Source organism: Chlorocebus sabaeus, chromosome 19, assembly GCF_047675955.1.
Source record: "Chlorocebus sabaeus isolate Y175 chromosome 19, mChlSab1.0.hap1, whole genome shotgun sequence".
Lineage (NCBI taxonomy): Eukaryota > Metazoa > Chordata > Mammalia > Primates > Cercopithecidae > Chlorocebus > Chlorocebus sabaeus.
Window position 1 is genome coordinate 27,543,637 of NC_132922.1, and position 69,764 is coordinate 27,613,400.

The 69,764-nt window shown below is 49.2% G+C and overlaps 3 protein-coding genes across 6 annotated transcripts in view; 1 reads left to right on the forward strand and 2 right to left on the reverse strand.

The window, feature by feature from the left end:
* Positions 1-496: 496 nt before the first annotated feature.
* On the reverse strand, positions 497-17,399 carry SNRPD3 (small nuclear ribonucleoprotein D3 polypeptide). Of its 2 annotated transcripts, XM_073006951.1 has the most exons (5): positions 16,775-17,116; positions 14,719-14,862; positions 11,162-11,251; positions 4,201-4,393; positions 497-715 (listed from the first exon to the last, which is right to left on the reverse strand). In XM_073006951.1, exons 2-5 carry the CDS (start codon positions 14,842-14,844, stop codon positions 654-656), a joined length of 471 nt encoding a protein of 156 aa, XP_072863052.1. In that variant the 5' UTR covers positions 14,845-14,862; positions 16,775-17,116; the 3' UTR covers positions 497-653. The 2 variants fall into 2 exon arrangements, with proteins under 2 accessions (XP_072863052.1, XP_072863051.1); XM_073006950.1 differs by lacking the exon at positions 11,162-11,251 and having other exon boundaries at positions 16,775-17,399.
* A 270-nt stretch (positions 17,400-17,669) lies between these two features.
* Positions 17,670-30,809, forward strand: GUCD1 (guanylyl cyclase domain containing 1). 3 transcript variants are annotated; one of them, XM_073006948.1, is made up of 6 exons: positions 17,670-17,901; positions 23,195-23,279; positions 24,109-24,274; positions 25,177-25,268; positions 27,441-27,682; positions 28,427-28,535. In XM_073006948.1, exons 1-6 carry the CDS (start codon positions 17,859-17,861, stop codon positions 28,519-28,521), a joined length of 723 nt encoding a protein of 240 aa, XP_072863049.1. In that variant the 5' UTR covers positions 17,670-17,858; the 3' UTR covers positions 28,522-28,535. The 3 variants fall into 3 exon arrangements, with proteins under 3 accessions (XP_072863049.1, XP_072863050.1, XP_072863048.1); XM_073006949.1 differs by having other exon boundaries at positions 17,674-17,901; positions 28,430-30,809; XM_073006947.1 differs by lacking the exon at positions 27,441-27,682 and having other exon boundaries at positions 17,745-17,901; positions 28,427-28,561.
* A 15,290-nt stretch (positions 30,810-46,099) lies between these two features.
* Positions 46,100-69,764, reverse strand: part of UPB1 (beta-ureidopropionase 1) — a 32,944-nt gene continuing 9,279 nt past the window's right edge. The window contains exons 3-10 of the mRNA XM_007975190.3: positions 69,223-69,310; positions 61,942-62,036; positions 59,606-59,767; positions 57,722-57,891; positions 52,387-52,468; positions 50,827-50,869; positions 48,933-49,087; positions 46,100-46,978 (exon numbers count right to left, since the gene is read on the reverse strand). Of these exons, the coding sequence (XP_007973381.1) occupies positions 46,895-46,978; positions 48,933-49,087; positions 50,827-50,869; positions 52,387-52,468; positions 57,722-57,891; positions 59,606-59,767; positions 61,942-62,036; positions 69,223-69,310 (879 nt within the window). The 3' untranslated portion in view covers positions 46,100-46,894. The remainder of the gene's footprint in view (positions 46,979-48,932; positions 49,088-50,826; positions 50,870-52,386; positions 52,469-57,721; positions 57,892-59,605; positions 59,768-61,941; positions 62,037-69,222; positions 69,311-69,764) is intronic.

Consider the following 69,764-nt stretch of genomic DNA (forward strand, 5'->3'; position numbering starts at 1 on the left):
CACCACGCCCGGCTAATTTTTGTATTTTTTGTGGACACGGGGTTTCACCATATTGGCCAGGCTGGTCTCAAACTCCTGACTTAGTGACTTGCCCGCCCTGGCCTCCCAAAGTGCTGCGATTACATGCATGAGCCACCGAGCCCGGCCCCTGAATTACCTATGACTTTATCAAGGGATAGGGTCACCTGCATTCTTAAAGCTGAGCTGATGACAATTCCACAAATGTTAACTGAACAAAGTGTGACACTAAGTGCCCATGTCTGAAGATGAAAGAGACACATCTGTGTGTTCTCGGAGCTTCTCCAAGGTGAGCTCTTCTGGGGCTTAACCTGCAACTAGCCAGGAACAGCAGCTTAAACTCTCATCAATAGCTGTGCTATTTCAAAGTACTGGCATTCTCCCAGGACACCCCCCAGGGTGTCAAAATTTAGCCAAAGCAAACTCCAAATGAATACAAAGTCCTTATTTTCTCAAAGGAAAAAAACAAAACAAAACAGAACAAAAAAACCCCCAGATTTATTTAGCTTCAACATTTCCCCTGATCTAAAGAGAAACATGTCAAAAGATACCTAGGACATATACACAAGCACCCACCCCAGTGAACTCAGATAACCTGAAAGAAAAAAGGGCAAAGGTCTGTTCAACGGAGAAAATTATCTTCGTTTTTGAAAAATGTTTCCACGTCCCATTCCACGTCCTCTTCCTCTTGCAGCCACTGAAAGGGAAGAAGAGAAAACAGGAGGCCAGGTCAGTGTGGTCAGTGAATGCTCATAGCACAGAGTAGCCAGGGCCTAGGACACCAGTTAGAAGGGTTCTGAAGGGTTACCTGGTCCAACATCACCCTGGCCATGGCATTTCCGCCACCCCCCGCCTTTTTGAGACAGACTCCCACTCTGTCGCCCAGGCTGGAGTGCAGTAGCGTGATCTTGGCTCACTGAAACCTCCACCTCCCAGGATCAGGTGATTCTTGTGTCTCAGCCTCCTGAGTAGCTGGGGACTACAGGCGTGAGCCACAATGCCTAGCTAATTTCCTGTATTTTTAGTAGAGACAGGGTTTCACCATGTTGGCTAGGCTGCTATCGAACCCCTGACCTCAGGTGATCCGCCCACCTCGGCCTCCCAAAGTGTCAGGATTACAGATGTGAGCCACCACACCCGGCTGACAGCCACTGCATTTCAGAGCGGGGATGGAGGCAGAGGGGCAGGGGCTGGGGACTGGCATCAGAGCAGGAGGTAGTACCACACTCTTGCCTTCCAGTGCCACACTGCTCTCTCCAAGAGGCTGGGAGGTAGCATGCTGAGGGTAAAGAAGGTGGTCTGAGAGCTACAGAAGAGAAATCCCTGGGGCTGGCCTTGGCTGAGCTAAAAAACATAGATGCACTGAATTCATTTTTTCAATTCTGAAACAAATATACTTAAGTGTTAACATGTGTTAGATCTGGGAGAAGGGTTATTTTTTGTATTTTTTTCTGAGAAAAGAATTATTTCAGGCTAGGTACAGTGGCTCATGTCTGTAACCCCAGGACTTTGCGAGGCCAAGGCAGGCAGATCACTTGAGGTCAGAAGTTCGAGACCAGACTGGCCAACTTGGCAAAACCCCATCTCTACTGAACACACAAATATTAGCTGCACGTGGTGGTATGTGCCTGTAATCCCAGTTACCTGGGAGGCTGAGGCAAGAGAATCACTTGAACCTAGGAGTTGGAAGAGGTCTCAGTGAGCTGAGATCGAGCCACCGCCCTGCAGCCTGGGCGATGGAGACTGAGTCTCAAAAAAAAAAATTCACAGTAGCAAAAAGAATAACACTCTCCATATCAACAGTATGATAAGACTGTTGTTCTCCTCACTGTTGTTCTCCTAGAACCCAGGGGTTCTAGGAGAAGCCAGGGTTTGAAGGACAGATACAATTTTTTTTTTTTTTTTTTTGAGATGGAGTCTAGCTCTGTCACTCAGGCTGGAGTGCACTAGCATAATCTTGCCTCACTGCAACCTCCACCTCCCGGGTTCAAGCGATTCTCCTGCCTCAGCCTCCCGAGTAGCTGGGACTACTTGGACCTACCACCACGCCCGGCTAATTTTTGTATTTTTAGTAAAGACAGGGTTTCACTGTGTTGGCCAGGCTGGTCTCAAACTTCTGACTTCGTGATCTGCCCATCTCAGCCTCCCAAATGCTGGGATTACAGGCATGAGCCACTGTGCCCGACCCCTCACACTATTTTATCTTTAAACTCGAGCTTTCATCCATGGTTCCCGGCTCATAACTCCTATAGTCCTCATGATAGTCTTTTGTTATAACGTTGGGGCACTTTAGGCCTCAGAAGCAGGACTCGGGAGACAGAATCTCTCTCTTGAAACTTCTCCTGCACCCCTTTCACCTGCCCAAGGCCAGACCCTAATCTGAGTGTGGGTCATAAGACCTCACCGCAGAGAAAGCTCCTGCCCTATACCCTGGAGGAACAAATGCTGCACAGAGAGGCCAAGAAGAATCTGGACAGGCCTTGCGGGGTCTCCCCACCCCGTCTATTAGTATTAGATCACACCCTTTTTGTCTAATGGGATTTCCACATGGTTGTCCATCCTTTAACCATGTCAATCCAATGAAGTCTCCATAAAAGGCCCAAGAGGACAAGGTTAGGAGAGCTTCAGGACAGCTGATCACGTGCAGCCTGACAGGAAGGTGAACAAGAACTCATCCATGTGCCGGGAGGAAACTCCATGGGGATAGAAGCTCTTGGGCTTGGGACCCTTCCAGATCTCACCCTACGCATCTCTTCATGCGGCTGTTTACTTGTAGCCTATAAAATATCCTTTGTTATAAACCAGTAAACTTAAGTATGTGATTCCCGAATTGTGTGAGTTACTCCAGCAATTAATCGAACCCAAGGAGGGAGAAGTGAGAACCCTGACTGAAGCTATTCAGATATTCTGGAGGCCTGTGCTTATGAATAATAGTGGGGGGTGCAGGCGCAGTCTTGTGGGACTGAGCCCTCAACCTGTGGTTTTTCAGGCTATCTCCAGGTAGACAGTGTCAGAACTGAAGGACACCCAGCTGGTGTCTACTGTGGAACTGACTGCTTGCTTGGTCACAGAAGTCTTCTTTGTTGATTGTTGTGTTGTGAGAGGAGAGGAAAAACACAGTTTGACTTTTTTCCTCACACATACATAAAACATGTATAGCAGCTACAGATACCAATGGAGAATCCAGTGCCTTCCCTGGCTGCAAACCTTTTTTATCAACACTAAGACAGTTTCCAAGGGCCGCAATTACCTTGTGGCCTAATGTAATCAACATGACAGAACTTTTCATGAACCTAATATAAAACCAAATTAGGCTAACCAAGAAGCAAGGCCAGACTAGGGGAATGGGAAAAAGACAGTCCCACTTTTGGAATGTACTAAAAGAAGGCTTTATTTCTGAAAACGTAGCTCCACTATCAGATCTCCCTAACTACATGCAGGGTGTCCATCCATAAGACCCAGTTTTGCTAGGAAATGCGGCTCTCACACTCCACGAGTCAGCTCATCTGCTCCGGATTGTGTGCTCGGCAAACTAGACAAGGGCAAGCTGTCCCACACCTCTCACACAGAACTTCTAGAAAGAAGGGCCTCTCTGGGTGTAGTGGTTCACACTGGTAATCCCAGCCCTTTAGGAGGCTGAGGCAGGTAGATCATGTGAGGTCAGGAGTTCGAGACCAGCCTGACCAACATGGTGAAGTCCCATCTCTACTAAAAATACAAAAATAAATAAATAAAATAAAATAAATTAAAAATAATTAGCTGGGCATGGCAGTGCACACCTGTAATCTCAGCTACTTCAAAGGCGGAGGCAGGAGAACTGCTTGAACCTGGGAGGCAGAAGCTGCAGTGAGCTGAGATCACGCCACCACACTCCAGCCTGAGTGATAAAGCGAGACACTGTCTCAAAAAAATAAAATAAAAAAAGGTCCTCCTAGAAATTTATTACAGGAGATTCATCAACCCTTTCACTTAAGACAGTATTCCAGATGCAGCAAGACAGAGAAGGCCAGGCAAAGCCTCATGGCCCCACAGGATCTCTCCATGCTGCAAGGGGAAGGGGTGGCAGTGGATGTGGAGAGAGCAGAGGTCAAGCCCTCTCTGTTCCCAGGCAGTAACAGGGCCCCTTTCTACAAGACACAAGACAAACCTGTATTTTAAAACCTGTGCATGAAGAGCACCTACCTTGGGCCTTGAGAATAGCAGCTTTTCCTCGGCCAGCCCCTGAGCCTTGGTTTTTATTTTTCATGCTCTTTAACATGGGTGCATTCTTCAGCATGTCAGGCAAAATCAGAAAGCGGATTTTGCTGCCACGGATGTATACCTGCTCCAGCTGTGCCACTCGGCCATCTCTGTATGTGACTGTGATGTTGGACATCTGGAAGGAAATCAGTGGCTAATCAATTAACAGTCAACAGCACCAGTGGTGGGGAGGGCCTTGACTGGTGGGAGGGGGAAGTCCAGAAAAGCAGACTGACATTGTGACCAAGCTGGTGAATTACACAGCAATCAACAGTACTAACTATGTACACTAGGGACTGCACTGAGCACTTTACCTAAACAGTCCTCACAACACCTCCAGCGTGGGTATGAGCGCTCCCTTTTTTTTTGAGACGGAGTTTCACTCTTGTTGCCCAGGTTGGAGTGCAATGACGCGGTCTCGGCTCACTACAACCTCTGCCTCCCAGGTTCAAGTGATTCTCTTGCTTCAGCCTCCCAAGTAGCTGGGATTACAGGCATGCGTCACCATGCCCGGCTAATTTTGTATTTTTAGTAGAGGCGGGTTTCACCAGGTTGGTCAGGCTGGTCTCGAACTCCTGACCTCAGGTGATCTGCCCGCCTCGGCCTCCCAAAGTGTTAGGATTACAGGCGTGAGCCACTGTGCCCGGCCGAGTGCTCCCATTTTTACACGTTAAAAAAACCAAAGCAGTTATCCAAGGTCCAACAGCAGAAATGCAGGGAACTCCAGATTCGAACCAGTTGGCCTAGTTTCAGAGCCCTGGCTGTGCAGCAAAGATGTGAAGAGCTCTTGAAGGTGCTAAACTCTAACTAAAACAGCTTCAAACTGCTGGTCCAAACTGTCTTCCCCTGCATTGCCTGGCACTCAGATTTCAAAGGCATCATGAAGGTCACGAGTATATACCAGATGTGGTTCTGACCCTCCAGAGTGCATACTCTAGAATGTGAGACAGAACCCTCTAGCTTGGGTGACTAGGGACTGAGAAATGGAGGTGGTACCACAGGGCCTACACAAAGGGCCTGAAATTACTAGAGGGGTATGAGGCAACAGCTTGCACAAGAAAAAGAGCAGGCACTGGACAGGGTCATTACTTCAGATAAGAGTCAAGTCTGTCAATAGAGGAAAGATCAATAGGGTTAAGGCAGCACTTAGGAAAGATAAATGTGTCAACAAGGATAGACGGTAGGATGGACAAATGGGGAGCCTGAAGGTGAGACCAGCTTGGTATGGGAGGGTGATACCAATCTGCCAGCATCAACCTCAACAAGCACCACGTTTACAGAAAAAGCAGCTCATTGTATAAACCTTCTAAAGGGAGACGACTATAATTTATTTAGAATGGGTCAGCCCATGTTGTAGAGAGATGGGCTGTCTCCCAGATTTCTGTCTGGCTAGATGCCATCTTATACTCATTCATTCTTTTCCTCAAGTGCTAACAGGCCACCCAGCCTCTGCTTGAACACTCAGCGAGAAAAGAACAACTATGGGCTGGGTGTGGTGGCTCATGTCTGTAATATCAACACTTTGGGAGGTCAAGGTGGGAGGATCACTTGAGCCCAGGAGTTTTGAGACCAGCCTGGGCAACACAGTGAGACCTCATCTGTACAAAAATTAGCTGGGTGTGGTGGCACATGCCTGTAGTCCAGCTACTCGGGAAGCTGAGGTGAAAGGATCACTTGGTCCTGGGAGGTTGAGGCTGCAGGGAACTGTGATGGCGCCACTGCACCCTAGCCTGGGCCACAGAGCAAGATCCTCTCAAAAAGCAAACAAACATAACTATGCTCTGGGGCCACCCCTGTTGTATATGAGCAGTTTCTAGAGGAATGGTTTCTAGAGGAATAGTTTCTAGAGCTTCCACCCACTATCCCTGTTCTACCTTCAGAGGCACCAGGGCTCCAGTTTCCCATAAATCTTCTGCTCTAGGCTCCTCACTCCCAGCCTGTTATCAAATTTTCATCCAGTTCCCAAGTCCTTACCAATCCTTTTCTTCCCCTGAAGAATACCATAACCTCTAGTGCCACAAATGAACACCAGGTATGGTTAGACTACCCAAGAGAGAAACTGGATACAACTCAGGCTCACCTGAATCTGCTGACAATTGAAATGTGTTTTGGGGCTGGGTGCGGGGGCTCATGCCTATAATCCCAGCACTTTGGGAGACCAAGGTGGGTGGATCAACTGAGGTCAGGAGTTTGAGACCAGTCTGGCAAACATGGTGAAACCCCATCTCTACTAAAAATACAAAAATTAGCTGGGTATGGTGGCAAACACCTACTTGGGAGGCTGAGGCAGGAGAAAATCACTTGAACCCAGGAGGTAGAGGTTGCAGTGAGCTGAGATCACACAATGTATTCCAGCCTGGGCAACAGAGTGAGACTTCGTCTCAAAAAAAAAAAAAAAAAAAAAGGTGTTTTGGAGACTGTGCCACACTCATGACTCTGTAAAAGACACAAAATAGACCTAAAGACCTACAGATGAGATCCAGCTCTGCCATTTGTCAGAAATGTAACCCCAGATACATCTCCAGGCTTCTCTGAGCCTCCGTTCCCTCACCTACAAAGCTGAGGAAAATACAAGACAACAAAGCCAACATTTACTGAACACTTATTAGACATCAAGTGCTGGCCCAGGTGATTTCCCCACAGCAGCTCATGTCACCTCATAAAATCCTACAAGGTAAAGAGATGAAGTGACATAGCCATTCAGAGGCAGATCTGTCCCCAGAAATCCATGCCCTTTCCCTCTATTCTCCTGCTTGAGGTCACACCACACTTACATGGCCTGGCTGGAGTTTGAACCCAGTTCTGTCTAACTCACACTCTTAACCACTGCATCTGATCATACCTCCTGAAATTGTTAAAAAGTAAACTAGGCCAGGCGCAGTGGTTCATGCCTGTAATCCCAGCACTTTCGGAGGCCAAGGTGGGAGGACTGCTTGAGGTCAGGAGTTTGAGACCAGCCTGGGAAACATAGCAAGAACCCATCTCTACAAAAATTTTTAACAATTAGCCAGGTGTGGTGGTGCACGCCTGCGGTCCCAGCTACTTGGGAGGCTGAGGTGGGAGGACGGCTGGAGCCCAGGAGTTCAAGGGTAGAGTGAGCTATGATTACAATACTGCATTCCAGCCTGGGCAACAGAGTAAGACCCTTTCAAAAACAAACAAACAAACAAACCAAAGTAAACAAGCTAAAGTATATATAAATGCTGTCTCTATTGCCTAACACACAATAGAGACTCAGTAAATGCTAAATCTGATTGACAGTTAAAATGTGTTTTGGGAGTTGTGCCACTGCTAAGCCATACTCCCTCCAGCACATAGGGGCACATCTCACTCCTTTCCTCACAGAAGCCGTTGCATAAGTCCAACAAGACTTAATCTAGGCATTTCCATAAATGAACTATGTCCTGGCTGAAGCAGGAGAGTCCAGTGTCATCTGACTCCTATTTTAACCCTAACAATCAGGCTCGCTACTGCTCTCGCTTTCCCTGCAGCAGTGGCTGAGAACAGCTTGCTGTGGACAAAACCCCACAGTCTAATGACACACACGCCTGCTAGAGCTTGCTAATAAGCCTGAGCTGTGTTTGTATGAGAAGCCAAAGGCAGCAACTTTTGAATGAACCAGATCTTAATCAAATCCAGGCAGGAAAACCCAGTTTAATCAACTTTCCTCAACAGCCACAATGAAACACAGATGGTATAAGCCAGGTACTCAACTGAAATGACATCCTGAGTGGGAGAAAGAGATAATCTTTGTAGCACAAAGTGATGGGACTTTCTTAGATACCTAGGGCCAAGATGGAGAGAGTTAGCTTCAGGACTGTGAAGGTGCGTTGGGGTGTCTCAGGCATGTCAATACACCAGAAATGCATTCTTTAGGACAATTTCACACATACACAAAGGCAGAGGCACTTGGTTGCCACTGCTATAATAGGAATATCAACTGATGCCATCTATCTATCTTTGTTCTTAGGAAATACAAAAGTATTATGGGGTAGAGGAGTATGATGAATGCAATCCACTCACAAACAGTACAGGGAAAAAAGTATACGATAAGTTTAAAAAACTGGTTTTCCTTCAACCTAGAGGGCTAGGTGTCTGAAGAAATTCAACCACATTGAATTCAGAGATTTCAAAAACTTTCCTAGCAATAGTTATGGGCAATTTTCTGATCCAATCATGTGAGAGCTTCTTTTGGGTTCTCATTTTTATACAGTGACACAATACTATATTCCATACAGAGACCATTTTTCCAAAGACGGCTATTATGCCACAGCCAAGAAAACAGATTTCAAACAGTCCCATCAGCGAGCGATTGGGTGGTCATGTCAAAGCCCCAAAAGCACAATGTCTGCCTGTGCAGAGTTCTGCACCACATTCGCCCATCAAAACTTCTTAAGAATTAAGTCACGTTGAATGTAGTGAAATGGGTTTGACCATTACTCTCTGTATTTGCTTGTATCATTTATAATTTGGTTCCATTTTTATAAAATTGGGGACATATTTTGGAGTCTTGTTATTTTTCTCACTTACGCCAACAGTATTTTGACAGACATGCCATATCCTGCAGCACTGGTGACCAGTGCTTGGCTTGCAGCTTGTTGGAACGAGGAGAACAAAAGCTCCCTGCCTTCCCAGCTTAACCTCAGATGCACACCCTCTGACCATTTCAGGGACCTCATCCTGAGTTTCATATTACATATTTCCTTTTCTTCCTAAAATATATATATATATATATATACACACACATACACATACACACACATATATGAGACAGGGTCTCACTGTTGCCCAGGCTGGTCCCAAACTCTTGGGCTCAAGTGATCCTCCTGGCCCAGCCTCCCAAAGTGCTGGGGTTACAGGCATGAGCCAATATGCCTGGCCATATTTTACATTTTCAAATGTCAAAAACAGTGCTAAGGTAACAGGATACCTTAAAACTACTTGAGGGACCATAAAAGACAGTGTATTTTGTACAGGGATGTTGTCAAGGATATCATGTAATAGTGTCTCCTGTATCTGACTGCCAGGGAAATCCACACGATTGCTATTTTAACTTAAGAACATTGGCCGGGCACGGTGGCTCACACCTGTAATCCCAGTACTTTGGGATGCTGAGGCGGGTGGATCACGAGGTCAGGAGATTGAGACCATCCTGGCTAACACAGTGAAACCCTGTCTCTACTAAAAAAATACAAAAAAAAAATTAGCTGGACGTGGTGGCGGGCACCTGTAGTCCCAGCTACTCAGGAGGCGGAGGCAGGACCATGGCATGAACCTGGGAGGCAGAGCTTGCAGTCAGCTGAGACTGTACCACTGCACTTCAGCCTAGGCAACAGTCCATCTCAAAAACAAAAACAAAAAAGAACGCTACGCTTTTTGGAACTGATGATCTTCCCTGCTTAAGCTTACACTGGAATGTAACTTGATTCAATGTACAAGGATTCAGGTTTACATTTCTGGATACTGACTGCTTGGCTTCATTTTATGTTCTACCCCAGCTTACCTGCACCATGATCTAAATATCTACTTTTAACCTGACATAAAATTTTTTTTTAGAGATAGGGTCTTGCTCTGTCACCCAGGCTGGAGTGCAGTGGTGCAACCAGAGCTTACTGCAGCCTGAACTGCTGGGTGGACTCAAGTGATCCTTTTTGCCTCAGTCTATGGAGTAGCTGGACTATAGGCATAAGCCATCACATCCAGATTATTTATTTATTTATTTATTATTTTTGGAGACAGAGTCTCACTCTGTCACCCAGGCTGGAGTGCAGTGGCACGACTAGCTGGGACTACAGGTGCCCACCACCACACCTGGCTCCTTTTTTTGTATTTTTTTTTTTTATAGAGACGGGGTTTCACTGTGTTAGCGAGGATGGTCTCGATCTCCTGACCTTGTGATCCGCCCGCCTTGGCCTCCCAAAGTGCTGGGATTACAGGCGTGAGCCACCGCGCCCGGCCCCACATCCAGATAATTTTTAAACCTTTTTTGCTTTTTGGAAGAGACAGGGTCTAACTATTTCTGAAAGGGGACAGAATAAAAAGTAAATACTAAAACCCCAAAACAGGGCAGGTGTGGCTCAGGCCTGTAATTCCAATACTTTAGGAGGCCAAGGTGGGAGGATGGCTTAAGTCCAGGAGTGCAAGACTAGCCTGAGCAACAAAGTGAGATCCTCTATCTTTTCCAAATCTTTGTGGTGTGCTTTTGTGTGTGTGTGTGTGTGTGTGTGTGTGAGACCAGGTCTCACTCCGTCGCCCAGGCTGGAGTACAGTGGCACCATCATAGCTCACTGCAGCCTTGACATCCTGGGCTCAAGTAATCCTCCCACCTCAGCCTCCACCTGAATGGCTGGGACTACAGGCGTGTGCCACCACACCCTTATTTTATTTTATTTTATATTTTATATTATATTTTATATTTTATATGTTATGTTAGAGACAAGGTCTTGTCATGTTGCCCAGGTTGATCTTGAACTCCTGGGCTCAAGTGATCCTCCTGCCTCAGCCTCTCAAAGTATTGGGATTATAGGAGTACCCACCACATTTGGTCCCACTCCACTTTTATAACAGAAAATGTTATTGAAGAAGCAAGGGAAAGCGCTAAGAGGATGTTCTCATTCCCAAAAGGCAGAATGATTGGATCTGGAAAGGACAGACAGTACGGGGTGCTGCAGGAGCCATAAGTCTCACAGCCTGAGATATGCTGAACAAACTAAACTGTGCTCAGTGTTCACCCACCGCCAGCTTTAGCTACACCACAGTCTGCTGGCTCTTATTCAATGTGCCTAGGTTTTGGTAGATCCAGTGAAGCCTCAACATCCTGTTATGGGCTAAAAAAATCCATTGTTGAAGTCCTAATACCCAGCATCTCAGAATGTGATCATATTTAGAGACAAAAAATCCTTACAGGCCAGATATGGTGGTTCATGCCTGTAATTCCAGCAGTTTGAGAGACCAACGCAGGAAGATCACTTGTGGCCAGGAGTTTGAAACCGACCTGAAAAACATGTCAAGACTCCGTCTCTACAAAGAAATTTAAAAATTAGCCAGGTGTGGTGGTGCACACTGGTAGTCCTGGATACTTAGAAGGCTGAAGTGAATAGATCTCTTGAGCCCAGAAGTGCAAGGCTGCCATGAGTTATGATCAAACCACTGCACCCCAGCCTGGTCAACAGAGCCAAGGCTTAATCTCAAAAAAGAAAAGAAAAGAAAAGAAAAGGCTGGGTGCAGTGGCTCACGCCTGTAATCCTGGCACTTTGGGAGGCCAAGGTGGGCAGACTGCCTGAGTTCAGGAGTTAAGAGACCAGCCTGCGCAACATGATGAGACTCCGTCTCTATTAAAAATACAAAAAAATATTAAAATTAGTGGGGTACGGCAGCCCATGCCTGTAATCCCAGCTACTCGGGAGGCTGAGGCAAGAGAATTGCTTGAACCCAGGAAGGTGGAGGTTGTAGTGCACTGAGATCGTGCCACTGCACTCCTGCCTGGACGACAGAGCAAGATTCTGTCTCAAAAGAAAAGGAAAGGAAAAAAAAGGGCTGGGCGCAGTGGCTCATGCCTGTAATCTTAGCACTTGGGAGGTTGAGGCGGGTGGATTGCCTGAGCTCAGGAGTTCGAGACCAGCTTGGGCAACACAGGGAAACCCTATCTCTACTAAAAATACAAAAAATTAGCCGGGCATAGTCCCAGCTACTTGGGAGGCTGAGGCATGAGAACTGCTTGAACCCGGGAGGCAGAGGTTGCAATGAGTTGAGATCGTGCCACTGCACTCCAGCCTGGACAACAGAGTGAGACTCTGTCTCAAAAAAAAAAAAAAAACAAAAGGCAAGCCGGGCATGGTGGCTCACATCTGTAGTCCCAGTACTTTGGGAGGCTGAGACAAGTGGACCACAAGGTCAGGAGTTCGAGACCAGCCTGGCCAATATGGTGAAACCTGTCTCTACCAAAAATACAAAAATTAGCTGACATGGTGGCAGGTGCCTGTAGTCTCAGCTACTTGGGAGGCTGAGGCAGGAGAATCGCTTGAACCTGGAAGGCGGAGGCTGCAGTGAGCCAAGATCGCGCCACTGCACTCCAGCCTGGGCAACACAGCAAGGCTCCATCTCAAAAAAAAAAAAACAAAAAAAAAACCTTTATAAAAAAAACCTTTATGTTAAGAAAAGTCATTAGAGTGGGCCATATTTCTACATGCCTGGTATCCTTATAAGAAGAGATCTGGACAGAAACACTACAGAGAGAAGACCAAGTGAAGACACAGGGAGAAGAGAGCCATCTATAAGCAAGAAGAGAGGCCTGGAACAGATCCTTCCTTCACATCCCTCAGAAGAAATCAGCCTTGCCAACACCTTGATCTCAGACTTCCAGCCTTCAGATCTAGGAGAAAATAAATTTGTGTTGTCTAAGCTGCCCAGTCTGTGAAACTTTGTTATTGGCAGCACTAGCATACAAATACAAACAGGGAGGCAGGTGGCTGCCCCCCACCATTGGTCAGGCATGTGACATGCATCTACTCATTTCTTCTGCACTATGGTTCCTTCTGAGGCCAAGGAGCTATTTTTATCCCTGACTTAGAAGAGGGACCAGAGGACGAAGGAGGTCCAAAGCTCACCCCAAGTCACCCTAGGTGGCAGGCTGCAAGCTGATTCCAGGTCTGTCTGACTCCAAGTTCTGTGCACTTTGTGTCACGTGGACTGCATCTCTGAATGGCCACCGAGGTTATCTGGTTAGACACCTTCATGTTACAGATGGGATGACAAAGGCCCTGGAAACCCAGCAGGTTGTCCAAATACATATAGCTAGATGACAAACCCATTAAGATTCACTAACCCAAGTCCTACATTCTCCTCACCAAATTAAAGTACCTTAAAGTGGATGAGCATGCCTTAAGCCAGAGGTCTGGATATATGAGAGATGATAAACCTATCTACTATTAATAGATAAACTGATCTATTGACAATGATGCAATAAACCTGAGTCACCAGAGGTCTACTTCTCTGCATCCAGGGAACTGACCAAGCTTGTCAACCTCGCAGGAAGATGATAGATGCTCAAAGCTACAGAAAAATCACAAATAAATGAATGGCGCAAACCAATAGATGGTCAGGATACCTGACCGTGGTGTAAGACGCTTTACCTCTCTGACCTTCTCATCTGGAAAAAAGCAGTAAACACTATATGTTGAACACTTACAGTATGTGAGGCACTGAGCAGCTACTGCACACATATAGCTCATCTGATCTTTGTAAAAGTCCTGGGGGTGTGGATATTATCCCTGTGGCAGTCTTAAGGGTGTGCTGCTCAGATCTCCCTCCAAAAGAAAACAGGCTTTGAGGAGTGAAGGCAGCTGACAATCTCCATCTTTGCAGTCCACCATGGCATTCAACTTGGGGAGAGAGGCTGTCTCCCCAGGCTGCCAGCCAATGGAATAAACACACCAGGCGTGCCAGTCTGCCCATTTCTGCCCCATGTTAGACTCTTCTAATGAGCAATCACTGCCTTGCTGAGACTTCCTCAAAACTACACTGTAGTCTAAGGTTCTTCCTGCTCAATCCTCCTCCTTTCCCCTCTCGTTTCACCAGTCAGACCAGCATCACGGACTGAAAATTTCCCTGCCTACTACTGTTTCCTTGTTCCTTTATCCTTTATTGTCATTTCCCCCAATAAATACCTTGCATAATTCTGTCTTGGCATCTACATCAAAGAACCCAAAATAATAACACTCCCATTTTACAGATGAGAAGACTGAGTGATTAATACATCTAAGGTCATATAATTAGGAATCAAACCCACATCTCTCTCTGACTCCCAAGTCCAAGTTCTTAACCAATGGTTTAAAGAACAAAGAAAGTGTGAAGATACAACTGAAAAACAATGCTATAAAAATTCAGATGACTATGCAAAAGGCAAAGCTGTGCCATGAGAAGGACACCATATCAAGAAACTACTCCATTATTTACTATCAGAGTGATGAGTCCTTTAATCTCATTCTCCCTATTTTATGGATGACAAGACTACCACCAAACCTGCTTACCTCACAAGGTAGTTACAATAATCAAATTAGACTCCTCCTCCAAGAGAAAAGGGAAACAAACACAGTATGTGAGAAGATTCTCCTAACTGCAAAGCAAGTGGAGGCAAATGGATAATGGCTCTGAACCTGAAGGATTCTACTGAAGGAAGCAGCACTTCTCCCAAACAGGTCCCCAAATTTGGGGATGGAAAAAACAAAAAAGACGAAGTAAAATATTCCAAATCTCCAAATGGCTTTTCTGCCTCAAGACTATGTGTTTTGTTCATGCCCACATCCCCAGAGCCTATAACAGCACCTGACTGGTATGTGTTAGGCACTCAGGAAATCACTGCTGAATGAGAAGAATTTACAGAAGACCCCCAACCCACACCTTTCTGTCCTTCAAGACACAGGGCCATTCCTCCCACACAGCCTCACATGAAAAGCAGAATACCTGGCAGTTCATGTTGTCCTCTGCTTCAATGAGCTTCCCCCGATATACCTCACCGGTGTTCGTCTCACATGTCACAATGTGGCCCTCGGCCTCGTGCAGCACTTTAATTGGCACACCAATAGACATCTTGGCAGGAAGAGAGCTCTACAGTGAAAGAGACAGCAGTCAGTTCATCTTTCAGAGTCTGAGAAGGCATGTGGCACACGTCATGCCTCCTTCAAGGCCTGGCACTCCATAAAACTTAGCAAAAACGCCAAAGCTGCATTTTCTATCAAAGAAAAAGAAAAAAGAGGCCGGGCGCGGTGGCTCACGCCTGTAATCCCAGCACTTTGGGAGGCCGAGGCGGGCGGATCACAAGGTCAGGAGATCGAGACCATGGTGAAACCCCGTCTCTACTAAAAAATAGCAAAAAATTAGCCGGGCGCAGTGGCGGGCGCCTGTAGTCCCAGCTACCCAGGAGGCTGAGGTAGGAGAATGGTGTGAACCCGGGAGGCGGAGCTTGCAGTGAGCCGAGATTGCGCCACTGCACTCCAGCCTGGGCGACAGAGCGAGACTCCGTCTCAAAAAAAAAAAAAGAAAAAGAAAAAGAAAAAAGAAAGCTCAGCTCCTGGCTTGGAGGAAACTATCTGGCAAATATGTGCAAGATGTCGGGTGAGGAGGAACGGTGGGGTGGACAGAAGTAAAAATAGGAATGAAAAGAGAGCATCTCCCATCAACCATGTGTCCCTGCTACCCTATGTCCCTTAATCTTCAGCTAAAGGACCATTAGCGAATACTGTGTGTGTAGGGGAGGGAGATTGGAATGTTAATCTGTTGCACTGTTATTTGTCAACCCTTAATTGTAGATTATTACATTTTGAGAATCATAACACAGGACTGAGCTGTCCAATACAGTAGCTCATGTCCACATGTAGCTATTTAAATTAAACTTAACTAAAACACAATAGAATTAAAATAAAAAACCCAGTCCCTCAATCCCAGTGGCCATATTCCAAGTGCTCAACAGCTACATGTAGCTAGTGGCTACCCTACGGAAGGTGCAGATACAGACCTAAGGACCATGCATATCTAGGAGAGGAGACTGTACTTTTAATGCAGCCCTTTAACCCTTCACTCACCTTACCATCAAGGATATTGAGAAAATATCAAAGTGACAACGTGCTATATGCAGGAAATGCCCGTCATGGAGGAAAATAAGGGAAAGCACCTGACTTGACCTAATTAAAAGCATCAAGCAGTGAACTTTTTATTGACATGAGAGACGTCTCAAAGTTGGAACCTAAGTGCACCTAAGACAGGAGAACATGAGGTTGAAAGGACAGGCTCCTTTGGTGAGGATCCCTGGCTTTCAGCCTTAGGACCCTAGATTTTATGCTGAAGATAGTGGGGAACCACTGCAAAATTATAGGTAAAGAATGACACAATGAAAAGGTAGCAGCATTTATTTACAAAATGGATCCAACGTAAGGTTTAGAAGCAGAGAAACTTGTTAAAATTTCTGCAACAGTTAAAACTGCTGCAACAGTGTGGAAAGCATGACGGGACCACTGCCTGAAAGGGAGCTGGGGGCAGAGATGCAAAGAACTTTTTAAAAAATGACCGGCTGGGCGCGATGGCTCACGCCCGTAGTCCCAACACTTTTGAAGGACGAGGCCGGTGGATCCCTTGAGCCCAGGAGTTCGAGACCAGCCAGGGCAACATGGTGAAACCGTCTCTACTTTAAAAACAAAACAAAACAAAAAAACCAAAAAAAACACCCTCATAGGATTTGACTTCAAGATTCAAAAAACTCATAGGAAATGACTTCAAGATTACTGCCTGGAAGCTTTGAAAAACACTCACCTGGAGAGATACAGAATGTAAGAAGCATGCACGTTGAGGGGGGAGCTAATGAACTTACTTCCAGGCAATAGTGAGGCGACCTTGATGTTTGGGTGGCCCAAACTTCCCGCTTTCTTCCCTCCCCGAGTCCCGCAGAGTTCATGCATTGAGTCTTTCTCTAGCCCCTGGCCCCTCACACGCACCTCGACCTCCCCTCGCCCGTCCCCAGCCTCACCGGCTCTGGCCTACTTTTCCTTCTCTTCGGTGCACGGCGAAAGCCGTTACGGCGGAAGCGTGAATCAAGAGAATGGCGGGCCCAGCTCCCAGAATTCCACTCGTTCCCAAAATGCTGCGCGCAGGACCCGCCTCCTTCCTTTCCCCAGTGGTGAGAGCGGTGTCGCCTCCGCTTCCTCCTCACTCCGCCTGCCGGCTGGGAAACTAAGGCACCAGTACGATAGTTCCGGCACCGGAAAAGAGGGCCGATGACTGGGCCCGGGGACCGCCGCAAACAACGACCCTTGGGGCCGGCAAAGAGCCGGAGAGGGTCCTTGCACTTCCAAGCACCCCACACCAAGGACAGGCTGGACGGCAAAGCGGAGACGCGGGGCCTGGGCCCTCAGACAGGGGGCAGCAGGAGGTTGGGCCAAGGGCCAGGACTTCCCCTCACAATTTAATTTTTTGATCCCAGCACCGCCAGGTAAGGGGCGCCCTGAGTGAGGCTAGGTATCTCGTACGGATAAAGTTAGGTATAGAGTAGAGAGGAGGCCGGCTCAGGGTCATCCCTAAAGGCAGTTTAAGGAGAGTTGTTTGGAGCCTCCGGAATACACTGGGCGAGACCAGGGTTTACAGCTAAGACTGGCAAAGGAGCGGGCCCCGGCAGAGGCGGGGCTTCCTGAAGGGCGGAGCCTCTGTTCACGAAATGCACGGGCTTTGGGGCGGGGCTCAAGGAAAGGGGCGGAGCTTCCGGGTCCGCGTCCTGGTGGGCTTCGCGGCTGCGCGAGGATTGGACGAGAGGGCTGGGCCACTCGACGCTGAGGCGGTGAATGGCCGGGGCAGATTTAAATCGGGAGGCTGGGGGCCTCTAGGATCAAAGTTTGGGGAGGGGCTTAGGGAAAGGGCGGGGCCTCCAGATTCGAGACCTGGAAGGGCTGGGGCGGGGCTTGGGGCGGCCCAGCCACCGCCTCCGGTTCTCCCCTCCGCAGCGGCGGCGGTGGCGGAGAAGGAACTCGATACGCACCGACCGCCCTACCGCCCCAGCCGAAGCGGAAGCTGTAGCCCGCTCTGGGCCGGGGCCATGGGCGCCCCGCGCCGCCCGGGTCATGAGGACGGAGGCGGAGGCAGCGGGGCCGCCGCTCGAGCCCGGTCAGTGCCTCTCTGTGGGCCCAGTCTTCACCCTAGGAACGAAGGGGACCCCGCCCTACCGCAGGGCAGGGTCCAGCCGCGCGACCTTGGGCCGACTCCCGCCTCGCCCCCACACCCGCCTCGCTCCAGTCAGTGGGGGTGTCCTGACACTCGCAGGATTGCGACCCTTGTCAGTATAGTGGGAGGGTCCGGGTAGAAGGGGCGCCACCTTCCCCAGAAGCGAAAAGTCCTACTGGAGCCGCCTTGGGAGCTCTCGTGCCTTGGGGAACCGTGGAGGACTGAGGCTGGGAAGGGCAGGAAACTGGCCGAGAGCACCGAGTAATGGAAGGGCCGGTGCTCTGGCCTCCCAGAGTCGGCGTTTTGTCTTGCTCCTGTTCTTCCCCCTCTGGTTCCCTCTGCCACGCGGTAGCCTGAGCCCCTATGGGGCGGAGACTCGGACTGGTATTCAGTGTCTTGGCGGTTAGTTTGCTTGCCCAAGAGGTAGGGGAGGGGGAAGCCGTGATTCCTGTCCTGCTGAAGGCGCAGGGTTGGTGAGGAACGGAGTGCTAGCTAGTAAACTCTCAAGTGAAGTGCCAACTGTGGGAGAGGTCAACAGCATGTGGGACCCTGACCTTCAGGTGTCACTCCCAGGGAGTGTTCTCTTTTGTGTTTGCTGTGTGGAGTGGGGGGGATTTACATCCCTCCTCCTCCAGTTGTCTAGCCCTGTGATCTGAGACAAGATACTTGCCTTTCCGAGCCTCAGAGGAGGAATGGCTTACATTCACAGGGAGCTTTCTATGAGGCAGCTAGGCGCTGTGCGCAGTTGTTTACATGCAGTGCCTCATTCATCCTCATAACGACCCAGTAAAGTAGGTGCCCACTGTGATTTGCACTTTTGCAGCTGACCAGACTGAGTCTGAGATGGGTTAAGTATTCAAGGCTAGCACACTGCCTGCCTTACTTAGTGACAACCACTAACTGAGGTCAGACCAGGGCCTTCCAGGCAGCCCCTTGGCTCCAGGCAGCAACATCTGGCTGTGACTTTGTGTTCAGAAGGCTAAAGCTGTTATGGGGACAAATGCCAAGGCCTCGCCTAACATTATCTCCCCCAACATGAGCATCTCTAGGTCCCGTCCGCCCTTGCCAAGACTGGAGATGGCCCTATGGGGCCTGCCAGGCCTCAGGATCAAGGAGTTCTAGATTGCAGGGCAAGAGGAGGAGGGGCAGCTGAGTCTCTGAGAGACAGCTGCTGTCCTGTGCCACATTTTATAGCTGGACACGGAAAGGCATGGGCAGAGTCACAGCCTGGCAGAAGATAGCTCAGCTAGTCAGTGTCACAGCCCAAGCCACAGAGTAAGGAGGGAACCTCACACAGAAGGCTGTAGTCTGGACGCCTGGGGGAAGAGGGGTGCAGAGCAGTGAAGTGACAAGTAGGCCTGGGCATCTCAAGGTATGAGGTCTTTTTGGAAAATGCCTTCCATTCCCCAAGCATATCTAAGTGCCTGCTCTGGGCTGAGGGCTGGAAGGAGGCAAATGCAACCTCGTCTCCATCTGCCACTGAAGAATTATCATTTTGTGCAATAGGGGAAAGCAGAGCTCTCCCACTGCTCAGCATTTTATGAGTCCCTAGGGGTTAGGGCTTGGGTGGGTTTTTAGTCACCTTTGTGTCCCCAGAGCCTCATTTCTTCTGGCCTGGCACAGTAGTAGCTCACCCCTGTAATCCCAGGACTTTGAGAGGCCAAGGCAGGGGGATTGCTTGAGCCCAGGAGTTTGAGACCAACCTGGGCAGCATAATGGGACCCCATCTCTACAAAAAAAATTTAAAAATTATCTGGGTGTGGTAGTGTGTGCCCATAGTTCCAGCTACTCAGGTGGCTGAGGTCAGAGGATCCTTCGAGCCTGGGAGTTCAGGGCTGCAGTGAGCTCTGGTCACACCGCTGCACTCCAGCCTGGGCGACAGAGTGAGACCCTGTTTCAAGTTCTTTTTTTTTTTTTTTTTTTAATGGGATGGAGTCTCGCTGTTGCCCAGGCTGGAGTGCAGTGGTGTAATCTTGGCTCACTGCAACCTCCGCCTCCCGGGTTCAAGCACATCTCCTGCCTCAGCCTCCCAAGAAGCTAGGATAACAGGCTCTGGCCATCACACCCGGCTAATGTTTGTATTTTTAGTAGAGACGGAGTTTCACCATGTTGGCCAGGCTGGTCTCAAACTTCTGACCTCAAGTGATCTGCTTGCCTTGGCCTCCCAACATTCTGGGATTACAGGTGTGAGCCACTGTGCCTGGCCTAAAAAAATTTATTTCTTCCAGCAAATATTTGAGTTACTACTAAACATCCAACACCAGTGACTGAGAATAACAGGGAACAAGATTGGCAAGTTTCCTGCTTTCTCAGTTCATTTGTGCTTCTATAACAAAATACTCAGGACTGGGTAATTTAGAAACAATAGAAATTTAATTTCTTTTTTTCTTTTTTGGAGATGGAGGTCTCACTATTTTGCTCAAACTGGTCTCAAACTTCTTGTCTCTTGTCTTGGCCTCGTGAGTAGTTGGGATTACAGGTGTATGCCACTGTGCCCGGCTCTAGAAATTTAATTCTTCACGGTTCTGGAGACTCCGTGGTCCAAGTTGAAGGCGCTGGCACGATCTGTGTCTGGTAAAGGCCTGTTCCTTGTAGATGGTGACACCTGCGTGTCCTCAATGGTGGAAGGAACAGAAAGGGCATAAACACTGTACCTTTACATGACAGAAGAACAGAACGGCAAAAAAAAAAAAAAAAAAAAAAAAAAAAAATGGCCTATGCTAGTTTCCTCCAGCCCTTTTATAGGCACTAATTCACTGATGAGGGCAGAGCCTTCCTGACTTCCCAAAAGGCCACACTTACGTATTTATTTATTTATTTATTTTTGGTTGTGGATATCTTCCACACCCATCTTTTCATACCACCACAATGGAGATTAAGTTTCAACATGAATTTTGGAGAGGATACCATAGCACCTGCCTTCAGGTAGCTTGCAGTCTAGAGACAGAGTGGCTTGATCTATTGCTACTTTTGCCAAGCACTGTGAAGGAAATGAACAGGATGCTGTGATGGAGAGTCCCCTCGTTTCTCAAAGGCTTAGCTAGAAAAACCTCTAAGAAGAGATTTTCAGCTGGGACTTGAATGACTAGAAGGGACACAACCTTGAGAAGAGCAGCCAGGAGAGAGTTTCAGACAGAGGGAGCCTCACATACCAATGTTTTGGGGGTAGAATGAAGCCTTAATGAGTTCAAAGGTTAACTAGACCACAGGTGAGGGCCGCCGGCCGAGATGAGGCTGGCGGGGCAGGTTAGGCAGGGCCCCACACACAGGGGAGTGAGGGGAACTGGGGCTGGCACAGCAGGAGGGCTCCTGGGGTGGCTCTGCACAGAGCTGGTCACATGGTCCAGGAGAGGCCTGCCAGATGGGGAAATAATATGGGCTGGGTTTTCACGTGCTGAATGAGTGTCATGAGTGAGTAACAGCAGAGATAAGTCTCCTCCTCTTTAGTCTCTGAACTTTGTCCAGGTTCACGAGGTGGCTACGGAGGAGGGTCCTGCATGCCACATGCCCGTTTGCCCCACCTCAGGGCCTTAGCACATGCTGTTCCCCCATCCCCTCTAAGGCACACCCTTACCGTTTCCCCCAACCTAGGCCTCTATTTTGTTATGTTTGCTTGTTTTTGCTGTCCATCAGGATAGTTAACTTTGTGTCACTCACTGCTATATCTCCAGTACACACACCAGGCACTTACTAGGCTTTGGGGAAATATTTGTCGACTGAATGACTGAATCAAACCAAAGTCCCCCCTCCTCCGCCCCCTGCCCGTTTAGGGATGGCCAGACTCATTCCAGCAAGAGGCAGTCAGCTGCCCAGCCCACAGCCAGCCAGCAGTGGCACAGTTGGGTCTGGAATGCTAGGTCAGGTTCTTTCTGCTCCACCTCACAGCCTGGCAAAGATAGACCGAGAGGTTGCCCAGGGTTGGTGGGGGGTGGAGCTCACAAGGATATTCCATATGCTGCACAACTTACTTGACAGTTCCCTTCTCCTGGCCATGGTCTTACACCCTGGTGGTCCTGGGGTCTTTGGAGTCAAGCAAACCTCCAGGGGCCTCGTGAACTCAGATACACGTATCTGCTGAGTCCCTCCCATGTGCCATTCCTGGAATGAAAGCAGGAAACAAAACAGCCCCTGTTGACCAGGCGAGGTGGCTCACACTTGTAATCCCAGCACTTTGGGAGGCTGAGGCGGATTATCTGAGGTCAGGAGTTCGAGACCAGCCATGGACAACATGGTGAAACCCCATCTCTACTAAATTATAATAATCAGCTGGGTGTGGTGGCGCGCCTGTGGACTAAGGCTACTCTGAGGCAGGAGAATCACTTGCCACCCGGGAGGCGGAGGTTGCAGTGAGCCGAGATCATGCCACTGCACTCTAGCCTGGGCAACCGAGTGAGACCCCGTTGAAAAAAAACGACCCGGCCGGGCACGGTGGCTCAAGCCTGTAATCCCAGCACTTTGGGAGGCGGAGACGGGTGGATCACGAGGTCAGGAGATCGAGACCATCCTGGCTAACACGGTGAAACCCCGTCTCTACTAAATATTACAAAAAACTAGCCGGGCGAGGTGGCGGGTGCCTGTAGTCCCAGCTACTCGGGAGGCTGAGGCAGGAGAATGGCGTGAACCTGGGAGGCGGAGCTTGCAGTGATCCGAGATCTGGCCACTGCACGCCAGCCTGGGCGACAGAGCAAGACTCCGTCTCAAAAAAAAAATAAAAATAAAAAAAAAAACAACCCTGTCCCTCCTTCTCAGAGTTCCCACCAAAAGAAGGCCTCTGAGTAGGCATGGGGGCAGTGACTGCACATGTGGGTCACTGGGCCCAAAAGGGGCAACACTGGAGAAGTGACATCCAAGGGCAGGAGTTAGGCACCCGGGAAGCCAGGTATGTCCAGGCAGAGGGACCAGGTGTGCAAAGGCCCCTGGGGTGTGAGGGATTATGACAAGCAAAGGCAAGGGTGCAGAGGGTGCTAGGGCAGCAGCCATGGAGGTGTTGTCTTAAGAAATGTGGGACCCAGCTCACTGGAGGATTTTCAGTAGGGCTGACCTCTCTGGCCAGTGTTTTGGGGAGATCACTGCTATTGTAGGAGCCTGGATTTAAGGGGGTTGCTGAAGGATTGTGGGAAGGTCCCTGAGCAGCCCCTGCGGGGTCTAGGCAGGAGGCAGTGACACTGTCTCCCATGAGGGTGGTGGTGGTGGGCTCTGCGCTGAGGGTCTGTGACTTCCCTCTGTTTCTGCACAGGGGACTTTGTGCAGCTGCCTGTGCCAGTCATCCAGCAGCTCTACCACTGGGACTGTGGCCTGGCCTGCTCCAGGATGGTGCTGCGGTGAGTGGGGCCAGGGCTGGGGGCTCCCCATCTACATCTCCTGCTCTGGCTTGGGAGAGACCTGGGTGGGATCCATTGTCCCTGTAACTGTCTTTGGTTGGGGCTTGCAGGAGGCCAAGCTTCTACCTGGTCCTAGTCCCATCTGCAAAAGCGAGCAAGGGGTGGACCAGGCCTTCCAGGTCTCCATGATAGTAATGCCTGGGGGTTTGGGGTGGCCAGGAAGTCCCAGGTGTCCAGGCCTGTCCCACAAGGCTGCTCTGTGACTGGGACAGGAGGCCCTCCACCCCCTGGCCTCTGGCTCCTGGGAGACTGGGGTGCTGGCCGTTAAGCGGAAGCTGTGTGAATATCACAGAAGAAATCTGGACAGTGAGAGCCAAGAGGGACTGTAGCCGTCACCTTATACAAGAGTTTTTCATTTGGCTTCCTGGAACCCCAGGGCAGCTGTACCTTCATCTGTTTTACATCCTGGAAATCCCAGCCACATTCAATAAAAGGGTTCTGTGCCTAAAACTTTGAAAACCACTGATGTGATCCAGGGACCTCATCTTAGAGATGAAGCTAAAGAGGCCAGGGAAGACACGACTTGCCCAAGGTCACAGCCCACAAGACACAAGAGATGTGAGAAGCGGAGTCCAGGCCTGCAACTCTGGAGCCAGGATGGTGCCCCAGGCAGCCTGGGCAGTGTGTGGGCAGGACCTAGGATCTCATGATGAGGGAGACTTCTGGGGAATGGGACCTGTGACAGGGGCTCTTGGGCCAGCGGGTGGAGGGTGACCTGGTCCAGTTAACCCTCGAGAGCAAGCTGAGCTCCCCGCGCATCTCCCTGCAGGTACCTGGGCCAGCTGGACGACAGTGAGTTTGAGAGAGCCCTGCAGGAGCTGCAGCTGACCAGGAGCATCTGGACCATCGACCTGGCCTACCTGATGCACCACTTTGGTGTGAGGCACCGCTTCTGTACCCAGACCCTGGGCGTCGACAAGGGCTACAAGAACCAGGTGAGCGACCAGCCACTGGGCCTTCCCATGTGGGGCCACACAGAGGTATAAGGCCACTTGGTTCCAGTAGTTGGAAGAGGAAGCAGTCAAGGGCTAGACACCCAGGAAGATACCCAGGTGTGCAGAGACCAGGGAGCAGCAGCAGAGAGGCTATAGGCAGGATTTGGGAGCCAGTCAGAGCAGGTGCCTTTGCATTCTGGCCTGTCCAGAGGATCTGAGTACTAAGTCCCGGCTCCTGTCTGCCTGCCTTCTACAACCCTCAGAATGTGCAGAGGCCACTTCCTACGTTCTTTCCTACTGTCCTCAGCGCAAGGCAGGCCCAGGGCCTCTGAGAACATCACTGGCTTCATCCAGCCATCATATGCACATTTTTTTTCTTTTCACCAGGAGAGCCAGCTTTTAAGCTGGGTAATTGGTAGTCTAGAAGAAAACCAAAATACTATCTTTTCTTTTTTTTTTGCCTTTTGAAAAATAATGCCAACATAGCCATGCCAGCAAAGTGTGTTCTGTGGACCACACCTAGCTAAGCCAAACTGTAGCTGAGCTGTCCTAGGTGGCTCAGCCTCATCCCCCTTGCTTATTCGCTATGGGCTCCTGCTCATGCCTGCCAGAGTGTACAAGCCCAAGGGTGATCGATCCTCCCCAGGGAGCTGACCTGAGCCCAGCTGCCCACCCCTCTCAGGCATCGTCCTCATGCCTCTGTGTGGTCCTGCATCCCTGCTCCTGCTTAGGACAGACAGCTTTCTGATCAGGCTTGCTGCACATACCATCTGCCCTGACAGGTGGGGCTCCTCTGCCCTCCTGTTGTCTCTGCCTCCGTAACATGCTCTTTAGTTCCTTCATCCAAATGGAGTGAAGGCAGCCTGGGTGGTGGCTGCTCCAGCCCCCTCTTCTCTGTTCAGTCTTTCTACAGGAAGCACTTTGACACAGAGGAGACCCGGGTGAATCAGCTGTTTGCACAAGCCAAGGCCTGCAAGGTGCTGGTGGAGAAATGGTGAGCCCCCCGACCTTCCTACCCGCCCTTCCTCTCACGCCTGCTCACCCACAGATCTGCAGTGGGGAGGCCTCAGGATAGTGTTCAGGAAAGGCTGGAACTCTGGAGCCAGGCAGAACTGGCTACCGGGTGGCTGTGGGCACTGACTTGCCCCCTTGAGCCTTGGTTTATGGAGATCACTGGGGCTTCATGACCCAGGCTCTTGACTGGGGATGGATCCTAAGCAGGTGCTGGAGGGACAGGTGAGCGAGAGATTGCATCCAGCCCTTGGGCTGCTTGCAGAAGGACAGCATGGGACACAACACAGGACCTCTAATGAAAGGGTGATGGCCTAAGAGGAATGTGCTGGTGCAGTGATTGACAAGGGATGGGGAGCAGGGAGGACCCAGTGTGTAGGGGCTGCTGTGACCTTACAAGGGCCTCCCCTTCTCATCTGTATGCATTGGGGCTGGATTCAGGAAGACCCCGGGTGCAGTTTGCCCCAGTGTGAGTGGCATTCTTCTCTGGACTATGTGAGAGTGGGGCTCAGACCTGCTGCCTCTAGGTCCTGGACAGGCTTTTCTCAGATTTTCCCTTTCTTTGCAGATTTATATTTTCATTATTGACCTACTATAATCACATGATAGGTGATTTAGAAAATAGGGGTGGGGTGGGATCTCCATTCATACTGTGACCACATGGGCACATGTTGGAAGGAAAGGCAGCAAATGTTTACTTAGCGGCTATCAACAGGTGCCATCTCCTTTAGTGGAAAAGCTGTTGCTGTCTCCGTTTCTCGGGGGAGGAAACTGAGGATGAGAGAGACACCCAAGGTCACCCCCAGCATCTTGACCATGCCATGATCTGAACCCATGCTTGTTATTCCTTGAAGCCTGTAGCTTTTCCTTCCAGCCAGCCTCCTGCTTTTTCCCTATAGCTGAAATTCCACTCTTGTACACTGCCACTGGGAACTCAGCCAGCTATTTTGTTTCAAAGACCAAATGGAAAAATGGCACGTTTCCTTGGCCAAGGCAGCAATCCAAACTGCCACGTGACTCAGCTGTGGCTGAAGCTGGGCCAGGCCATGTGGTACTGATGCTGCCACTCCTAAGGAAGGCCCCAAGTGGGTGAGCAGCCCCTCCAGCAAAGATGCAGGAGCCCCTGGCCTAGAGCTCCCCCTGCCCACAGCCCCATCTTCCCTCTGCCCCTCTGGGTGTTTTCTTTTGTCTTTTTTTAAGAGACAAGGTCTTACTCTGTCATGCAGGCTGGAGTGCTATGCTGCAATATTGCAATATAGCTCACGGCTACAGCCCAAGACTCAAGTGATCTTCTTGCCTCAGTCTCCCAAGTAGCTGGAACCACAATCTCATACCACCACGCCCCATGCCTGGTAAATTTTTTAATGTTTTTGCAGAGACAGGGTATTGCTGTGTTGCCCAGGCTGGTCTTTAATTCCTGGGCTCAAGCGATTCTTCCACTTTGGCCTCCCAAAACACTGGGATTACAGGCGTGAGCCGCTGTGCCCAGCCCTGCTCTAGGTTTTCATTTGGATTTGCTGCCTAGTGGAAGGTACAGGATGGGGCAGCACCTTCTGTTAGTGAGGGAGGCTCCAGGCAGATGTCATTGCTGAATTGGAGCTCCCCTGGAAGCAATGTGGCCCAGCCCTTCCTGGGCAGCCCCTTCTGCCACAAGGAGCCTTAGGAAAAAAGTAAAATAACTCTTTCAGAGAAGCATTTGGTTTTGAAAGTGTCTGAGCCATGCGTGGCTTAGATTTAGGGGATTAGATTGGGCAGGCAGTTTTCAACGTAAACTACATATGATTTAGGGTAGAGGAGAGACAAGGCTGGGCAAAAAGAATTCACTAACCAGGCTGGGGCACAGGAGGATGATGGTTTCTGTGTGCTGCTCTAGTGGCCCTTGACTGGACCCACCTGGAGCTGAACTGCCCTCCCCATGAAGGGCCTGACAGGGCCAGCTCATCTTTGTGCACGCTCAGACACGCACACCCTACCAGTCTCCTGCTTGGCTCTAGGCTGAGCCTGGGCCACAGTGACAGAGCAGGGAGTTCAGGGCAAAGGGAAGAGGAGCCGATCCCCAGGCTTTGTAACAGAGAAACAGGAACAAGCAGGGATCCAGTTGAGGGATAGGGAATGGGGGCCCAGCAGCACCAGCTGACCCCTCTCCTGCCCACAGCACAGTGAGTGTGCAGGACATCCAGGCACACCTGGCTCAGGGCCATGTGGCCATCGTGCTGGTGAACTCTGGGGTGCTGCACTGTGACCTGTGTTCCAGCCCTGTCAAGTACTGCTGCTTCGCCCCCAGTGGCCACCGCTGCTTCTGCCGCACTCCTGACTACCAGGGCCACTTCATCGTCCTGCGCGGCTACAACCGGGCCACTGGCTGCATCTTTTACAACAACCCAGCCTATGCTGACCGTGAGTGCTGGGTGGGGCGGGTGAGGCAGAGTGGGCCACATTCACTGTTCTGTATGCCCAGTGCCCACGATTCCCACCCATGCAATCTAGTGTGGCCAGGGCCTCCCTTACCACCTTTTCCCCAAAGCCCCTGCTCCTCCTTTACTCTTGTCACTGGAGCCACCCCTCAGGCCATGCAGGCAAACCTGCAGCAAACTGTGCCAGCCTTTTCTACAACCTGACCACCTCTCCCTCCCACACCACAGGCCCCACGCCACTGCCCAGGTCCCTGCCTCACCCTTTCATACTGCACAGGCTGCACCCCTCCCCCAGCCCCCAGGATGGCCAGCACATTCCTCAGAAAGAAAAGCCGGCCAGAGCCAGCCCCTGCTCTAGACCCATCCTGGCCTGCCTACTGCCCTCCAGGCACAGGGAAGGGCCACCCTGACTCTCATAGACTGGATTCACAGAGACAGCCCCTAGACGCCCTGATCACATAAACTTACCCCATCTATGTGGCCTGGAGCATGTTTCTTCCCCTCTCTGGGCCTCACTTTCTCTAACTGCTCAACTGGGGAGGAGTCAGAGAAAGCTCATGAAGACCAGGATGGGCAAGGAGGGCTTCCTGGGGGTGGAGGATTTGAGCTGAGAGGAGTGGCCATGCGGGTGGAACACAGACCTCACCCAGCTCCCCTGGGCACTGTGTCGGTGGGGTAGGTGCTTTCTCACAACCCACTGACCCCGTTCTGCCCTCTCCACCCCCAGCAGGAATGTGCAGCACCAGCATCAGTAACTTTGAGGAGGCCAGAACCAGCTATGGCACAGATGAGGACATCCTATTTGTCTACTTGGACAGCTGACAGGAGGAGCCTGGTGTGCCCAGGCCCTTGGACCCCATCCACACCCCAGCTGGGCCCACTCAGGATGCCCTGGCCCAGGCCTGGGGCTGCTGGGGCTGGAATGTGGAACTGCAGCCTCAGCCCATCTGGCAGAGCCCCAGAAACTCTGGGATACTGTGGCACAGCTGCTTTGTCTGCCAGTGCCGTGTGTTGTCATGTCGCTCACGCCAAGCACCTGCTGGCTGCTGGAAGCATACCCCAGGACCCCAAGTCTGACTCTCGCTGTGCCCACAGGAAGTCCAGTCCCAACAGCGCCCTTGTTGCCTTTGAGCCAGACCCAAGGCAAGGGTCTCCACACAGACCGCAGGGCTGAGTCTGGAGAGGGAAGTCGCTTGACTAATGCCACTTGTCAGGACAGTATGTGAGTGTCTGGAGACAGCATAGTTGACCCCAATCTCCCAGAACTGAGGACCCCTCCAGGCTCCTCTCTTCTGGAAGTGCTGCATATGCCCCCATGCCCCGTGGTTGACGACACCACCGTCTCCTGCCTACCCATGGGCCCAAGTTTCTGCGGCTCGTTACAGGGTGTCTGGCCCCTGCCACCCAGCATAGACACACCTCACAGCTGCCCTGCCGTGCAGAGCCCTGGCCCCTGGAGACTCTTAAGCCACCCACAGCCCTCCAGGTCCTCCAGCTCAGATGGAGGGCTCTTGGGGGTGTGGCCTGGGCCTAAATCCCACTGGTAGGCCTGATGGCTGGCGGCACAGTGCGTGCTCTGGGAATAAACAGCTGCCCTAGACCCAGAGGGATCTCCACACCCAGGAAGCCTCCTGACACCAGCCTAAATCCTGACAGCAGGGTCTGCCCTCTGAGTGTGGGGAGCCCCTAGTCCTTTAAGATTGGCTGCTAGGGCCTGTGCTCCAAAGCAATGGGCAGGGGCAGCCTGCAGCTACCCACCCAACCTGGTCTTCACACGAGGTTGCACATGATTCTGGGCCTCTTTTATCTTGACAGAGAAGAGGGGTTCCTGCCTAGGATCTTACAACACAGCAAGTAGCATAGAGCTCTTTACTTCCTCTTTTTTTCTTTGGTTGGGGTCAGGGGTTGTTTGAGATATAAGTTTTCATTTTTGAGGGGTAATCACCTTCAAGTATAACAGTAATCGTAAGAGTGAAGGTACTTTGGAACCACTAACACCTCTGCACAGGGCAGTTAGCCAGCTCAAGTTCTTTTTCAGAGAAAGGGACTTGGCCAGCGGTTTAAGTATCTGCCCCTTCACCTCACAAACGAGGCAGCTGATGAGGCAGCTGGCCCAGTCTGGGGAGGCTGCCCAGGACAATGGTGGAGCTGGGTCTTGAACCCCAGTCTGTACCGAAAAAACTAAGGGAAATTGATCATTTTCAAAGGGGCAAAGTGATACCATCCCTGCACTCCTGGGTCCTGCTCTTACAGTGCCCAAGGCAGGGCAGCTGGCCCCTCCCCCACCAGGTGACTCTGGGGGCAGAGGTGGGCTCTGTTCAGGAGGGCGGTCAGACCACCCCGCCAAATTGCTCCTCAACCCTAGACAAAGCCTTTGGCCAAGAGGGAGGTGCTGTTAGCTGGGCAGCCCTTCTGGGTTTCAGAGACCGGTGTTGGCTCCAGACTGGTCTCATCTCCATTGCCTTAATGCCAGGTGGCCCAGGAGTACCCATGCACAGCAGCTGTAGGGTGTGGGCATCTTCAGGAGGTGTTCTGGTAAAATTGTGAGGATAGCTGTGTGAAGGAAACCAGTGGAAGGAAATGAAGTTTTCAGGATGGCGGGATGTGATTCAGACACAGTGCACATGCTGTTAGGGCTGTCACTAGGGAGTGGCCTTCATGGAGGGTGGTAACAGCACCTCAGTCCATCCAAGATGTTTAGAAACAGTCTCTGGTCCCAGAGGACGGCTTCTCAGGGCACGCCACAAGTTAAAAGGCACCTGCCTGGAAGATGAATGAGAAAGCTGCCCGTTCTGAAGACCCATCTGCCTAGGGAGGGTCGCAGAGGCAGGATGTAAGCCACACTGTGTTGCATTCTTGCACAGGTCATGAAAATGGGGCCAGAAAGAGAGCCTGGACATCAGGGACTTTTGCCCACAGCACATGACACCCACAGCTGCCCAGCCTGCCCACGTGCTGGGGACCAGCACAGCACCTGAAGCCATGTGTGACAGTGAGCTTTGTTCATTCTAGCCACAGGGGGATGAAAGGGATCTTTTGCATCACAGAGATTTTATATATATTTTGTTTGTAATGAGCCATTCTCAATAAACATTATTCTCACTGCAAAATGGTGGTAGCCCCTGGCTGGCCTTTGTGAAGCTGTGTTGATCTGCAGAATTCCTGTCCCTAAGTTCTCAGCATGAGCACATGGGAACCCAGGTCCTTGTCTTGCCATACCCAGTTTAGCTGGGACTGGAATCCTGTTTTCTGTTTTCTAGGGCCATATCCATCCTGTTCAGGCCTGGATGCTTGTGGCCATCCTGGACAGGCAGTACTAGGGGTAGAAGGGCCTCGGGGCTCAGCTCAAGTGAACTGCAACAAATGCAACTACAGGAGACACCACAGAATGAGGGGGATGTTGAAGAGGAGAGACAAAAGTGGGTGGGATGGCCAGGCACGGTGGTTCACACCTGTAATGCCAGCACTTTGGGAGGCGGAGGCGGGCGGATCACAAGGTCAGGAGATCAAGACCATCGTGGCTAACATGGTGAAACCCCGTCTCTACTAAAAATACAAAAAAAAAAAAAATTAGCTGGGCGTGGTGGCAGGTGCCTGTAGTCTCAGCTACTCAGGAGGTTAAGGCAGGAGAATGGCATGAACCCAGAAGGCGGAGCTTGCAGTGAGCCGAGATTGCACCACTGCCCTCCAGCCTGGGCGACAGAGCAAGACTGTCTAAAAAAAAAAAAATAAAAGTGGGTGGGATGGTGCGTGCTGGGTGGAGCTGGCTGCTCAGAGCATGCAGAGTTGGGGTTGAGGTCTCAGACCAAGAGTGCAGTAGCGCTATCTCGGTTCACTCCAACCTCCACCTCCTGGGTTGAAGCAATTCTCCTGCCTCAGTCTCCTGAGTAGCTGGGATTCCAGGCACACACCACCACGCCTGGCTAATTTTTGTATTCTTAGTAGACATGGGTTTTACCATCATGTTGGCCAGGCTGCTCTCGAACTCCTGGCCTCAAGTGATTTGCCTGCCTCAGCCTCCCAAAGTGCTGGGATTACAGGCGTGAGCCACTGTGCCTCGCCAATGTCATCACTTTTAAGGGAGCACTTCTATTCCTTCCCATCCTCCCTCAAACACATCATCTTGTCTGTCTCCACTGCTGCAGCCCCAGTATCTGACACCTAGTAGATGTTCAATAAATGTGAGTGAATGGATAGTAGGCTGAAATGATACCTGCTTCAGCAGCTTTCCTGTACTTTTCAGAACTATAGGTAATCATTAAGGGGGAGGCAGAAGGCCAGGCGCGGTGCCTCATGCCTGTAATCCCAGCACTTTGGGAGGCCAAGGCAGGCGTATCACCTGAGGTTGAGAGTTCGCGACCAGCCTGACCAACATGGAGAAACCCCATCTCTACTAAAAATACAAAATTAGCCAGGCATGGTGGCGCATGCCTGTAATCCCAGCTACTCAGGCGGCTGAGGCAGGAGAATTGCTTGAACCTGGGAGGTGGAGGTTGTGGTGAGCCGAGATCGCACCATTGCACTCCAGCCTGGGTAACAACAGCGAAACTCTGTCTCAAAAAAATGATGATAATAAAGGGGAGGCAGAATTTGAATCCTTTGATGTCACCCAGGATCCAGGAGACATTCTCTCCTACAAAGAATGGTGGAAGGAGCAAGATGTACTGCCCATTAGTACATCTGGGTCACTTCAGGTGACCCAGGCATGGTGGTTCATGCCTGTAATCCCAGCACTTTGGGAGGCAAAGGCTGGAGGATCACTTGAGACTAGAAGTTTAAGACTTGTGTGGGGCCGGGCACAGTGGCTCATGCCTGTAACCCTAGCACTTTGAGAGGCTGAGGTAGGTGGATCACTTGAGCCCAGGAGTTTGAGACTAGCCTGGGCAGCATGGCAAAACTGTCGCTATAAAAAATATAAAAAATTAGCTGGGCATGGTGGATGTGCCTGTGGTCCCAGCTCTTCAGGAGGCTGAGGTGACAGGACCTCCTGAGCCCAGGAGGTCGAGGCTGCAGTGAGCTGTGATCATGCCACTGTACTCCAGCCTGGGCAACAGGGCAAGACCCTGTCTCAAACAAAAAATGGCCAGGCACGGTGACTCACACCTGTAATCCCAATACCTTGGAAGGCCAAGGCAGGCAGATCACTTGAGCTCAGGAGTTTGAGACTAGTCTGGGCAACATGATGAAAGTCCATCTCCACCAAAAATACAAAAAATTACCCAGGCATGGTAGTGCACACCTGTGGTCCCAGCTACTCGGGAAGCTGAGGTGTGAAGATGCTTGAGCCAAAAGGTGGAGGCTGCAGTGAGCCATGATGGCACCACTGCACTCCAGCCTAGGTGACAGAGTGAGACCTTCTCACTTAAAAAAAAAAAAAAAAGAAAGAAAAAAAACTTTTAAAAAAGGCCTCATGTTATTCAAACTTAGGATTCCCCTCTTATTACAGCTTTCTGCAAGTGCAGGTGTCTCCTGGCCTCCAACCCCCCTGGTTGGAGAATCAGTGCAAGAAAATGCTGGCACTCTGGCTTACATGTAGTCTGAGTCAGCAGAACAAAAATCAGAAGAACAAAATCCCTGGGGCCTCAACCAGAAAGCAATGTGACTGTGGAGTCAAGGAATCCCCAAAGCTGAAATAAATAGAGTAATGATGGCCTTGCCACCAAATACAGGGCTGTGGATGGGTTGATAATACTGGAAACTCATTTGAGTCACAAATTGCTGCCACACTCTTTGAACCCAGAAGTAAGTGTGCCCTTATTTAATGGCACAGAACCAGTCTCTTGCCCACAAGAGTCTCTTGTCCACAATCCCTAGTCCCTCACTCCCTCTCTAACTCAACCTCAGCTGCTCTAAGGAGAAATGATGAGGGCAGGGATGAGGTCCCCCTGTCTTCAAGGGTAACCAAAGGCCATGAGCACCTGAGTATGCTAAGGAACACTGGGGACAAAAGTGCCTCAAAACGTTTATGTCTCTTGGATATGGGTGCATAAGCCACCATCCTACCTGGCCTCATGGGGGAAGGGGAGTTTCCAAATTCAACTGACCGGGTTTGGGCAAGTTTCACAGTGTAGAGAGAAAAAGCCAAGTGCTGTGGGGCCCTTTGGGACAATTCAATGTCTTGTTTTGTTGTATCTATACCTGAATTTGTGGTAGGAACTGGTGTTTCTCCTTCCAGCCCTGAAGTGCCAAAGGGGGCTCTCTCAGTCAATGCTAGTGGGATAAACTCCCCTGCCATTTAACCCCCATGGATGAGTCAGGTTTTAACTCAGTTTCTCTGCCCTCTGATGTCCAAAACTTTCACCATACAGATGATGTCCTCTTGGATGGCACATCAAAAGTCCCAGTCCTGGAGATCCTGATCATAGGTTACCACATCTCCACCAGCAGTGGGGACTGACAATCCCTGACAAAATTCCATTTCTTGGAATACAACTGCTGATGCACAAGGTTTTTTTTTTGTTTTTTTGTTTGTTTTTGTTTTGTTTTTTGTTTTTTGAGATGGAGTCTTGCTGTCACCTGGGCTGGAGAGCAGTGGTGCGATCTCGGCTCACTGCAACCTCCGCCTTCCAGGTTTAAGTGATTCTTCTGCATCAGCCTCCTGAGTAGTTGGGATTACAGGCACATGCCACCACACCCGGCTAATTTTTGTATTTTGACTAGAGACGGAGTCTCACCATGTTGGCCAGGCTGGTCTCGAACTCCCGGCCTCAAGTGATCTGCCAGCCTTGGCCTCCCAAAGTGCTGGGATTATATGCGTGAGCCATTGCACTTGGCCAATTCACGATGTTTAGTCCTTCCAGGAGTCAAGGGAAAGCTGCTGGTGGTCCTTCCACCACCACCAAAAAAGAAGGCTCTGCACCTTCTCAGACTCCTTGGGTACTGGAGACAGCATGTGCCTCACTTGGGCATCCTACTTGGTCCTTTACATCTGCGAATTTGCCAACCAGCACCCTTTAGAGCAGGGCCCAGGCCGCAAGGCTGTATTGGAAGCTGTCTAGCAAGCCCACTCTACCTGTGGGTCCTCAAAACCCTAATGATCCCTTTAAGCTATATAAGGTCTCTGTGACTAATTTTGCTAATTGGAACCTTTGGCAAAGGGAAGAAGACTGCACCCAGAGGTGCCCCTGTTTTGGACTTACTGCCTGTCTCCCTGACACAGTGGCCAGGTACACCTCTTTTGAAAAGCTTACTATCTAGGGTCTTCTTACAACAGAATACCTGACCCACAAAAGGCTGGCTTTTATGGAATGGTGTACTTAAGATGGAAACTGTGTATTTAAGAACACAGCTAGTCTAGCCCTGCTGACATCTCAGTTTTACCTGAAAAAACTGGCAGCTAACCCTTTGGTGGACACTAATATCACCCACTCCACCAAAGCAAAGTCACTGGCTCAACAACAGGAACTTCAATTCACAGAGGTTCTCCTAAATGCCAGGGCCTGGTTCACTGATGGGCTGATGAAGTGGAAGCCTCATGGTGTCCGCAGGGCTGCTGTGGCTGTTCACCCTCAGAAGCAGCTGTGCAGAATGGAAAATGGATGAGTAACTCTGCTCAGTAGGCCCTGAGCCAATACTCCTCTTGGTAACCCTTGTTATATTTTTACTGACTCTTGGGGCGTTGCCAATGGCCTAGGTGTTTGGTCTGACACTTAGAAAACCTCAACTGGTGAATTAAAGACATCCACCTTTGGGGTCATGAACTACGGAAATAAGTTTTGGCTGTGATTGCTCTGTCTGCATCACGCATGTAGATGCCCATGGTTGAAGCCTGTTCTCTGATGAGACCAACTGAAATAAGGCTGTTGAGGGAGCCTGCACTAGCCATATTGCCATTGGGATCCATCATTGTGCCGGACATGGCAACACATCCACCATCATGGACTGGGCACAATGGAAAAGACTATTTGTGTGTGTGTGGGTTTTTTTGCTTGTTTTTTTAAGATGGAGTCTCACTCTGTCACCCAGGCTGGAGTGCAGTGGCACCATCTTGGCTCACTACAACCTCTGCCTCCTGGGGTCAAGTGATTCTCCTGCCTCAGCCTCCCAAGTAGCTGGGATTACAGGCACGCACCACCATGCCCAGCTGATTTTTGTATTTTCAGTAGAGATGGGGTTTCACCATGTTGGCCAGACTGGTTTCGAACTCCTAACCTCAAGTGATCCATCCACCTTGGCTTCCCAAAGTGTTGGGATTACAGGCGTGAGCCACTGCAGCCGGCCAGAAAAGACTATTTCTGATGCAGAGGCTACCACCACATACCAGAATGTGATTCCTACCAAAGGTTGGCCCATTTCTTTTGCAAAGGAGGAGGTCATCTTACATAGGACATGGCCCCAGCCTGCTCATGGCAGATCAACTTCATTAGACCTTTGACCTCTTGGGGCTATTGATGGTGCCTTACCACTGTTTCAGGTTATTGGATTGTTCCAGTCCTATCAGCCAACTCTGGGCACACCGCTACAACCCTTGAAACTAATCTGTGTCATGTTTTGGCTCTCTAGACCATCTGCAGTGTGACAAGGGTGCACCTTTTATCACAAAAGCCACTCAACAATAGTCGTGATATTCAAGAGATCTTCCACACTCCTGCCATCATGAGCATCTGGCATTGCTGACTATTGGAATGGCTTCCTCAAAAATCGGGCTGGGCAAAAATCGGGCTCATGCCTGTAATCCCAGCACCTAGGGAGGCCAAGGCAGGCAGATCACCTGAGGTTGGGAGTTCGAGATCAACCTGACCAACAGGGTGAAACCCCATCTCTACTAAAAATACAAACATTAGCCGGGCATGGTGGCGGGGTACCTGTAATCTCAGCTACTCTGGAGGCTGAGGCAGGAGAATTGCTTGAACATGGGAGGCGGAAGTTGCAATGAGCTGAGATCGCGCCATTGCACACCAGCCTGAGCGACAGTGCAAGAGTCCGTCTCAAAAAAAAAAAAATCAACTCAAGGTCTCTACTCTACTTTTCTCCCTCCCTCCTGGTCCACACACTTTCATAAAGCATTTTGTTTTGTTTTTGTTTTTCGAAACGGAATCTTGCTCTGTCGCCCAGACTGGACTGCAGTGGCGCAATCTTGGCTCTGCCTCTTGAGTTCAAGCCATTCTCCTGCCTCAGCCTCCCAAGTAGCTTGGATTACAGGCACACGCCACCACGTCCAGCTAATTTTTGTATTTTAAGTAGAGACAGGGTTTCCCCATGTTGGCCACGCTAGTCTTAAACTCCGGACCTCAAGAGATCCATCCACCTTGGCCTCCCAAAGTGCTGGGATTAAAGACGTGAGCTACTGCACTCCGTTTTTTCTTTTTCTTTTTTTTTTTTTTTTAAGTAGAGATGGGGTCTTGCTATGTTGACCAAGTTGGTCTCAAACTTCTGGCCTCAAGCAATCCTCCCATCTCAGCCTCCCAAAGAACTGGGATTTCAGGTATGAGCCAATGTGCCTGGCCTTATTAAAACATTTTGGTTACCAAATGCAGCTCTTTAAAAAGGCTACTTCCTAGAAAGATGTATCTGAATGAAGAGGTGTAGGAAGGTTACAAAGACCTATTTTTAAATTTTGGGATTCTGATCAGACTCTTCCTGGGCACATTGCTTCCTTGCCTTCCCCTAGCAGCAATCCCAGGCCAGCCTGGTGGGCACACCTTCTAGATGGCAGTCTAACTATAAGGGGGTCTAGGGGCTCAAACCTGATTGTGTTTCAGATACCTGGATTCTCTTGTTGGACTGACATGGTCTTAGAGCATAAGAAAAATGACCACTTGGGGCCGGGCGCGGTGGCTCAAGCCTGTAATCCCAGCACTTTGGGAGGCCGAGACGGGCGGATCACGAGGTCAGGAGATCCAGACCATCCTGGCTAACACGGTGAAACCCCATCTCTACTAAAAAATACAAAAAAAAAAAAAAAACTAGCCGGGCGAGTTGGCGGGTGCCTGTAGTCCCAGCTACTTGGGAGGCTGAGGCAGGAGAATGGCATAAACCCGGGAGGCGGAGCTTGCAGTGAGCTGAGATCCCGCCACTGCACTCCAGCCTGGGTGACAGAGTGAGACTCCATCTCAAAAAAAAAAAAAAAAAAAAAAAAAAAAGAATAATGACCACTTGGGCAAGTATGCTGCTCACCAAGACCCCTTCGAGTGGTACATATGGGACAAAGCGGGGAACATAATGGGTCTCTGTGCATTTTATAAAAATGCCCTTGTGGCCGGGCGCGGTGGCTCAAGCCTGTAATCCCAGCACTTTGGGAGGCCGAGACGGGTGGATCACAAGGTCAGGAGATCGAGACCATCCTGGCTAACATGGTGAAACCCTGTCTCTACTAAAAAAATACAAAAAACTAGCCGGGCCCGTGGCGGGCGCCTGTAGTCCCAGCTACTCGGGAGGCTGAGGCAGGAGAATGGCGTGAACCCGGGAGGCGGAGCTTGCAGTGAGCTGAGATCCGGCCACAGCACTCCAACCTGGGCGACAGAGCGAGACTCCGTCTCAAAAAAATAAAAAATAAAAAATAAAAAATAAAAATGCCCTTGTTCCTCTTGGACCTGACTCTTCCAATCAAAAAGTCTAGGTGTACGAAGCAGGTAACTGGAAAAAGAGATGGCTGGTACTGGTCAGTCCAGTCACCTCTTTTTCCTTAAAGAGGTGACTATAGGTACTGGAATGAGACACTGATTTGGGAGCAGGAGCAGCAATTCTGGCACCTAGGTAGAAAGTACTTTGGATTCCAGGAGATAAAGAGGAAGAGGCATTTATGATCTTTGTCCTTCATAATTGCCCCTAAAGACTTTCTTATGAACATAAAAAAGATCTGGTGCACCTCTCCCAAACTTTTGCAAGCACCTTAAATTTAACTGACTGCAAAGCTGGGCATAGTGGCTCCTGCCTGTAATCCCAGCTACTTGGGAAGTTGCAGGGGAGGATCGCTCGAGGCAAGGAGTTCAAGGCTGCAGTGAGCTGCAATGGCACCACTGCACTCCAGCCTGGGCAAGACTGAGAACCTGTCTCAAATAAAATAAATTTAACGACTGTGGGTTCTGCCTTGCCCCATCAGATGACTTTGGCCACTGTTTGGTTTGCTCACCATTCCCATTAACCTTACCAGAAGTCCACTGGAAAGAGCAGGGGATGTCCCTGGCTCCTGCACCTTCCATGAAAATCACCAGTTGTCATTCCCGTCCCTATTCCCATAGACCCCACTCAGCCATTCTGTGTCCCTATTCCCATAGACCCCACTCAGCCATTCTGTGTCCCTATTCCCATAGACCCCACTCAGCCATTCTGTGTCCCTATTCCCATAGACCCCACTCAGCCATTCTGTGGACAGAACAAGTGCTACCTTGCTAGTGGCATGGACAAATGGGATAGATCGGACTAACTGCTCTCAGGCTGCCCTTCCAAATACAAGGACTAGACTGAATTATTCAAAGTAAACTGGGGGCCAGGCGTGGTGGCTCACGCCTGTAATCCCAGCACTTTGGGAGGCCGAGGCGGGAGGATCACGAGGTCAGGAGATGGAGACCATCCTGGCTAACACGGTGAAACCCCATCTCTACTAAAAATACAAAAAATTAGCCGGGCGTGGTAGCAGGCGCCTGTAGTCCCAGCTACTCAGGAGGCTGAGGCAGGAGAATGGCGTAAACCCAGGAGGCAGAGCTTGCAGTGAGCCGAGATCGCGCCACTGCACTCCAGCCTGGGCGACAGAGCAAGACTCCGTCTCAAAACAAACAAACAAACAAACAAACAAACAGGAAACTGGGAAGCTACTCGGGAGGCTGAGGCAGGAGAATCACTGGAACCCAGGAGGCGGAGGTTGCAGTGAGCCGAGAATACACCACCGCACTCCAGCCTGGGTGACAAGAGTGAAACTTCATCTCAAAAAAAAAAAAAAACAAGTAAACTGAACTGGGAACCCAAAGCCCTACCAGGTGGCCAGGACCTGTGCCCCAACAAATGTAGGTCCCACTTGGGGGACCCCCAACAATTATAAACATTTTCTAGGGGTAACTCTATGTGCCCTTATGACTGCACTTGTGTGGAAGCTAAACATTAACTTGTCATCCTCCCCGAAATAGTGTCTGGCTTCTTCAGGTTGGTCAAAAGAGACCTTCAAGTGTTAAGCAAATACCACCAATAGATTATGTAGCCCACAGACAACTATGGAGATTTTTTGTTTTTGTTTTTGAGATGGAGTCTTGCTCCAGGCTGGAGTGTAGTGGTGTGATCTCAGCTAACTGTAACCTCCGCTTCCCAAGTTCAAGCAATTCTCCTGCCTCAGCCTCCCAAGGAGCTGGGGTTACAGGTGCCTGCTACTACACCTAGCTAATTTTTTTGTACCTTTGGTAGAGACGGGGTTTCACCATGTTGGCCAGGCTGGTCTCGAACTCCTGACCTGAGGTGATCTGCCTGCCTTGGTCTCCCAAAGTGTTGGGATTACAGGTGTGAGCCATGGCACCCGGCTGACGACTGTGGAGATCTTTCTAAAGTGAGGCTGCCCTTGGTTACTCAGGGGAGCTTCCTGGACTGATAATTGACTCATTCCTTAATGTGCACTATAGGGAGAGTTATCCCTATGATGGGAGTCCTCTGATTAGGAAAGGTGATGAAACATTTGTCCCTAACTTTAGCTGGGTGATCAGTGGTACCACCTTGGCCCTGGAAGGCATTCATGTCAGTGGCAACTCACTGGCCAGGGTGGAGGTGGTATGAATGACAGACTTGCCCTAGGCTTCCTCCCTGTGAACCACCAGTGGAGATTATGTAACATCTAATATATCCTGCTGTACCTGGATTAATGACTTGGGCTGAGTGGAAATGTCAATATTTGAGAAAGTCACTTGGCTTTCTTAGGTAGACCTTGATAGTTTATAGGATTTGTTCAGCCTGTTGAGTTGAAAACCCTGGGGTCAGCCAGGCGCAGTAGCTCACGTCTGTAATCCCAGCACTTAGGGTGGCCAAGGCGGATGGATCACAAGGTCAGGAGATTGAGACCATCCTGGCTAACACGGTGAAACCCCATCTCTACTAAAAATACAAAAACAAAATTAGCCGGGCATGGTGGTGGGCGCCTGTAGTCCCAGCTACTTGGGAGGCTGAGGCAGAATGGCGTGAACCTGGGAGGCGGAGCTAGCAGTGAGCCGAAATCGCACCACCGCACTCCAGCCTGGGCAACACAGAGAGACTCCGTCTCAAAAACCAAAAACAAACAAACAAAACAAAACAAAAAAAGAACAACAAAAAAAGAGAAAACCTCGCGGTCAGGACTGGGGTTAACATTGCAGGTTGGACTCATTCTGCTGTTTGAAATGCTGTTCATTAAATTAAATTCTGTAAGACACACTGAACTGATTTGCTCTATGCCTATTGGCCAGATTAATCAGTGACTGATAAAATGGCATACCCATAAGAAAATTGTCAGAAGCCAAGACAGTATAGAAATGTGGGGTGGATATTATTGGGAGATAATTCTCCACAGGTCTCTCACATTTCTGTATGTGTCTTGCCAGCTAAAACTATGAAGGCCTTTGTTCTGGACTATCTTTTCAAGGAAGCTGGTATGGCCTTGGAAGACAGACACAGGGGCTTTGCATCCATAGAGCAAAGGACAGGTGTTCTTGTGACCTTGGTGGAGATAATGCCTCCCGTTAGTGCAAAGGGAAGGCATACCAACCATCCAATATAAAAGACGTAAATTCTGTTAGCTCTCTTCCCTCCTCCTTTCCTCAATAAAACCCACTGCATGTGCAGGATTCACTTGGTCCTCTTTGTGTTGCACTATGGGAACTAGGCTTGGGAAATGGCTGTAAGAAAATGCTGGTACTCTGGCTATTACTATTGCTGTAATAAACTGTCCTTTGTATCTGACCCAAGAGTGTCTTGTCTGGTTGGGTGCAGTGACTCACACCTGTAATCCCAGCACTTTGGGAGGCCAAGGCAGGTGAATCACCTGAGGACAGGAGTTTGAGACCAGCTTGGCCAACATGGTGAAACCCCATCTCTACTAAAAATACAAAAATTAGCCAGGTGTGGTGACAGGAGCCTGTAATTCCAGCTACTCAGGAGGCTGAAGCAGGAGAACCGTTTGAACCCAGGAGGCGGAGGTTGCAGTGAGCTGAGATTACACCACTGCACATCAGCCTGGGCAACAGAGCAAGGCTCTGTCTCTTTAAAAAAAAAAAAAAAAAAAAAAAAAAAGGTCTTCTGTGAGCATCTGTGAAACTGCAGGAGGCTAACTTAGCTTGCAAACAGAGTCAAATCTCTGACTATTCAGTTTTTGATTTGAAGTTTGTGCTTTCTAATATTTCTTCATGACTCAGTCTTGGTAGTTTTGTTTTTAGGAATTTGCCTATTCATTCATTTACTCATTCATTGATTTATTTTTGAGACAGAATCTCACTCTGTTGCCCAAGCTGGAGTGCAGTGGTACAATCTTGGCTCACTGCAACCTCTGTTTCTCGGGTTCAAGTGATTCTCATGCCTCAGCCTCCCAAGTAGCTGGGAGTACAGGTGCACGCCACCACATCCAGTTAATTTTTGTATTTTTAGTAGAGACAGGGTTTCACCATGTTGGCCAGGTTAGTCTCAAACTCCTGACCTCAAGTGATCCACCCATCTCAGCCTCCCAAAGTGCTAGGATCACAGATGTGAGCCACCATGCCCAGCTGGAATTTGCCCATTTAATCTAGGCTATCCAGTTTGTTTCCATACAACTGTCTGTAGTACTTTATAATCCTTTCTACTTCTACAGAGTTGATAGTAGTGTCCTGATTTTCATTTCTCATTTTAGTAATTTGAGTCTTTTCTTTAATCTAGCTAAAGGTTGTCAATTTTGTTGATCTTTTTGAAGAAGCAACTTTTGATTTTGTTGACTTTTTCTTTTTCTTTCTTTTTCTATTCTCTAGCTCTGTTTTTATCTTCCTTCTCGCTCTGTTCTTATTGGCTTCCTTCTGTTAGATCTTTCATTTGCTCTTTTTTTAGTGCCTTAATGTGTAAATAATGTGTATAGTTCAGTTGCTGATTTTTTTTTTTATTTTTTTAAGAGACAGGATCTTGCTCTGCTGCTCAGGCCAAAGTACAGTGGTGCCATCATAGCTCACTTAGCTCACTGCAGCCTCAAACTCCTGGGCTCAAGCAATCCTCTCACCTCAGCCTCTGGAATAGCTGGGACTACAGGTGTGCATCACCATCCCTGGCTAATTTTTTAATTTTTTGTAGAGGGGCCAGGCGATTCTCCCACCTCAGCCTCCTAAAGTGCTGGAATTATGAGTGTGAGCCACCGTGCCCATAATTTACATTCTTTTTAAATGTAAGCATTTATAGCTATAAGTTTCTTTCAGCACTGCTTTTGCTGCATCCCATAGGTTTTGGTGTGTTTTTGTTTTCATGTGTCTCAAGATATCTAACTTCCCTTATGATTTCTTTTTTGATCCACTGGTTGTTTAAAAGTATGTTGTTGGTCAGGAGGGGTGGCTGATGCCTGTAATCCCATCACTTTGGGAGGTTCAGGCAGACAGATCACTTGAGACCAGGAGTTCAAGACCAGCCTGGCCAACACTGCAAAACCCTATCTCTACTAAAAATACAAAAATTAGCCAGGCACGGTGGCATGTGCCTGTAGTCACAGCTACTCGAGAGGCTGAGGTACAAGAATCACTTGAACCTAGCAGGCAGAGATTGCAGTGAGTCACGATTGTGCCAGAGCAAGATTCTGTCTCAGAAAACAAAAAGTGTGTTAAATTTTTTTTTTTTTTTTTTGAGATGGTGTCTCACTCTGTCGCCCAGGCTGGAGTGCAGTGGCGCGATCTGGGCTCACTGCAAGCTCCATCTCCCAGGTTCACGACCTTCTCCTGCCTCAGCCTAATGAGTAGCTGGGACTATGGGCGCCTACCACCACGCCCGGCTAATTTTTTGTATTTTTAGTAGAGACAGGGTTTCACCGTGTGAGCCAGGATGGTCTCGATCTCCTGACCTTGTGATCCACCCGCCTCGGCCTCCCAAAGTGCTGGGATTACAGGCGTGAGCCACTGCACCCGGTCGTTGTTTAATGTTTAAAAATTTCCAGTATTCCCTTTGCTACTGATTTCTAGTTTTGTTCCATTGTGATAGGAAAATACACTTTTATGACTTTAATCTTTAAGTTCACTGAATCTTTTTTGTGGTCTAATATGTGGTCTGGTCTATATTTAATAATGCCTTAGCCCTTTTCTTTTTTTCTATTATTTTTGTTTTTAATTTTATAGAGACAAGGTCTCTGTTGCCCAGGCTGGTCTTGAACTCCTGACCTCAAGCGATCCCTCTGCCTCAGCCTCTCAAAGTGCTGGGATTACAGATGTGAGCCACTGTGCACAGCCTCCTTTTTTTCTTTTGGGCACACTGAAGTTCAGCTACTCCATCCCAGATTCCAGCAATAAAGCTGTAGCCTGGCAGGAAGGTGGCCTGCCAGAACTGAGAATTTCTAGGGAGAAATTCTTGAGCCCAGCCACCTGTCATCTTACCGGTGAGAAAACTGAGAGGTCAGAAGGCGTCATCCAAGATTACAGGGGCCCATGGGCCTACCGGCCATGTACCACTGCAATTTCTTGTCTGAGAGACTGCCCTGTGACATCAGCAATGATCACAAGGAAACAAAAACCTCCACCACAGATTCATTCAAATGTTTACTGAGCATCTACATGTTCCAGGGATGAGTTAAACCCTGAAATGACCCTGCCTGTGCAGGGCCTGCCTACTCTAAGATGGGCCTGACTGTTCTGTTTCCAGGCAATGAGAGATGCAGATAATCAGAGTTGTGGTGCGTTTATTCGTGCCTATTTCACAAATGCACCAATTTGTCACCTAAGCCAGCTTGTGTATTAGGTTGATTACACCCTCTTTCTAGAAACCAAAGACACTAAGTTTTTTTATTATTATTATTTTTTTTTTTTTGAGACCATCTCGCTCTGTCGCCAAGCTGGAGTGCAGTGGTGCGATCTCAGCTCATAGCAACCTCCGCCTCCCAGGTTCAAGCGATTCTCCTGCCTCAGCCTCCCAAGTACCTGGGACTACAGACGTGCGCCACCACGCGCAGCTAATTTTTGTATTTTTAGTAGAGATGGGATTTCACCATGTTGGCCAGGATGGTCTCCATCTCTTGACCTTGTGATCCGCCTGCCTTGGCTGACACTAAGGTTTTGAAAGCTAAAAGACCAGGCAAAAAAAGCTCACCATGTCTGTGGGACTCGATTTTTTTTTTTAAGGGTACAAGGAGGGCCATTAGGTAAAGTGAAAACCTGCAGCACAGAGTGTTCAAGGAAGTTACTGTAGAGCTGTGGCCAGGCAGCTCCATCAGGGTTTCTCATCCCTGGTGGCTGTCCAGGAGTACCCTAGCCCTGCCATGGAGGTTTCCATATAATTCAGCTGCTGGGCCAGTAAAGGGATGAGACTGCCTTCTCTGATTTGGGAACAGTAAGTGGGGAATTACAGAATCTCGACCCCACCCCCCAACTCGATACTCTGGTTAACTGTTGTTTGAGACTTGGCAGGTTGGGCTCTTGCTGTGTTGTGCAAGGACAGGGCTAAATAGGCACTGCACTGAAAACTGCCAAGGGGCTCCCTGGCCCATCTAATCTGTCTTTTACCACTGTCTTGACGTAAAACAAGAATATGGTCCCTTTCTTTTTTTTGGAGACAGGCTCTCACTCTGTTGCCCAGGCTGGAGCGCAGTGGCGTGATCTTGGCTCACTGCAGCCTCCCGGATTCAAGCAATTCTCATACCTCAGCCTCCTGAGTAGCTGGGATTATAGGCACGCGCCACCATGCCTGGCTAATTTTTATATTTTTAGTAGAGACGGGGTTTCACCATGTTGGCCAGGCTGGTCTTGAACTCCTGACCTCAAGTGATCCACCCGCCTTGGCCTCCCAAAGTGCTGGGATCACAGGCATGAGTCACCGCCCCTGGCCCAGTTCCATTTGACAGATGTAAAAACCAGGGTGTAGAGAGGTGAGTAATCTGATGTGTAAAACGGAGCTCAACCACATTAGCAGAACTACCAGAATTAGTAGGTGATGGATAGAGATATAAAAGGATTTAGTGCAACAAATGACCTTCTATGATGATGGAATCTGGTCAGGCAAGTCTGATATCCACAGGACAAGCCATCAGAAAGGGCAGGCTGGAACTCTGGGCACAGGCTGATGGCTGGCCTCGCACATAAATGACTATTGCTGCACCATGCCGTGGACTACCAACTACCCTCTTTACCCTGACTCTATGGAAATAGAGTCATTAATGCCTTTAAGTTCAATCAAACTAGAGAAGAATTCTAAAAAATCCAGAACCAATGCAGAAAACTCATCTTTAAGATTCTATTTGTTTAGAACCACTTCTGGCACCAAAATCTGTATCAGTCAGATTCAACTAGAGAAGCAGAACCAGTAGGGCATATATTGAGATTTATTGCAAGGAATTGACTTCAGTGATTGTGGAAGTGGCTAGTCATGTCTATACTCTGTAAGACAGGCTATCAGGAGGGGTAGGCTGTCAGGAACTCTCGCCAAGCGCTGGGCTGCTGTCCACAGGCAGAATTTCTTCCTCAGGGAAGCCCTTAGCTCTGCTCTTTAGGCCTTTCGACTGATCAGGTCAGGCTGACCCAGATTATCTGAGATAATCTCACTTACGTAGTCGACTGGGAATGGACTTTTGTCATATCTACAAAATACCTTCACAGCAATACCTAGATTAGTGTCTGACTGAATTACTCGGGACTGTAGTCTAGTTAAGCCGACACATCCAAAGACCATCCCACTCACCACAGCCTTGCTATAGGCTCAGGGTCTCTGGATCAGCCTTCAACTTCTTCCCACTGGTGTACAGGATGGACAGCATCATCTGCCTAACCTCAAATCCACCTGCACAAGCAGTACCTGGGCATTTTTTTTTTTTTTAGTTGAGGTAAAAGTCACATAACTGAAACATTCTAAAGTATACACAAATTCACCGGCATTTAGTACATTCACCTCTACCTAGTCCCCCAAAATTTCCAATACCCCAGAAGTAAACCCCTTATCCATTAAGAAGTCACTCCCCAAGCCACCCTCCCCCTGTCTGGGGATTTTAAAGCCAAGCTGGACGATGTTATTGGGGATAACTTGGACGTGTTACGCCTGCCACGCTTGCTAATCCACTGGGGCAGAGGTGTCTTCCTCACCCCAAGGCAGGCACTGAAGCCAGCTACTCTTTCACGATGGTGGGTCTGTAGTTGGGCTTGACAGCTTCAGTGAGCTCCCGTGCATACATCTCATACCTGCCCGTCATCTGAAAGCAAAACAGATACACTTTTGTACTTTAGAGGTTCTGGTTTTATAAATCCCCATCGCTTACACGCCACCACCTCTTGCCACTGGAGGGCAGTCATGGGACAGGAATGCATCAGGAAGGCTCGTTGACCGTGACTTCTTGGCACTGATTCTGGTACTGTGGCAAAGTTCACAGATGCCACGATGACTCATACAGCCCAGTCTTGGCTGCTGTGACCTCTTCGACCTGTCTATCCGGAAGGTGTGGTCTGCTGAGGCAGGAGGGAGAAGGGGAGTCCTGTGGTCCTGTTGCTCCCCAGAAGAGCAGCTTACAGCCCAGAGAGGACCTGCTCCAGGTCATCAGCCAGTTGTAGAAAAGGCTGGGATTTCAACCAGGGACTCCTGGATGGGTCTGGAGTTCTGTCTACTCCATGTGGCATCTCATCATGGATACAGAGCCTAGTGGGGTTGGAAAGCCCACCCAGGGTGCTCACACCCAGCACGCACTCCCTCCCTCCCTCCTTTCCCAAGGTGGACTACTCCCATAAAGCCTTGACAGGAGCTCATGCCCATTACCAAAGTTGGGAAGGCTTCTGCTTCTAAGAAGTGTCTAATGAGAAAACATTTGGTTTACTGCTCCTGGGACACTTATTAAAAAGAGTTGGCCAGCATTCTTGACTCCGATTTCTGATTTGGGTGGAATCCTACATTCATCCTAGTTGCCCAGGAAGAGGAGAGAGAGGTCAGGAGACTCTCTCATGCCCAACACCTTGTGTGTCTGACAAGGATCCGAGACTGAGGAACCCATGCTCAGAAAACAGGATCAAGACCAAAAAAGCCCATGTCTGGGTGGATTAGAGGCCCTGGTGGTCTCTCAGTCACACAGGGGAAAGTCAGTTATAGCAATGGACATTTATTTGCTATACGATTTGCTTATAAAAGGTGGCTGAGGCAGGGCACAGTGGCTTGTATCTACAATCCTGGTATTTTGGGAGCCCGAGGTGGGAGGATTGCTTGAAGCCAGGAGTTCAAGACCAGCCTGGGCAACATAATGAGACTCAGTCTCTATAAAAAATTTAAAAATGAGCTGGATATGGTGGTGGTGCATGTCTATAGTCCCAGTTACTCCGGAGGCTGAGGTGGGAGGATGGCTTGAGCCCAGGAGGTCAAGGATGCCATGATTGATGGTTGTGCCATATGGTCCAGCCTAGATGACAGAGCCAAGACCTTGTCTCCATGCCCTCTATTCCACCAAAAAAAAGGAAAGGGGGTGTTGAGTTGGTGGAAATACTTTCAGACACTAATACAGCAAACTCTGAAGCTGTGAGCCCTTCTAGGGTGGAGTCCCATCCCAGGAGGGCAGACGCCTCCGTTCCTCTGACTCCTGACATCACAGGGCATTAGGTGTCAAAGCCAGCATGTGACCTTCGAGTTAACCCCCTTATTTTACAACTAGGAGTACTAAGGCTTGGGAGCAGAAAGGGCTTAATTAAATAGGTGACCAAGGAAGGAAGGTTGTGGCAGAGTCACTAGATTCCATTTCTCTGCATGACCCATTTCCTGCTATCGTCAAGGCCTAGACTACAGGGACTAGCCACAAGCAGAACCAGACATGCACATTTATCTTGTGATAAGTGCAAATGCCTGGAAGGAAAAAGGATTAGAGGAGCCAATCCATTCTATTCTCTGGACAAATGAAATTGAGATTAATTTGTCTGAAGGCACCCAGAATCTAAATCAGATGAGAGGAGAATTTATCGCAGCCTGCTGCCTGTACATTGTTTGACCCAACTGTTCCTCCCAGGAGCCAACAAAGAGGCAGAGATTCCACCCTCAGCTCATACAGAGACCTCGGGTGGGAGCTGGTACCTCATGCTGCCATGGGCAAGCCCACAACAGCAGTTCCCAGCCCTGAGAGCAGGATGAGGGCCAAAGCAGAGGAGCAGGCAACAACAGGGGTCCTGGGGACCTACCTTGAAGTTCCAGACATCATTCACCTGCTGGCAGAGGTTTAGGTCGAGCTTAGCAACCAGTAGTCCATCCTGGCTACGGGACAGCCCAGGAGTCCGGCTGCCATCAGGGGCTGCCACATAGCTCGAGCCATAAAAGTAGCCAAAGTCCCGGTGAGCTTTAAAGGAGGAAAGAAACACATCTGTGAGCTTGTGTAGATGCACTGTGGGCTCCGCAGAGGGTCAGGCACCTTCAGGCAGGCCCAGGACACGGGATCCATACCATTACAGGCATGAGCCACTGCGTCTGGCTTTTTTTGGGGGGCGGAGGCCGGGGGGGGGACAGAGTCTCACTCTGTCACCCAGGCTGCAGTGCAGTGGCGCGATCTCGGCTCACTGCAACCTCTGCCTCCCTGTTCAAGCTATTCTCGTGCCCCAGCCTCCTGAGTAGCTGGAATTACAGGCACGTGCCAGCCTGCCCCGCTAAGGGGCAAAATGCTGAGGCCCAAAAGGCCTGTCTCTCATCTCAGGCCTGAAGGCCCAGCAGATTGCTGCAAATGGCCCCCTTATGCTGCTCCCCTTTGCCCCTGGGGAAATGTCTAAATGTCACCCTTCTGAGAGGTGTTGCTCCCACCCACAGCCTAAGGAAATCAGAAGGTCACACTCTGGGGGCTTCCTATGAGGGCCCCCACAGTGAGCTGGAGGCTCTGCCTTCATCTGCCTTGCCACCTGCATCACCCTCACCCTCCCTCCAGGCCTTGGTCCCTTCACCGGTCAGGGAGGACTAGCAGCCACCCCACACATGTGTAAGGAACAAGTGGGGCTGGGCAGGGCCTAGCATGGTCCAGATGCAGCAGGCACCCAGTGGATGCTCATTCCCCTGCTCTTTCTGCATCTCTATTTGCAGTAACTAGGATCAGGAACTCCAGAAGCCGGAGGCCTGAAGCGGGGGCATCTGCGACCCTTTCAGGAAGCGTTTTCCTGGAAAACAGATCCGCTCAGAACCTTCTGGTTTTTTTTTCTTTTTTTTTTTTTTTTGAGACGGAGTTTCGCTCCTGTTGCCCAGGTTAGAGTGTGATGGCACGATCTCGGCTCACCGCAATCTCCACTTTCCAGGTTCAAGCGATTCTCCTGCCTCAGCCTCCCAAGTAGCTGGGATTATAGGCGCAGGCCACCATACCCAGCTAATTTTTTTTTTTTTTTTTTAGTAGAGACTGGGTTTCTCCATGTTGGCCAAGCTGATCTTGAACTCCCAACCTCAGGTGATCCACCCGCCTTGGCCTCCCAAAGTACTGGGATCACAGGCATGAGCTACCATGCCCGGCCCCCTTCCAGCTTTCTAGAGGACACTCTGAGCTAGTTCAGATACCTCCTTGGTGAGGGAGGCAGTCCCTACCTCCCTCATTCTTGGCCAGAGACATGGGAAAGGAGTCTTGAGGGTTCTTAGCAGAGGTGAGGTGGTATGTGCCCTTGGATCAAAACAAGCCATAGACTCTAGAAACCCAGGGGCATCCATGCCAATGCCCTGTGGAATCTGTACAGCTGGTTTGGGCAAGGGGAGGGGGGACAAGGACAAAGAAAAGTGGAGAGGGAGATCCACAGGCTGAATGAGAGCCCCTCTCCCTTTCAGAGAGCTCACAAAGGATCCCCCACATTCTCTCAGTTCATCTTCACACCAGTCCCAGGAATGGATGGAGTCCAACCCACTCCTCAAGCCCAGGACTGTCTATCCACACTCCAGTCACAGCCTGATTCCCACACTGCAGGCAATAAAGCAGAGAGGAGTTGGCACCTCCTCCTAGGTGCCAGGCACACAAGACATGATCTATGTGGCAGATCCTGACCGGAGGAAGCAGACAGAGAAGGGGAGAAGAAGGCCCACTCCTCAACTGCAGCCACCATGGTTCATGAGACATACCTTTCTTTCCATCTCCTGAGGTAAACTCGTTCGGGAAGTGCTCCTGTGAAATAAGACCAAGGTAAGAGGAACCTATAGGTGGCACTACCACTACACTCATTCCAGCTCACTCAGTCAGAAGAGCAGGGCAATCAGGCCAAGAGGTGAGTCAGCCGGGAAACAGTTAAGGTGAGCTGGAATGGTCTGTACTCACCAGGCAATTAAGCGCTTATTAAACACCCCTGCTGAGAAGCCAGCCTTGGGCCAGCGGGGAATTTGACAAGCAGAGTAAAAACCTGGACAGTGCCTTTGGGGAGTTTATAATCTGAGACAAGAGAAAGACACTGGGCACAGACTGGTCCTCAGGGCTATGGGCACCTGAGGCTGGCCTGAAGTAATTAAAAACCCTGGGCCAGGGTCTGTGAAGGCAGTGGGCGGGTACACACACTGCTTTCAGTATTTCCCCCAAAGCCTAATGGAAACTGTACATCAACCTGTGATGGGGTTACACAGGCTAACTAAAACATCAGGTTTCTTTTATTTTCATTTATTTTATTATTTATTTTGGAGACGGAGTTTCATTTTTGTTGCTCAGGCTGGAGTGCAATGACGTGACCTTGGCTCACTGCAACCTCCATCTTCCCGGTTCAATCAGTTCTCCTGCCTCAGCCTCCCTAGTACTGGGATTACAGGCGCCTACCACCACATCCGGCTAATTTTTTGTATTTTCAGTAGAGACAGGGTTTCTCCATGTTGGCCAGGCTGGTCTCGAACTCCTGAACTGAGGTGATCCACCTGTCTCGGTCTCCCAAAGTGCTGGGATTACAGGCGTGAGCCACTGCATCTGGCTTTTTGGGGGGGGTGGGGGGGAACAGAGTCTCACTCTGTCACCCGGGCTGCAGTGCAGTAGCGCGATCTCGGCTCACTGCAACTTCTGCCTCCTTGTTCAAGCTATTCTCATGCCCCAGCCTCCTGAGTAGCTGGAATTACAGGTGCATGCCAGCCTGCCCCGCTAATTTTTATATTTTTAGTAGAGACAGGATTTTGCCACATTGGCCAGGTTGGTCTCAAACTTCTGACCTCAGGTGATCTGCCAGCCTCGGCTTCCCAAAGTGCTGGGATTACAGGCATGAGCCACCACACCCAGCCAAAACATCAGGTTTCTTTATGCTGCTAGAAGTCAGATCGACTTAGTGTGGAAACCTTGGTTATCTCAGACTGAAAAGATCCTCTGATTAGAGTTTGATATCTGATTAATAAGGATGAGGAAGAGATATAATAAGTGCATTCTGTTTGGCAGTCAAAACTGTTTAGTGTACGGGGTCAAGGGGGAAAATACACTGGACATTTGGACGTGACAGGGTGAGAACTGCCATGTCAAAGATCTTTTCAAAATGGCTTCAGCCAAATACAAAAACAGAAAAAACAAGAGGACAGAGAGATCTTGAAAAAGTAACAGACGAAGCCAGTTTTACCCCTTTCCGGACCCTAGGATTTGTGGATGTGTGCAGAGGGAACGTGGTGTCCCCACCAGGGCCACCAGGGGGCGGCTCCTCCCCCCAGCCAGACCTCGGGACTTACGGTGCCCACGCGATTGATGGCGCAGGTGAAGCAGTGATTGGCAATGGCTGCGTTTCTGGCCTCGATGGGCCACAGGGACTCGCTGTAAGAGAAGACCAAGAGGAACCAGGTTGCCGACTTTCCAGCCAGACTCAGTGGATGCTCAGCCCTGAGCTCGGCCTGGCTGCAGGCTTTCCTGGGCCGGTGGTGGGGACAGCCAGGAGACTCACTGGTCACAGCCCAAACCTGCAAGCAGGCCAGCCTGTCCTCAGCACCTTGCCCTGGCCTGAACAGCCTCTGAGAAGGGCCTGCTGCAGGCATAAGCCACGTGGCTGCGCTCTGTCAGAAGAATTGACAGCCCTGGATCAAATCCTCATCCTGAGCCTCAGTTTCCTTTTCTGAAATGTCCTCAAAGGAAGATTATGAAGACTGAATGACCCATGCAGGTGAAGATCCAAGTGGTAGGAGTTCCATAACCACCACTTCCCACCTCCATCCCTTCTCCTGGAACCCACCTGCTGGGCTGGGCAGAACCTCTCCTGGTGAATGCCAGAAGGGAGCCAGGGGCCTGGCGGGCTTGTCAGGGCCTGTGAGGGCTGAGCGCAGGCTCTACCTACCCTACTCTAACTCTCCTACCCTGCTGTGCTGCCTTACAAGGCAATCTCCAAAGTGGGAGATTTCAGGGCCAGTAAACAAGAAAGGAACTTAGGTGATAGGATAAGGGGTCAGATTCAGCAGCAGGGTCACCTCCTCCAAGCTGGAACATTTCCCAGTGACTTCCCAGTTCCCTCTTCTGAACCCTGAGTCTCTAAGTAAAGACTTCCTGGTTCTCTTACTGGCCAGGGCGGGAGTGGCCCAGGAGGGAGGCACCCCACAGGCTTGGCTGAGCTGTGGGCCTTCTTCACTCCAGCACCTGCAAAGGGAGAGTGCAATGGGAGACATGGCCCCAACCAGAGATTCTGTCCTTCTCTGGCCCGCCAACTAAGATGTGACATGGAATCTAGTGGGCCTTCTTGTCGCCAATTATCTTTTGTCTGAGTAACATCTTTAAGACTCTGGATTGAGGCTGGGCACAGTGGCTCATGACTGTAATCCCAGCACTTTGGGGGGCCGAGGTGGGTGGATCACGAGGTCAGGAGATCGAGACCATCCTGGCTAACACAGTGATACCCCGTCTCTAGTAAAAATACAAAAAAATTAGCCGGGTGTGGTGGCGGGCACCTATAGTCCCAGCTACTCAGGAGGCTGAGGCAGGAGCATGGCGTGAACCCAGGAGGCGGAGCTTGCAGTGAGTAGAGATCGTGCCACTGCACTCCAGCCTGGGTGACAGAGCAAGACTCCGTCTCAAAAAAAAAAAAAAAAAAAAAAAAAAAAAAAAAAAAAAAAGATTCTGGATTGACAGGAGTAATGCCCACTTAGAAATACTGTGTGACTGGGAGCAAAATGCCCTGGAATCTTCCTTCCTGACAGCATGCACCTGGTTTAAACCAGGGAGGAGGTGGAGGGGGTGGGTGCTTGTCACAAGCCTAATTCTCAGGAGGATTCACAAGTCTGAAAAAATGAAAAATCACAGGCTTGATTGAGGGGACTCATTTTCCTGCTTTTTTCCCCCAGCTGCTAAGCCAAGCTGACAAAACTTTTCAGAAATGATTTTTACAGAAACACACCAGTAAATGACATTTTCAGGAATTAAATAGACACTTGCAGGGCAATTGCCATAAACATCTTAGTTGCAATTCTCCAGGGAGGTGTTCTGTGTAGGACCCAAACCCACAGCTGGCAATAAAATTTATGCTCTCAAAGCCACCAGGGGAAAGGAAGCTGGGATGAGTGAGAGCCCAGTGTGTGTAGGAATCATGAAGTCTGATGGGGGAGTGGGGACGTTTGCCATATTTCCAGTGCAGTACACACAAATCCCTAAAAATAATCGCAGTGGGAAGGTAAGATGCAGCTAGGGGATAGGATGGTGACTTGCCAGTGAATGTACACAGGTAGTAGAAATCTCTGGTCACCCAAGCTGTAAGGGACACATCCTTGGATTATGAGGATAACCTAATCAAAAGCACTCAGACACTACTGTGTACTTAGAACTGTGGGACTCAAAAATGAATGAGTACACCCTGTTGACCCACGTGTGTGCATGCACATGTGTATGTCTGTCTCTGATACAGGTGGCAGAAAGTGCCAGAAAAGGGGATGGATGGTTCTGGATGCTGTGATCCAACGCTGGTGGGGATTTGCCCAGCATTGTGCTGAAAAACACTATCAATTCCATCATTCATCATTTTAAGAAAGCCACCCAGGATCCTACCATCCTAACAAACCACCTGTTGCCTTTTATCCACACTCTATGACTATCCTTGTCCATAGACAAACTTTTTTCTTTTTTTTCCAAGAGTTCTGACCACAGCCTGAACATGTCTCTTTCTTGCTCACAGGCTTTCATCACTTTGCATTACCTTCATTATGACTCTTTTTACTGGCTGTACAATAACCTGTGGAAGAGGTGGGCTGCAATGTACTTAGCCCAGACACTTCTCCCACTGTCAGCTTTTCCGTTATTGTAAAGTAAGGTGTTGTGAGCACCTTCACATGCATTGCCTTTCCCTCCTATTTTTTTTTTTTTTTCCGTCTTGCTCTGTCGCCCACGCTGGAGTGCAGTGGTGCAATCTCAGCTCACTGCAACCTCCACCTCCTAGGTTCAAGCGATTCTCCTACCTCAGCCTCCCAAGTAGTTGGGACTACAGGCACCAGCCACCATGCCCGGCAAATTTTTGTATTTTTAGTAGAGACGAGGTTTCATCATGTTGGCCAGGCTGGTCTCAAACTCCTGCCCTCAAGTGATCTGCCAGCCTTGGCCTCCCAAAGGGTTGGGATTACAGATGTGAGCCACCGTGCCTGGCCTTCCCTCCTCTTTTAGACTGTTTCTTCAGGCTACAATTCTAGGAATATCATTATCAGGCCAAAGGGCATGAGCATTTTAGGAGCTCAGGAAATATACTGCTTTTCAAAAGACCTGTTAGTTTTTACTGCCAGCCTCACCACAGCCTGGAAAGCCAAGGGTTGGATATTTCTTGGCTGAGGAAAGAAAAATCAATCATTTTTAATAAGCCTAATAGGCTGCTGAGGACATAGCAATTATATGCATATTGCACTGGGGTGCTTCTGTTTGCCTAACTGGAGCTAATAAAAGCCCAAGATAGCAGGGTCAGGGAGGGCCTCTGCACAAAAGGCGAGGAGCCATCTGAGTCCATGGCCACAACTTTGCCTGCCCCGGCCCAGAAGCCAGATCCCCTAGTGCTTTGGGTTCCTCTAGGGACCCCAGTGGGGAGATGGAGTTTGCCAAGTGTCTTACCCAGAGCCAGCAGAGGAGGCTGCTCTAGGGGGTGGCCCCACAGTTCTGCCCAGGCCTGGTAGCTGGATGACCAGTAATAACTCTACTGACGACCGCCAATGAATGCTGTCACTGGTGATCTGGCCACCATGAGACTCCAGTATGTTCTCTGAGGGGAGATGGAGGCCTGATTTTCCCCTTCTACCCAACAGTACCCCACCTGGACATGGACCAGATCTCCAGGTACATGGGCAGGGTGGTAGATCTAAGGTAACAGATGAGGGGTTGCATTCTGGCTCCAGAAGGAACCTGCTGTGCAAATAAATGTTGAATGCGGAGGGGATGTTACTCTTGAGAAAGGGGCACTATATGAAAAGAAAAGGTAAATGTCACACCCTGACATTTAGAAGAAATTCAACTGAAATTAGGCTGGGGGCAGTGGCTCATGCCCGTAACCCCAGCACTTTGGGAGACCAAATCATGAGGTCAGGAGATTGAGACCATCCTGGCTAACACAGTGAAACCCCGTCTCTACTAAAAATACAAAAAAATTAGCCAGACGTGGTGGCGGGCGCCTGTAGTCCCAGCTACTCAGGAGGCTGAGGCAGGAGAATGGCATGAACCCGGAGCTTGTAGTGAGCCAAGATTGCACCAGAGCACCCCAGCCTGGGCGACAGAGCGAGACTCTGTCTCAAAGAAAAAAAGAAAAAGAAGAAATTCAACTGAAATTTAGTCAAGAATGAAGACAAGAGAGATAGGTGCAGGCCGACAGAGACTCAAAGCTGCCCATCCATGGCAGGACAGGGCACACCCCTGTCCTGACAAGGACACCGGCAGCCAAGACCACAGAAAGTGAAAGCCAGCACCTCCTGCTGCAGAAATCCTGCTTGGAAGGAAGTGAGTTGGGGAGAAAAGTATTTGCACATAAATTCCTAGAGTTCTGTTACTTGTAGTGATGCAAAACTGGAAACCACCCAAATGCTCAGCCTTTGTGGAAGAGAGAGGCGGCAGCAGCACAGTCATGCAGTCAGATCAGCTCACGGGATGCCCCTCCTAAATGAGGGGCCCCAGGGGTGGGGTACTGCCCAGCTCTCCAGCTTCCAGGGCCACCTTCCCCTCATCCCCCAATCCTGCCTTGACAAGGGCAGTTCTATCTGTTTAGAGGTGAGGCTAACACCAAAACACTTGTTATGTATTACAAAAATTAAATCCTTCTCTGGTTAAAGACAAATTTCCTTGACTGATCTCCAGCTCCCTCATTTGTGGCTTCTCTTGTCCAGATGTCTGCCCTACCTGTGCAGGATGCTGCAGATGTGAGGACTAGGAATCCACAGTCCCCCAACCAGGAGCCAATGCTGGCTAGGCACCTACTATGCTCCAAGGACTTAGATGTGGGTTTTGTTTTTTATATTTTTTTGAGACGGAGTCTCGCTCTGTCACCAGGCTAGAGTGCAGTGGTGCCATCTTGGCTCACTGCAACCTCTGCCTCCCAAGTACAAGTGATTCTCCTGCCTCAGCCTCCCGAGTAGCTGGGACTACAGGCGCATACCACCATGCCCGGCTAATTTTTGTATTTTTAGTAGAGACAGGGTTTCACCACGTTGGCTAGGCTGGTCTCAAACTCCTGACCTCAAGTGATCCACCTGCCTCGGCCCCCCCAAAGTGCTAGGATTACAGGTGTGAGCCACTGAGCCCAGCCCAATGTGGGGCTTTCTGAAGCCCCCTGGTGACTATAGGGAAAGGGGGGAATTATTTTCATCTCACTGTTCGGAATCACAGCAGAGGTTGGTGTTTTACTGTAGATTAGCTCTTGCTGCGGGTGGGGGATTGCTCATTGCCATCTTGAGGATTCTTTTCACTGAAAAGCTGGTCATATGTACAACATACAGTCCTGGGGGCTCAGCTCTGTTAACATCCTGGTGGCTGCGCCTGCCTGCTGCCACCTTGGAGCTCCACAGACCAGCCTTGGGCTTCAGCTGGCTGGGCCCCAGGAAGCCCCCCAGACCCCACCAACTGAGTGACCTTAATGCTCCAATGGTGGCCGAGGGGTTGAAGATGATCTCAGCCCCGTTGATGCTGTACATAAGCCAGTTGAGGGGGTGGTGCCGCCCGTAGCAAATGTTGACCGCAATCCTTCCAAACTGCGTCTGGAACACAGGGTGGCCCAGGTTTCCCTCCATGTAGTAAGTTGACTGAAAAGCAAAGGGCCATACACTGATGCCTCTGACCTTTAAGATTTCCCTTTTCTTAGACTCGGCAGAAAAACTGAAATATCACCAATGGTCCAGAGGTGATTACACTCCTGAGTGTGACTCTGAGTTCCAGAATTTCAATAGGATAAAAACAAAACACACACACAAAAAAACCCCTGACACCAAATAAGCCAGCCCCGGGGGGAAATCACAGCGGCTTAAGCATTTGCCCAGTCTCCTTTCTGACATGTCAAAAAATCCCCACAACAACGTTCCACACTATTTCAAACTCTGGTAAGGTTTCAATCACGGTCCAACTCAAGGCTCAGGTTTGGTCGGTGTTAACACGAGTTGGTCAATGCCCTCAGCAACCATATGTCATCATATAGAACAGTGGAGCCCCGGGGACCTGGAGCACATCCAAGCAACACTCTGCCTGGTCAGAGGAGAAAGCTGTTTCCTGAGGGGGCATAGCTCACCCAAATGATTAAGGCCAAAGCTTCTAGTAGAACCACACCCTGAAAGCACACCTTCTCCATTCTGCCTAGGGTTAAGGAGGTCCCTATGGACCAGACCCCATCCTCCCATCCCTGCCTGTCTGTTCCTAAGGGTACCAGGGCAGGGACACTGTACTGGACAGCACTGAGGGAAGCTAGAGGGCAAATCAGGGTCCCAAACAGATCTGCTCTGGGAGCCTTCCACCTCCTCCTGATCCTGGCCATCAAAATTGACCAGGGTCAGGCAGCAACCAGGATGTGTGTACGTGGTGAACACTGGAGCAGATCCTGCTGTGCTGAGACAAGCCCTGTGCTATCTGCAGGGAGCTAAAGATTAATCCCAGGGCAAACAGGTGAGGGGCGCGTCTTTCCACCCCACCTCCAGCTGTTACTGAGAAACACTGGGTTCTTCTTTCTCCCTGGGAAACCTCCTCTAGCTCTGCAGTCCATTTCTTGTCTGCCTGACCAGCCTGAGAATGGCCAGGATCGCCACAATCATGGAGTGAGAACTGGGGACATCACATCCTGAACAACTGTATAATGGCAAATCAAGTTCAGATTTAATATCTTAGGCATTAGGCAGAGCTCTTTTCCCGCCTTCGAACATCCACCTGCTCCCATCTTACCCACCCATTTTGTTGGCATTAACCAACAAAAATGGCCCCAACTTGTGCCCTGATCATGGGCACATGAAACTTCACATAACGCACACTACACAGACGTGCATGTTTGCCCACTGTCACCTGACACACAAACATGGGCCACCTCAGACCCCTCCATGAGTCACAGACAAGGAATGCCACGCTCCAAACCAAACAAGGACAGGGCTGTGGCGTCCTAGGCTCTGAGCCTGAAGGGGGCCATGGGAATCATTTCATGTTTGTGCTATATTTATTTTTGGTTTTAATTTATATACCACTTACTTCAAAGAATTCAGGAGGCCAAATCAGGCTGTATTAAAAAAACATATGCCCCATTGTGCTAAAGGTGTTTGGGACTCCTCTGAGAGTCCCGCCTGAATCCGGTCTGCCTGTGTGATACAGAGCAATGTCAGGTAACCCTCTGAACATCGCAGCCACACACTGTGCTCCGGTAGAGTGTGCATGACATGGAGTATGATCCTGCACAGAACTTCCCCACGGAAAGTCCCACAGAGATCTACAACACACAGAGAGGCAAGTGAGCAGGGCTGGTTATCCATCTTATGGGTGGCTCACCTCATTGAAATCACCCACTCTGGGGATGTGGTTTTTCCTGGTCTTTCCCAGGACTGCTCCGGAATTGGATATCACCACGGCTGTATTCCACAAAACGTCCCCATGCTCGCTGTCTCGTTCCAGGATGGGAGACACCACCACCATGTCATGGTTCTTCGCCAGCTGGAAAAATGATAAATATAGCAGAGTCCCACTTTCAAACCAATTGTTGTAGTTTTTTATTGAAGAAGAATTTAATGATCCTACTAAATCATTAGGCTTGGGTCAGAGCAATCACTTGCATTTGTTGTTTGGAACACTAAATACCCTGATGTCCATGCTTTGCTAAATAAGAATCACATTGTCCTGTGCACAGTTGGTGGTATAGTAAAATGGAGCAGCTGCTCTGGAAAACCATATGGGAGTTCCTCAAAAAATTAAACAAGAATTACCATTTGATCTGGCAATCCTAATCCTGGGTATATATCCAAAAGGATTGAAAGCAGGGTCTCAAAGAGATTTGCAAACGCATATTCATTGCAGCATTATTCACAATAGCAAAGAGGTGGGAGCAACCCAAGTGCCCATCAATGGGTGAATGGATAAACGAAACGTGGCACATCCATACAATGGAGTATCATCCAGCCTTAGATGCCATGGTTCTATGTTACAAATGGATGAACCTTGACGATATTATGCTAAATGAAACAAGCCAGTCCCCAAAAGACAAATACTGTATGATTCCACTTGTGTAAGGTATTTAGAGTAGTCAAATTCACAGAAATGGAAAGTACAATATTAATAGAATGGTGGTTGCCAGGGACTGGGGGAACGGGGAGCTACTGTTTAATGGGATAGAGTCAGATTTGCAAGATGCAAAAGTTCTGGAGATCTGCACAATGTGAATATACTTTACACTACTGAACTGTACACTTAAAAATGGTTAAAATGATACTATATATACATATATATCACCACTTTAAAAAAGAGTAAAAAGAATAATCCAACTTCTTATCTATACCAAAAAACAAATTTCTTTGGCATCAAATTCCTTTTGTCTCAAGTAAGAACCTCAATCCCTGGTGACCACAGGATGAGCAGCCCAGCGGGTCATTTGTCCTCTACTCTAATTAGCCATCATGATCTCTGGCCTTAACAGGACAGGGGAGAAGCATGCTCCGAAGGCAACACTAGGAGCCATGCTAAGGGCAGCCTCAGGTCCCTGTGGAAGCAGAGTGTCTCTGGCACCAGCTCTCTTTCACCCTCTTCCTCCAGTCCTGGCTCGGGCTTATCATCTGCAAAAGTCCCCTAACCAGTCTCCTTCCTCTTTTTTTCCATAGCAAGAAATCAACAACCTGGTGAATGAGAGATTTTTTTTCCTCTACAGCTTAAGAACACCAATGTTGGGAATCACAACTGAGTATTGATAAAGTCACCATGATTATAGCTCTGCCCCAAAAGCCCCTAAGTGTATGTATAAAACCTGAAAGAGAATACAAAGAAATGAAAAGAGTTCTTTTGTTAGAGGTGAAAATAAGGATAAATGACCATTCGTCACCTCATGGGTTTTCTGGTAACAGTTTTATTAAGATAAAATTCACACAGCATAAGATTCACTTTAAGATTGGTCAAGTACAGCAGTGAGAGGTGGGAAAGAGCAGAACAAGGAGTCACTCTTTTGAAGTGTGCAATTCAGTAGTATTCAAGATATTCACAGAGTTGTGCAGTGTTCACCACTATCTAATTTTAGAAGATTTTCATCACCCCCTAAATGGAAATTTTTTACCCATTAGCAGTCACTCCCTTCCTAACCTCACCCCCAGCCTCTAGCCACCACTAATCTGCTTTCTGTCTCTATGGATTGGCCTATTCTGGACAGTTTATATAAATGGGATCATACAACATATATTATGAGGTTTTAATGAAGACAAATCAAAACCAATTTGTACGCTGATGAGACACAGGCCATGCATCGAAGCTTCTGTGACTCAAGCAAACTGCAGTGCAGTATGCAGAGCTCTGGATGAGGAACTGGCTTCTCTGGTCCCTGAATGCCAGCTCTGCCACTTGCCAGCTGCGGGACTTGCTACAAAAGTCACCTCCGACCACCCTCCCTGGGCTGTAGCTCCCTTGCCTGAAGAAGCTACTAATGGCCCTTCTGGAGCCTTACACTCTCCAATTTTAAGAGTACGCTAAAAAAAAAATGTGGCAAATAGTCTTATCTAATCTCATCTAGCAAAACAAACACCAAACAGGTGCATTTTCCATGGTGAAAGGCCAAACCCAGCAGCTGTGGTCATGCTCTGTGACTTGCACATATTTGGCAGCTGCTGCCAGAGGCGCAGTTAATGTCCTACCTTCTGACAGAATCTGGTGGTGGGCCCGTCCTCTGCTGACTCAGCAAATTCTGTCCAAGGCAGCTTCTCTCTTGTACAGAAGGCAAAGGGCATAGCTATAAACAGGAGAAAGGGCAGAACTGTATCCAACATGCACAGCCTCTGAGGGGGGCTCCTCAGCCCAGCAGCAGGTGGTCACCGCACGAGAATATAGTATCAGGAGTGCCACGGCCTGGCTTCTGGGTCCCGTTCCTGGCTGTGGGCACTAGGCAGCCCTTACCTCTGGGCTTCATGGCAAAACAAGGGGCTGGGCCAAATGTCTTTCCCAAAGTTTTTTTTTTTTTTTTTTTTTTTAGACGAAGTCTTGCTCTGTCGCCCAGGCTGGAGCGCAGTGGCATGATCTCGGCTCACTGCAAGCCCTGTCTCCCAGGTTCACGCCATTCTCCTGCCTCAGCCTCCCTAGTAGCTGGGACTACAGGCGCCCGCCACCACACCCGGCTAATTTTTTTGTATTTTTAGTAGACACAGGGTTTCACCGTGTTCGCCAGGATGGTCTCGATCTCCTGACCTCGGATCCGCTCGCCTTGACCTCCCAAAGTGCTGGGATTACAGGCGTGAGCCACCGCGCCCGGCTTCCCAAAGTCTTAAAAACAATTGCAGCAGGGACTTGAACAGATATTTGCACACTCATGTTTATAGGAACATTATTCACAATAGCCAAAAGATGGAAACAACCCAAGTGTCTTATCAACAGATGAACTGATAGGTAAAATGTGGTGTATATACACACAATGGAGTATTATTCAGCCCTCTTAACAAGGGAAGACATTCTGATACATGCTTACATGGATGAACCTTTAAGAATATGCTAAGATACAAAACAAATATTGTAGGAGTCTACTCATAGGAGGTATTTAGAGTAGTCAAATTCTTTTTTTTTTTTTTTTGAGACAGAGTTTTCGCACTTGTTGCCCAGGCCAGAGTACAATGGCATGATCTTGTCTCACCACAACCTCCCCCTCCCAGGTTCAAGCGATTCTCCTGCCTCAGCCTTCCCAAGTAGCTGGGATTACAGGCATGTGCCACCATGCCCAGCTAATTTTGTATTTTTAGTAGAGACGGGGTTTCTCCACGTTGGTCAGGCTGGTCTTGAACTCCCGACCTCAGGTGATCCGCCCACCTCGGCCTTCCAAAGTGCTGGGATTACAGGCGTGAGCCACCATGCCCGGCCTAGAGTAGTCAAATTCTTAATGACAGAAAGTAGAATAGCTGTCAGAGGTCAGAAGAGGGGATAATAGGGAGTTACTGTTTAATGGGTAGAGGTGTCCAATTGTGAATGATGAGAAAAGTTCTGGAGATCAGTGACGATAGTTGCACAACAACATGAATGTATTTAATGCCACAGACTGTACACTTAAAAATGGTTAAAATGGTAAATATTGTTATGTATATCTATATGCCACACACACAAAGTTTTAAATTGCCAAAGTTCCCAACCAGCAGATCTCCTGCTGTTGGCCAATCTGCAGGGTGGCAGGAGCTCCATTAACTCCTTGGGGAAAGTATCAGAAGGCCACTGGGGATGACACTGAGACCCTCCCTCTTCCTAGTGACAAGGAGGTTTCTTTAGAAATAAGAAAAGCTACTCATTAATGATCCCACAAAAAGTTTGGGAACCACTGAACAGGATGAACATCTGCAAGGATTAATGCTCTTACTCTCATGATCTCTGGCCAGGCCCCACCAGGGGGCTAATTTGGTAGGAAATTTCATTCAACTCATTGGTTTTTGTTTGACTTTTTTTTTTTTTCTCCAAACAGTAGGTACATAGACACAGAGTAACAGTTCAAAGATGCTGGTCATCTCCATGCACTCCAGGTTCAGAGCAGTCTCCTATGCAGGGGACAGAGGGAAATCCGCTGGGGTGGGCCTTTGGGACCTTCGGCTGTGTGCCCAATGCTGCTCTACAGCCCAGCCACACATGGATATCTGCAGCGTGTGAAGTTACCTTTAGTACCTGCCAGTCTGCTGGTGTGAACGGTGCCTCACTGTGAGTAAATGTCTCCCATATCCCCAGTGAGGCTGAGTCCTTCACCACACATTCACCGGCCAGTCTGGATTCCTTCCCTACATTTTTTTGTTCATACCCTTTGCCTATTTCCTACTGGGCTATTCGTCTTTTTCTTTCTCAATCTGGAGAACTGAATTCCTTGTCTAGACTAATTCAGTATACTCTGTAGATCTCCCACCTCACAATAACCCAAGTCCATTTCTTTTTTTCTTTCCTTTTTTTTGAGATGGAGTCTTGTTCTTGTTGCCAGACTGGAGTGCAATGGCGCGATCTCAGCTATGAGAAACATTTACTCACAGTGAGGCACCGTTCACACCAGCAGACTGGCAGGTACTAAAGGTAACTCCACACGCTGCAGATATCCATGTGTGGCTGGGCTGTAGAGCAGCACTGGGAACACAGCCAAAGGTTCCAAGGGCCCACCCCAGTGGATTCCCCTCTGTGGTTGGTTATATTGTGAGGCTGGAGGAGGTGGGGTCTGATTTGCATAGGGCCCAGGGGATTGGTTTGACCAAGTGTGACATTCAAGTAGCCTGCAAAAAAACCTAGCCCTCCCACCTTAGTCCTTTAATATGCAAATGTGAGCTGAGCTGCCATGACGTCCTGAACATGTGTGAGTTATCTGGAGGTGGTCATGACACTTGGCACAGGTGCTGACAAGGAGAAGAGGACAGGAACTGCCATGTTGGCCATGTTGGGTGGACCTAGTTTCTAATTGCTTGCATTTGCATATCAAAGCTTGCTGGTATGGCTCTTTAAGCCACCTGTTTGGTTAGAAAAGAAATGGTTCAGGGGTTGCTTCTTATTACAGGAAAATTTCCACTGAGAACCTTTACTCCTTTTACTTCTTTCTAGTTGCCTAAAAAATTTTTTTTTTTTTTGAGGCGGAGTCTCTCTCTGTCACCCAGGCGGGAGTGCAGTGGCCAGATCTCAGCTCACTGCAAGCTCCGCCTCCCGGGTTTACGCCATTCTCCTGCCGCAGCCTCCGGAGTAGCTGGGACTACAGGCGCCCGCCACCTCGCCCGGCTAGTTTTTTGTATTTTTTAGTAGAGACGGGGTTTCACTGTGTTAGCCAGGATGGTCTCGATCTCCTGACCTCATGAACCGCCCGTCTCGGCCTCCCAAAGTGCTGGGATTACAGGCTTGAGCCACCGCGCCCGGCCATTTCTTTATAACCCTTGTATTCATAATAGGCAGCTCTTCTCCAACACCCCTAAGCAGGTGTCACCCCCTTTATTTCACAGAGAAGGAAGAGAAGCCTCAGCCTCTCAATTCTTTCCAGTCCCAGGAAGTCTGGTCCTAAGAGTACCACAGTAAATATCCCGCCAATGGCACCACCACCACCTTGCCAAGCAGGCGGCAGGCACTGCCAGCAACAGCCCTGGGGGCCTTGGTACCACGCTCAAGGCTCCCCAGGCTCGCCTTCTGTGAAGAGAGATGAATTATTTTAAGGAAGCCAACAGAAAAGCTGTTGAAAACACAAATGCTCCTTAATGACCATTAATTCTCAGCTTTCAGAGCATTAGGAGTGAGTCAATTGCCCCCAGAGAATAAACGGCTTCTTTTCCTGTTTACACAACCACTCTAATGTAAACACACTTTCAAAAGAAGGATGTGGAAGGGGGGTTGGGTGAGGCTGACTGCAAAGTCCCAACTACAGTTCTTCAACTAGAGGGGACAGGATTCCACATGCATTGACCCAACACCTGGCCCTCAGGCACTGCCAGCCTAGAGGGAAGGAGATGAATTAGAACCTGGTGCGGCCACACAACCTGGCAGTACAGAGTGGTCAGCTCTGCCTGGGGGAGTCCCCAGGGCCCCACAAAGGAGGGTTACCTGTGCTAGACTTTGATAAATGAAGGGGAGTTCCAGATCCAAGAAAGGGAAGATGTTAGTTCAACTACCCAGTCAATACTAATGTGTAGTGCCTGTCATGCACCAGGGATTATTCTTGCCACTAAAGATGAAACAGGGGTGGGTGGAGAGTTGGGAAAAACAAACATAGGTACTATCTTCATGGAGCTCATGGTCTAATGAAGAGTGAGAGCACAAAGGTAATAAAAAATAGGAAAACGATATGAACTTCTGGGACACAGACACATGTTCTTTCCTGAAACCCTATCAACATGACAGGAAAGCAATGTTCATGCAAAGGCATATACCCACAAGGACCGGGTGCTGAGGGAGGGGAAACAGGAAGGCAGAGAGATGCAGGCAAATCTCTCAGCAGATCAGAGAAAAGAGTCCGCTAGCAGTAGAGAAGGTTTCCTGCTTATCCAAAGCTCAGGACCCAGGGGGACCAGGTACCTCTGAAGGTGGGGAAGCAAGGAAGGATGATAAACAAGGACTGGCCAAAGGTCTATTTAAGAAGCAGTTAGGGGCCGGGCGCAGTGGCTTACACCTGTAATCCCAGCACTTTGGGAGGCGAAGGTGGGAGGATTGCTTGGGCCCAGGAATTTGAGACCTGCCTGGGCGACACAGTGAGATCTCATCTTTACAAAAAAAAAAAAAAAAAATTCAAGAAAAGTAGCCAGGTGTGGTGGCATGCATCTATGGTCCCAGCTACTCGGGAGGCTGGGGCAGGAGGATTGCTTGATCCTGGGAGGTCGAGGCTGCAGTGAGCTGTGATTGCACCACTGTACTGCAACCTCAGTGACAGAGTAAGACCATGTATAAAAAAAAAAAATAGGAGGAAATACACAACAAAATTAGGGTACTAGTCCAGGGTTCCCATATCCTAATAGTAAGACTGTCTAGAAGGAGAAAAAAGAGGAGAAAATAATGATTGAATGAAATAATGCAAGAAAATTTCCTAGAGCGTCAGAATCCAAGTTTCTAGACTAAAAGAACCCACTAAGTACCAAGAGTGGATTAAAATAGATATGCACAATGGAATATCATTATGAAATTGTAGAGTATTGGTGAAAAACAGAAACTCCTACAGTCTTCCAGAGAAAAACAAATCACAGACAATGGGTCAAAAATTAAAATGGCTGTGGATTACTCAACAATGCCCCAAAACTAGAAGACAATGGAACAACGTGTGTTCAAACTTTTGAAGGAAAATGATTTCTAACCTAAAATTTGATGCTCAACCAAACTATCAAGAAAATTGTAGAAGGAACATATTTTCAGTTGGGCAAGGCCTCAAAAAGTTTACCTCTGATGTGTTCTTCCTCAGGGAACTACTGGTTCTGAGAGTCCCTAGCTAAATGGGGGCTCCAGTACCAGAGTGGCTAGCAACCCAGCACTAACAGGAAATGAAGGGAGCTGGACGTGGTTTCTATAGTGTGCCTTTCACAGGATACATCTTGTACATGGTGGACAGCCTAACACCTGTCTGTCCAATCTGTGACCAGGGGGTCCCTCATACATGAAACTTGTTTATACTGGTAGATGCTGTGTGGCTCTTGCCTGACCTGTCCCTGCCTGACTACCACTCTAGCACTAGGAGTCCAACTTTGTGTTTCCCCCGGTATCCCAGGGAAAACCCAGCCTGGGGCAGCCCCTGGTTCTTCTCATGGAAGGTGCAAATTCAACACACCATCGCAATAGGAAACAAGTTTGAAGATTTTTACTTACAGATCCTGGGCAAGGAGAGTGCCATGAGTCACAAGGGCAGTCTTCTGTCCCCAGGTCAGATGAGGCAGAAATGAAGAGTCAGAGAGAGTGTGGGCCAACTAGCAGTACACGTAATGACTAAGATGTGGTCACCTTAAGTTAATGGCCAAATGCCTGGATGGTCCATTTAAAGGAATCAGCAGGAAAGTGGGCAGCCCAGTTGGCTGGTGGGAGAGAGGTCTTTTAAGTTCTTACCTCTGGCCACTTGGCCTGAGCCATTTGGGTGTGGCGTAGAACTGGAAACTGTGTCCAGGGTGACTGAGCCCTGCCTCTGGTATGACAGAGTTAAACTTGTATTCAACATGGATGCTGAGGCAACATAAATCTGTAAGGATCCACTACACTACACTACTAAAATGAGGGCATAAACCAAGAAAGAGGAAGCTGTGGGAACAGAGAAACACAAGAGCAAAGCAAAGGGATTCCCCAGGGTGATGGTGAGGGGGGATCCCAGGACAACTGTGTGGCCAGCAGAGGGGGCACCTGATTCAGCCCACAGCAGTCACAAGGCTCCGGGGCAGATTCCTTGGAGGAGATGAAACTGATAGACTGTTTGATGTGTCTAAAACACATTAAGGGAGATTTAGGAATTCATAGAAAGTTTGGGGTTGAATGGTGGCAAGAAGAAAACAAAGCAAATTCTAGGGAAAACAGAAAATAATTCAGGAAAAGAAATCAAAGTTCAGCCTGAGCAATATAGTGAGATCTCCATCTCTACGAAGTGTTTTTTTTGTTTGTTTTTTGTTGTTTGTTTTTTTTTTTCAATTAGCTGGGCATGATGGTGTGCACCTGTGGTCCCAACTACTTGGGAGGCTGAGGTAGGAAGATTGCTTGGGCCTGGGGTCAAGGCTGCAGTGAGCTGTGATTGCACCACTGCACTCCAAGCCTGGGTGACAGAGTAAGACCTTGTCTTAAAGAAAAAGGAATCAAAGTTGACAAAACGGCTGGGGGGATAGAAGAACAAGGACACGTGTATGTTGAAGGGCCAGGAGGAGGCAGGAAAGGGCTAACACTGACATCTTTCATAGGGGGAAGTCAATAGGTGATGCAAAACTAAAAAATTAGGAAGAAGCAACACTAACAAAGGTAAATTCCAAAGGAACTAGCTCAGTGTTGATGCTGGGGATAACAGTTATTTTTTGGTAACAGACCTTATAGACCCATCTGACTCTAAACCATGAGCATGTATAACTCTGATAAAAATAAAAACCACAAAGGTACATTGTGCAAGAAATGTTTAGATAGGGAGGCTGGCTCTGGGCTGAGATCTGGAGGTAAAGAAGTCCTGGTTAGGAGGGCACAAGAGACCAGCCAGAGGGAATTACAAAAGTCAGGGGTGGGCTGCCAGAGGCTTGGACCAGGTGGTGGTAGAGAAATGGGGAGGAGTGAATGGATTCAGAACGATGTGGGAAAACTGCTGGGCTCAGACAACAGCCTGGTGCGTAACAACAGGAAGGCTGGGGTTCCTGGTGATGTGGACAGAAAACCTTTCCATGGATGAGAAAACAAAGGAGATTCTTTAAAAGTCAGGCAGCAGACACTCTTGGCAACATGGAGAGAATACACAATTGTTTGAAGGGAGCAGAGAAAGCACCATAAAAAAGACTCACTCCATGCTTCCTGGAAACAGATGATGTTGACTCCACACATTGCAGCCACCTCTACGATAGCCTTTATGCGTCTATGAAGGGCAGAGACCTGAGAATTTAAAAAGGATTAGAATCCATTTAGTTCTATTTGTAAGGCAATTTTTAGGATCTCATCCTAATGCATATGGAACAATCAATGCCCACCTGGGCAGGTATGAGGAGTAGGGTGGGGAGGTTCTATATTTGGTTATCTCCTGATGTCCAACATCTGCATGAAAAGCTGGAGGTGCAGAGGCTCTGGGGTCACAGACACTTTGACACTGCCTCAGTTTCCTCGTCTGGTAAGGGGGAGACTGCCACCTGACCTGTGGGGTTGCTGAGAGGCAGGGATGAGGATGGTGCTGCTTCTGGTTCAGGGCCCACGCTCACACCATCTCCCAGGTCAACCATCCCCTTGGCCCAGGACTCCGCTCTCCACTGTCCTGCCTTCAGAGGCAAGCCTTGTCCCGCACTTATCCTACTTGTTCTACTTATCCTGTGTGTATCGTATCATGGAATGCCTC

What these genes read in the sequence shown, in the direction of transcription:
- SNRPD3 (XM_073006951.1), bottom strand. Translation starts at nt 14,844, where the DNA reads ATGTCTATTGGTGTGCCAATTAAAGTGCTGCACGAGGCCGAGGGCCAC. An exon ending in TGAACCACCATATCTGGCCT is followed by an intron (nt 4,394 to 11,161) that starts GTAAGGATTTTT and finishes ATTTCCTTCCAG; the next exon opens with ATGTCCAACATCACAGTCAC. An exon ending in TGCTATTCTCAAGGCCCAAG is followed by an intron (nt 716 to 4,200) that starts GTAGGTGCTCTT and finishes CTTCCCTTTCAG; the next exon opens with TGGCTGCAAGAGGAAGAGGA.
- GUCD1 (XM_073006948.1), top strand. Translation starts at nt 17,859, where the DNA reads ATGAGGACGGAGGCGGAGGCAGCGGGGCCGCCGCTCGAGCCCG. An exon ending in ACAAGGGCTACAAGAACCAG is followed by an intron (nt 24,275 to 25,176) that starts GTGAGCGACCAG and finishes TTCTCTGTTCAG; the next exon opens with TCTTTCTACAGGAAGCACTT. An exon ending in CAACCCAGCCTATGCTGACC is followed by an intron (nt 27,683 to 28,426) that starts GTGAGTGCTGGG and finishes CTCCACCCCCAG; the next exon opens with CAGGAATGTGCAGCACCAGC.